Source organism: Myotis nattereri (genome assembly GCF_964212035.1).
Source record: "Myotis nattereri genome assembly, chromosome: 12".
Classification (NCBI taxonomy): domain Eukaryota; kingdom Metazoa; phylum Chordata; class Mammalia; order Chiroptera; family Vespertilionidae; genus Myotis; species Myotis nattereri.
The window spans coordinates 66,689,119-66,750,066 of NC_138087.1; the positions used below are offsets into that span (position 1 = coordinate 66,689,119).

Consider the following 60,948-nt stretch of genomic DNA (forward strand, 5'->3'; position numbering starts at 1 on the left):
ACCACAGGAAACACACACCAACAATACATGTGCTCACCCAGCCACACTCACTGCATTAAGCAGTGCACACCCTCCTATTAATGAGAGGTTTGCTTTCCCCCTTCTGTCCCATCATCCCCTTCATGGGGAGGGCAGTCAGCATGGGGCAGTTAAGTGTATTCTGTCACAGGCACCATCATTAAACTACCACCAACACCCCATGCACGTGGTCACATACACATGGTAAGAGAAAACCCAACGAAATACCTTTTTGCTCTCACAGATGTCACCTACAGACAGAACTAGCATGTGCACCAGCACACGCTGCTGAGCAGAGGTCTGAGCCCTCTCTGAGCTGACCTTGGTTCCTGGTGAGGTGGGCATCTTCCTGTCCAGCAGCAGGTACCGCAGTCTCACTCCCGATCCTCAGCTGTGATGACAGTGTTTACTATCACAGACATGAATCAGGAGTCCCTAACCATATACCAGGAGGCTGGTGACTGCATCTACACACACTAAAACAGGGCCCAGGTTAAGTCTGACTCAGGAAAAGAGTCAGATACATAGTGCACACACACACAACTGTCAAACAGCACATACACAAGTGTACATAGTATATTCAGACAGACACACAGACTGACACACACAGTCATGGACACCAAGTCTCACACATGAACCCACTAGCACAGAGGCAGGTCCATCGGCAAGGGCAGATTTCCAGCTCCTCTCACCTGGGCTCCTCATTGGTGAGTTCAGACACCTTCTGCTCCAGACTGTCGCCCATCTCCTCAGGTTTTCTTCAGGTGACCTAACATCCAGACACACAGAAGCAATATCTGGGGCCTTGGCACTTCTACAGACTTTCCTTTTCCTTAAGCAGCTCCAGAGAAATGAGTCCAAAGATGACACTTAACTGCTAATGACAGATGGCAACCAAGTCCCCAAGCTTGTGGCTGATTTCTGACTGCTCTTTGGGGAGTTGAGTGTCCACGAGCCAGAGGGACTGGAGTCCTAGGGGACAGTGTCCCTAATTCCAGTCATGCCCTGGCCACCTTTCTTCTTGGGCATTGTTCCAGCTGGGAGAACGAATTTTTCCAATTTTTATTTTGAAATTATTTTAAAGATATAGAAAGTTGTAAAAATGATACCAAGAATTTGGGCAGGCTTCAAGCAGATTCCCCAATGGTTAACATTTTACTATGTTTACATGTTTCTATGTATGTATATTTCAGGCTTAGATTTTCAGAAGATATACAACAGAGCATATTATAGAAGTTATATTAATTTTTCCAGTTACTAGTGTTTTACCCTTATCAGTTGGCTAAGGTGGTGTGTGCCAGGGTCTTTACTGTAAAGTTATCATTTTTTTAAAGTTACTATTTTAACCTGGTTATTAATAGGTTTCATTTGGATACATATTCTGAAATAATATAAACATATATGTTTATTACAATTGCATTGACTACATTTAACATTCATTGATGATTCTTATATGACAGAATTATTGGAAATGTGGTGGCCAAATGGTGATTTTTCTAATTCTATCATTTCTTTTATGTTTATTAGTTGTATTCTCCTGTGAGAAGGATCTTACTCTTATTTTTATTCATATTAATTTATTTATATCATTATGTACTTATGGATTCTTATTCTCTGCGTCATAATCCATTACAGTTGTTATTCATTTTGAAGCTCTAGGTATGTTCATTACTTACAAGGATTCTAAATGATCGCAGTGAAGCCAACTGGGAAGTATGCATAAAAGAAACACAAGAAGTAAAAACTAGAAATTAAGGAACTAAAGGAAAGTTTACCCATAGGAGGTGGGTCAAGAAAGGGATAGAAGAATGGGGGATGGAAAAATATAGGTGTTGCTCTATAACCTATAAATTTCAATCTATTTATATATTTAAAATCCATGAGTTCCACTCAATACCTCCGATTCCAGTTTGCCATCATGGAGTTCTTCGCAGTCTCTCCTTTTCTATGTACAGAGCTCCTTTCCCAGAGACTGAGGAGTCACTCCCCTTCTTCAATGTTTACTTACTTCTTGAATCCTTGGATACATGGTGAGTTGTTTCAGAATCTTGAGTTCACACCACACTGTTAATGACACACTAAGTACAGCTTAAAACTTTGTTTCTGTTTTTGTTTTTAATTTATCTGTATTGTTAAAAGTATTTCAGATGTCCCTTTGTTTTTTTCCCCATTGACCCCTCTACACCATACCTGCCCCTCCCATGCCTTGACCACACTATTATCTGTTTCCATGGGCTATGCATATATGCATAGACGTTCCCCTGTTAGTTTCTCCTCCACCCCTCTACCCCACCCCCACCCGTCCTCTAAAATTTGTCAGTCTGTCCCATCTTCTATGGCTCTGGATCTATTTTGTTCATAAGTTTATTTTGCTCATAAGTTTATTTTGTTCATTACATTCCACATATGATTCAGATCTTGTGATACTTATCTTTCTCTGACTGGCTTATTTCTCTTAGCATAATACTCTCCAGGTCCATCCATGCTGTTGCAAATAGTAAGATTTCCATTTTTTTTTAAATAGCAGCATGGTATTCCATTGCAAATGTACCACAACATTTTTATCCACTCATCTATGGATGGGCACTTGGGCTGTTTCCAGATGTTAGCTATTGCAAATTGTAATGCTATCAACATCAGGGTGCATATATTCTTTCTGATTTGTGTTTCATGTTTCTTAGGATATATGCCTAGAAGTGGGATTACTGGGTCAAATAGTAGTTCCATATTTAATTTTCTGAGGAAACTCCATAATGTTTTTCATTATGGCTGCACAAGTCTGCATTCCCACTGGCATTGTCTATGGTTCCCTTTTCTCCATACCCTCACCAGCAGTTGTCATTTGTTGATTTGTTAATGGTAGTTATTCTGACAAGTGTGAGGTGATTACCTCATTGTCATTTTAATTCACATCTCTCTGATGATCAGTAACTTTGAGCATTTTTTCATATGTCCCTTGGCCACTTTGGAGAAATATCCATTTATGTCCTTTGCCCATTTTTTGATTGGATTGTTTGTCTTCCTTTTGTTAAGTTTTATGAGTTCCGCATATATTTTAGAAATCAATCCCTTATCAGATGTATCATTGGCAAATATGTTCTTCCATGTAGTGGGCTTCCTTTTTATTTAGTTGATGTTTTCTTTTGCTCTGTGGAAGCTTGTTATTTTCATGTAGTCCCATTTGTTTGTTGGCTCCTTCGTTTCCTTTGTCCTAGGAGATGTATCAGTAAACATATTGCTATGAGAGATGTCTGAGATTTTGCTGCCTATAGTTTCTTAAAAGATTTTTTATGGTTTCACGACTGACATTTAATTCTTTTATACATTTTGAGTTTATTCTTGTCTATGGTTTAAGTTGGTGGTATAGTTTCATTTTTTTTTTGCATGTACCTGTCCAGTTTCCCCACCATTTGTTGAAGAGACTGTCTTGACTCCATTGTATGCTCTTGCCTCCTTTGTCAAATACTAATTAAGGGTGATGGCTTGGGTCAATTCAATTTCTGAGTTCTCTGTTCTGATCCATTGATCTATATGACTGTTCTTGAGAATATATAGACATAATTCTGGCTTCAAGAATTACTTAGGTTACTTACTTTATTTTTCCCCTTTAGTCTAATTATGGTGTTAATTTGAAATATAGTTAGGGTTCTTTGTTTTGTTTCATTTTGTTTTGTTCACCACCTCTCCTATTTATTTTTAGTGAGAAAAGACAACATGGTCAAACAATACAAATAATTCTACTCATCTCCTATCTTTTCTGCCCCACCTCTTGTAGGTAAAAAATCTTATCAGTTTCTGATTAATTCTGCCTGTGTTTCTTTTTGCTCAAATGGGAAGACACATGTATATTTTATTTCCCCTTCATTTTTATATAGAAAGTAGCATGCTATAAGTGTACTTTTGCACATTGCTTTCCCCCCTATTTATCAATATATCCTCATATAGCTAAGATTTGGAAACAGCTTAAGTGCCCATCAGAATATGAGTGGATTAAAAAACTGGTACATCTACACAATGGAACACTACACAGCTGTAAAAAAGAAAGAACTCTTACCATTTGCAACAGCATGGATGGACCTGGAGAGTATTATGCTAAGCGAAATAAGCCAGTCAGAGAAAGATAAGTATCACATGACTCAAAAACCAAAATCATAAAAATTTTAGAAGAAAACATAGTCAGTAAAGTCTCAGAGATTTCTTGTAGCACTGTATTTCTGATATATCTCCACAAGAGAAGGGGGGAATAAACGATGGGATTATATCCAATAAAAGGTTTTTTCACAGCAAAGGAAACCATCAGCAAAATGAAAAGACAACCCACTGAATGAGAGAACATATTCACCAATTATATATTGACAAGGGGTTAATACCCAAAATGTCTAAAGAACTTATATAGCTCAACACCAAAAAAAAAAAAAAATCCAATTAAAAAATGGGAACAGGACCTGCTTAGACACTCTGAAAAGAGAACATGTAAATAACTTATAGAACTATGAAAATGTGCTAAATGTCACCAATCATCAGAGAAATGCAAATGAAAACCATAATGAGAGATCACTTCACACCTACCAGAATGGCTATCCTCAATGAATCAACAAAGAAGTGTTGGCAAGGATGTGGAGAAAAGGAACCCTTGTGCACTATTAGTGGGAATGCAGATTGGTGCAACCACTGTGAAAAACAGTATGGAGTTTCTTCAAAAAATTAAAAATGGAGTGGATAAAAATGCTGTGTTACAGATTTTTCTCTGATTTGCTTATTTCAGCAAAAAAGAAAACCTAGTACACACTGACAATAGTATGGTGATTGGTAGGGGGCAGGGTGCATGGGGGGAAATGGAAGAGGATATAAGAGTGATAAATTGTGATGGAAGGAGAGTTGTGTTGGTGAACACACAATAGAGTGTACAGATGTTGTGTAATTGTGCATCTGAAACCAGTATAATTTTGTTAACTAGTGTCACTCTAATAAATTCGATAGAAAGAGAACGGAAGCCATGGAACATTTATATAAAGGAAAACTACTTGGCCATATAAAATAAAATAAAAATCTTACCTTTTGCAACAGCATGGATGGAACTTGTGATTATTATGCAAAGTGAAATAAGCCAGTTATAGGAAGACAAATATCATATTATTTCACATATATGTTGACTTAATCAACAGAATACAAGCATACTCATAAATACAGAAAACAGACTGACAGCTGTTAGAGGGGACGCATGTTAGGGGCCTGGGTGAAAAAAATTGAAGGGATTAAGCAAAAAAAATCCCCACAATTCATAGACAGAGACAACAGTATGGTTATTAGCAGAAGAAAGGCGGGGGGAGTAGAAGAAGGTAAAGGGGAGATAAATGGTGATGGAAGGAGACCTGAATCTGGGTGGTGAACACACAATATAATATATAGATGATGTAGTATAGAAATGTACACCTGAAATCTATATAATTCTATTAGCCAACTAGAGGCCCAGTGCATGTATTCATGCACCAGTGGAGTCTATCAGCCTGGCCTGCGGGGATCAGGCTGAAACCAGCAGTCTGACATCTCCCAAGGGGTCCCGGATTGCAAGAGGGTGCAGACCAGGCCGAGGGACCCCACCTGAATCCATGTACCGGACCTCTAGTATGCATATAAGATCTTTGGCTAATCTCTTCCCTGCCCCCTTCCCTCTGATATTCATCAGTCTGTTCCATGTTTCCATACCTGTGGTTTCTGCTCCTGCATTGAGCGTCTGCCCCCTGGTGGTCAGTGCACATCATAGCTACTGAATGGTTGGTAGGTCAACCAGTTGGCCGGTTGGCTGGTTGGCCAGTTGGCAGGTTGGCCCTTCACTTAGGTTTTTATATATATTTTCTAGAGGCCCTGTGCACAGATTTGTGCACTGGTGGGGTCCCTTGGCCTGGCCTGCACCCTCTTGTAATCTGGGACCCCTCAGGGGATGTCAGAGAGCCAATTTTGGCCCAATTCCTGCAGGCCAGGCCAAAGGACCCCACTGGTGCATGAATCCGTGCACTGGGCCTCTAGTCCTATATAATAAAAGACTAATATGTAAATCCACCAAATGGTGGAATGACCGGTTGCTATGATGCACACTAACCACCAGGGGGCAGGCACTCAACGCAGGAGCTGCCCCCTAGTGGTCAGTGCACTCCCACAGGGGGAGTGTCGCTTAGCCAAAAACTGGGCTCAAGGCTGGTGAGTGCAGCAGCCTCTGTGGCAGGCCTAAGAATGTTCAACTGTTGGCATAGACCCGCTCCCTGTGTGGGCCTATGCTGTCAGTCAGACATCCCCTGAGGGCCCTGGACTGCTAGAGAGTGCAGGCTGGGCTGAGGGCCTCCCCCAATCCCCAACGAGTGCATGAATCTCATGCATCGGGCCTTTAGTATACATATAAGATCTTTGGTTAATCTCTTCCCGACCTCCCCCTTGCCCCTTCCTTCTGAGATTCATCAGTCTGTTCCATGTTTCCATGCCTGTGCATTGAGTGTCTGCCCCCCGGTGGTCAGTGTGCATCATAGCTTCTGGTCGAATGGTCAAATGGTCACTTAGGCTTTTATATAGATTGATAGCTGTTACCCCAATGAATTCAACTGGAAAAAAACACAAGAAGATATGAGGATCCTAAATATATAGGTACCTAATGACAGAGCTTTAAAATGCACAAGCAACACAACAATGTGGGTTTACCTAATGCTGTTGAGCTGCACACTGAAAAATGGTTGTAATTCAACTTTATATTGTGTATTTTAACACTAAAAAAAAATTACTTGAAGAAAAAAAATTTTCCCAAGAGGGAATCATGTCACAAAATCAGTGTGTCTTCAATAACATAGTATAAAAAATACATAAGCAAAAATGACATATCTCAAAGGACAAAGAAAAAGCAAATCCACAGGTATAATTCTGCAGTGTATTTTGCATATATTTTATAAGAGATGATGGACAAATGAAAAATAATAATGAATTATTAACAATCCAAGCAGCAAATGTGACCTAGTTGACATATTGACAACAGAATGTATATTCTATTAATGTTATCTGGACATGTTGACCAAAAATAATTTTAGATCTATTTCCCTGTGCTCCTGACTGCAACAAGAGGATTTAGTGATTATCACTTTAAAGAGTTAAACCTATGCATACACATCTCTAGGGCCTGTTTTATATCTCTGTTCCTCAGGCTGTAGATGAAGGGGTTCAGCATGGGGGTAACTACTGCATACATGACAGAAGCAATTATGTCCTTGGAACCCCATGATGAGGAGAAAAAGTAAACACCAGCAAGTGTCCCGTAGTATAAAGACACCACAAAGAGATGGGAGCCACAGGTAGAAAAGGCTTTAGAGAGTCTCTTAGTGGAGGGCACCCTCAGGATGATAGTTCCTATACGGATATATGAGCCCAAGACAATGCTGAATGGCAGGAAGTAAAGCATTCCTCCCTCGGTGAAGATGACCAGATTATTGAGGGAGATGTCTGAGCAGCTCAGCTTCAGGAGTGCTGTGAGCTCACAGAAGAAGTGGGTGATGGTATTGTCAGTACAAAAGGACAGTGGGACCAAGAGGAGGGTATGAAAAAGAGCATGGGCACAGGCAGCCATCCAGGAGCCAGCCACCAGCAGCGTGCACAGTGCCTGACTCATGATTGTGGAATAGTGCAGAGGGTGACAGATGGCCACGTACCTGTCATATGCCATCACAGCCAAAAGGAAGTTGTCAAGACAACCAAAAACTATGAAAAAATATAACTGAGAAATGCATCCCCCATAGGGGATGGATTGTTGCTGAGCCTGCATGTTGGTGAGCATCTTAGGGACAGTGACAGAGGAGAAGGAGACGTCAGTGAGAGCCAAGTGGCTGAGGAAGAAGTACATGGGCGTGTGCAGGCGAGAGTCCAGCCTGATGAGCAGGATGATGAGCAGGTTGCCCAGCACCGTGGTCAGGTACATGCCCAGGAACAGGGTGAAGAACACGCCGTGCAGCCCTGGCGGGATGGGGAGCCCCAGGAGGAGGAACTGGGACACGCTGCTCTGGTTCTCAGGCCTCATGCTGCTCTCCTGTCTGCTGGGGATGAAGAAGGTGTGGAAATCTCAGGAACCTAGAAAGGATGAACAGACCATCACATCTCATACTGTCATTCTCTAGGAAAACCACCTTAAAATACTTTCATTTTAATTCCATGCACCTGTGGGTGTATACATCTTCCTTCTACCAGTATTGCAGTCTGGATCCAGGAAAACTTTGGTCCCCCATGTTGTAGTTAACAAGACCTCATCACACAGAAGCTAGAGGAGGTTCGCTATTTTATTCAACCATTACTTTTAACATCGATTCTGTGTTGGGACCTCTTCTAAGGACTGAGATGCAGCAGTGAACAAGAAAGCAAGGTCCCCACCTCTATGAGTTTACATCTTGATGAGCATGGAGGGATCATTTCTACACCAGCCCAGAGCCAAACCATAATATTTCACTGTGACAGAAACTGAGGATGAGCCTCTACAAGGTGGTGTCAGTTATTTCTGCCTGAAAGTAACATGAGACGCCAGTGCTGAGTGGGCGTTGTTGGAATATTATCACACTCCTCCTGTGAACCTGCCCAGTGTCATTAACCCACAGATAATGTAAACCCAGGGACAGTCTAGAAATTGGTGCCATTGAGAGCCACTGGATGCCAGAATAGCTCCAAAACAGAATAATCCACAAACTATATTTCATAATCATGCTGAGCTTTTTGGTGAACATTTGGGTACTCAGCTAGGGACCTCCCCCACCTTTTCTAATTAAATTCACTCATCAGTCTCACATTCTCAGATTTTTTAAAAAAATACATTTTTATTGATTTTATGGATTAAGGGAGAGGGAGAGAAAGATAGAAACATCAATGATGAGAGAGAATCATTGATCGGATGCCTCCTCCACGCCACCCCCTCAACTGGGGTTTATACCCACAAACCAGGCATGTGTCCTCACAGGGAATTAAACTGTGACCTCGTGGTTCATAGGACAATGCTCAACCACTGAGCCAACACAGCCAGGGACATTCCCAGATTTTACCTCTTCACAGCTGTACTAAGAACTTGTGTTCTTTCATCTATTTTAGCTTTTAAGAAATAGAAACATAAATGGCACAAATTCTGTAGTCTCACTATACATTAGGGGACAGAAGGGCACATATACTAGCACACTTGTGTGTATATCTGTATCTAAATATATGTGATATATAATGTATATAAATTGATACATATGTATTCTCACTTTCTCTATATTAAAAATTTTCAAGTATTAGCTACTTCTTGGGGTTCCATCTAATATATCTTTGTGATCAGACCCATGCTCTTAGCCATTACACATGGAAACTTCCCTTTTCTTGCTTAAGGGAGTCAAGAAAAATGTATTATTTTAGAGCTGTGAGGACCAAAAGTTGTCCAAAATCCATAGTCCTCTTTCTAGATAATTTCTTTTCTTCATATTTCTTTCCAACTGATAATAAATTCTCAAGTACATTAGCTTTATTTATACAATAAATATTTACTGAGAGGCTCTGTAAGATTCACAGAAACTAGTGCAGCTCTTTCCATTTTATAGATGTGGAAACTGAGGCCAAAAATTTATGTAACTTGCCCTAGTGGATAGAGCATTGGCCTGCAGACCGAAGGGTGCCGGGTTCAATTGATTTCAGGCTCCTTCCTGGTCTGGGCGCTAGTCAGAGCTCATGCAGGAGGCAACCATTCGATGTTTCTCTCACATTGATATTTCTCTCTGTCTTTACCTCTCTCTTTTACTCTCTCTAAAATCAATGGAAAAATATCCTCTGTTGAGGATTAAAAAAAATTCATATAACTTTCCCAAGGTCTCACTGCTGTATGATGGTGATTCTTCCATATAACTTCACACATCAGGATGCCTGGAGTTTATTTTGCTTTCATGTTTAATAAAGTAAAGAAGAGGTTGTAAAATTCTGAGCAACTCAGTCAGTCACTTGGGTACATGGAAATGAAAGCAGCTTTGTTTCAAGAGGCAAGGAGAGGCTTAGAGTGTGGTTAACTCAGCTAATGGTGCCCCATTAAGAGGACATTTAAGGAAATTCTTGAGGTCGTGAATGTAGATCACATATGGAGATGCACACACACACACACCCACACACACACACCCACACACACACCTGATTTGAGGATTCCAATCACCAATGCCCACATCCCCATTTTAAGGGAAGGATATCCTATCTGTGGTTTAACACATGAACACTCATATACATACATACAAGTAATAACATACTAAGTGAGACATGCACAACACTCACTGATGTACCATTCACCCACTAACACACTAACTCACCTGACTCATGACAACCTGGTAAAGACTCAACTCACCACATATACATAACTCAAACACTACACACACTCACCAAAAACACACAGAACCACAAACAATTCAAAAATATCACAAGAAACACATCAATGACACATATGCTCACCCAGCCACACTCACTACAGCAAGCAGCACACATGCTCCTTTAATCAGAGACATACTTCCCCCCTTCTGACCATCCCTTTCCTGGGGGAGGGCAATAAGCATGGAGCAGTTAAGCCTGTTTAGTCACAGGCACTGTCACTAAAACACCCCAACCCCCCATGCACGTGGTCACACACATATGATCACTTACACAGACAAAACCCAACAGCACACCTTCATGCTCTCACACACAAGTGTGTCACCCACAGACACAGCTACCTGGTGTAGCAGCCCACACTGTTGAGCAGAGGTGTGAGCCCTCTCTGACCTGACCTTGGTTTCTGGTGCGGTGGGCATCTTCTTGTCCAGCAGTAGAGACAACAATCTCACTCCCGATGCTCAGCTGTGATGCCAGTGTTTATGATGACAGACATGAATCAGGAGTCCCTAATCACCTTCCTGGAGGTGATAACTTGCACTATATGTGCTAAAACAGGACTGTGGTTCGCATACATAGCACACACACACAACTATTAAATAGCATGTATACAAGCATACACAATACACATACACACACAGTCATGGGCACAGAGTCTCATACATGAACCCACAAGCACACAGGCAGATCCATCACCAAGAGCTCCTCTCACCTGGGCTTGTCATTGGTGAGTTCAGATGCCTTCTGCTCCAGACTATTGTCCATGTTTTCAGGTTTTCTTCAGGAGACCTAATATCCAGACACACAGAGGCAATATCTGGAGACTTGCCACTGCTACAGATTTTTATTTTCCTTAACCAGCTCCAGAGAAATGAGTCCAAAGATAACACTTAACTGCTAATGAGAGACTGCAACCAAGTCCCCAAGCTTGTGGCTGATTTCTGACTGCCCTTTGGGAGCTGTGTGTCCAGAAGCCACAGGGACTGGAGTCCTAGGGGACAGTGTCCCAGATTCCAGTCATATCCTGGATGGCTTTCTTCTTGGACATTGTTCCAGCTGGGACAAAGGATTTTCCCACTTTTTGTTTTGAAATTGTTTTAAAGATACAGGAAAGTTAAAAAAAATGATATTAAGAATTCCTTGAGAGGCATTGCTCAGATTCCATAATGGTTAACATTTTACTATGTTTACCATTTGTATGTATGTATGTATGTATCTTTCAGGCTTTAATTCGCAGTAGATATACCACAGTGCATATTATTAGAAGGTGTATGCTATTAATTTTTCCAATGACTAGTGTTTTCATTTATCTTCATTGGCTATGGTTTTATCTGCCAGGTTATCTAGTTTTTTACAGTTACTATTTTAACCTTGTAAGTAAAAGGTATAATTTATGTAGATATTTTGGTATTATATAAACACTAGAGGCCCGGTGCACAAAATTCATGCATGGGGGTAGGGGGAATGTCCCTCAGCCCAGCCTGTACCTGCTCCAATCTGGGACCCTTGGGGACATCCTTCTCACAATCCGGAAATGCTGGCTCCTAACCGCTTGCCTGCCTGACTGCCTGCCTGATTGCTCCTAACCACTTCTGCCTGCCAGCATGATCGCCACCTAAACACTCCCCTGCCTGCTTGATTGCCCACAACTGCCCTCCCCTGCCAGCCATCTTGTGGTGACCATCTTGTGATGGCCATCTTGTGACGACATCATGTGATGCCACCTCGGCTTTTATTATATAAGATAACATTTTCCTTATTAAAATTTCACCCACTCACTTTAATGATTTTTATATGACAAAATTACTGCAAATGTGGTAGTCAAATAGTAACTCTTTACAAATTCTATCATTTCTTGATTAGTTGTATTTTATAAGAAGGAACTTGTCTTTATTCCCCACTCATTTGTGTGGTTCTCTTTTTGTTTTTGTTTTGTTAATCCTTACCAGGAGATATTTTTCCAGTGATTTGAGATATAGTGGAATGGAAGGGAGAGAAGGAGGGAGGGAGAGGGGGAGGGAGGGAGGGAGGGAGGGAAGGAAAGAGAGAGTGAGAGTGAGAGAGCGAGAGAGAGAAACATCAATGAGAAACACATTGATGGTTGCCTCATGAACGTGCCCCAAGCAGGGCCAGTGATCAATCTTGCAACCTTGGTACATGCCCTTGACTGGGTGTCAAACCCACCACCCTTTGGACCACCATGTGAAGCTCTAATGACTTACCAAACTGCCCAGGGCTGCATATATTATTTCTGATTGGTGTTTTGGAATTTTTAGGATATATTCCCATAAGTGAGATCACTAGGTCAAAAGGCAGTGCCTTTTCTTTAAGGAAACTCCATACTGTTTTCCACAGTGGCTGCACTGGTCTGCATTCCCATAAATAGTGAACTAGAATTTCCTTTGTACACATCCTCACCAATACTTGTTTGCTGATTTATCAATGGTAGCTGTTCTGGCAGGTGTAAAGTGATATCTCATTATCATTTTAATTTTCATCTCTCTGATCATTAAAGATGTTGAGCATCTTTTCATATGTCTATTGGCCATATGTATGTCTTCTTTAGAGAAGTGTCTTTTCAGGTCCTTTTGCTCAATTTTTAACTTGATTGTGTTCATGTTCAGTTGTAGAAGTTCTTTATACATTTGGGAAATAACCCCTTATCAGATGTATCCTTGGCAAATATGTTCTCCCATACAGTGGGTTCCCCTTTCATTATGTTGATGGGTTTTTTTTTGCTGTGCTGCAGCTTTTTAGCTTGATTTAGTCTCATTTGTATATTCTTTTCTTTGTTCCTTTTGCCCTAGGACAGTGGTCCACAAACTGCAGCTCAAGAGCCACATGGGGCTCTTTGGCCCCTTGAGTGTGGCTCTTCCTAAGCCTTAGGAGTACCCTAATTAAGTTAATAACAATGTACCTACCTATATAGTTCAAGTTTAAAAAATTTGGCTCTCAAAAGAAATTTCGATCATTGTACTGTTGATATTTGGCTCTGTTGACTAATGAGTTTGCCGACCACTGCCCTAGGAGATATATCAGCAAAAAATTTGCTACAAGCGATGTGTGAGGTTTTATTGTCTATGTTTTCTTCTAGGATTTTTGTTGTTTTGGACTTACATTTAAGTCTTTTATCCATTTTGAGTTTATTCTTGTGTCTGGTGTAAGTGGGTGGTCTATTTTCCTTTTTTGCATGTACCTGTCCAGTTTTCCCAACACTTTTTGTTGAAAAGACTGTCTGTACTCCATTGTATGTTCTTGCCTCCTTTGTTAAATACTAATTAGCCATAAAGATGTGGGTCATTTTTTGGACTCTGTTCTGTTCCATTGATCTATATGCCTATTCTTATATGAGTACAGGCTGTTTTGAATACTGTGGCCTTGTAGTATAATTTGATATCCAGAATTATGATACCTCCAACTTAGTTCTTCTTTCTCCAGATTGTAGAGGATATTTGGGGTCCTTTTTTTTGGTTCCATATAAATTTTGGGAATATTTGTCTACATCTGTGGAATATGTCATTGGCATTTTAATAGGAATTGCGTTGAACTTATAGATTGCTTTGGGTAATAAGGACATTTTAATGATGTTAATTATTCCAATCCATAAGTATGCTTGCGCTTACCTTTCTCAATTTCTTCCTTCATTGTCCTCTAGTTTCCCAAGTACAGGTCTCTACCTCCTTGTTTAAATTTGTTCCCAAGTACCTTATTTTTTTGTTTTGTTGCAATAGTAAATCGGATAGTTTTCTTAGATTCTCTTTCGGATACTTCTTTATTGGTGTATAAAAATGCCACCAATTTCTGCGTATTATTTTTGTATTCTGCTACTTTGCTGAATTCATGTATTAGTTCTAGTAGATTTCTGGTGAAGTTTTTAGGTTTTCTATGTACAGTGTCATGTCACCTGCAAATAAAAACAATTTTGCTTCCTCCTTTCCAATTTTGATGCCTTTTATTTCTTCTTTTTGTCTGAACTGAGACTTCCAGTACTATGTTGAAAAAGAGTGGTGAAATTAGACATCCCTGTTTTATTCCTGATCTTAAAGAAAACACATATCATTTAATATATATATATATATATATATATTATTGATTTTTTACAGAGAGGAAGGGAGAGGGATAGAGAGTCAGAAACATCGATGAGAGAGAAACATCGATCAGCTGCCTCCTGCACACCCCTACTGGGGATGTGCCTGCAACCAAGGTACATGCCCTTGACCGGAATCGAACCTGGGACCCTTGGTCTGCAGGCCAACGCTCTATCCACTGAGCCAAACCAGTCAGGGCCACATATCATTTTTGCCTATTAAGTATTTCGTTGGCTGTGCATTTTTCATGTATGGCCTTACTTATCTTGAGGTATGATCCCTTTATTGCCACTTTGCTGATAGTTTATATCATAAATGGGTGCTGGATTTTATTGAATGCTTTTTCTGCATCTATAGATATCATCATGTGATTTTTATTTTTCATTTTGTTAGGGTGATATATCACATTGTTGATTTTCAAATATTGTACCAATGTTTCTTCCCTGGAGTAAATCCCATTTTATCATGATGTATGGTCATTGTAATGCATTGCCTCATCCAGTTGGTAAAATTTTGTGAGGATTTTAGGATCTACGTTTACCAGAGATACTGGCCTATAATTTTTTATTTTATTTTAGTGGCTTTAAGATAATGCTGGCCTCATCGGAAGAGCTGGAAGTTAGTTCTTCTTTGAATGTTTGGTAAAATTTGCCTGTGAAGCCATGCAGTCAAGAACTTTTGTTTGTCGTTTTTTAAATTACTTTTTAAATTTTATTAGTTGTTATTGGTGTATTCATTTTTTTTTAATTCTTTCTCATTGAATTTTGGAAGATTGTATGTTTCTAGGAATTTGTCCATTTCAGTTAGGTTGTCAAACTTGTTGGTATTTAATTTTTCATAGTCCTTTCTTACACTCCTTTGTGTTTCTGTGATGTCAGTTGATAACTTCTCTCTCATTTCTTTTTATTTATTTGGGTCTTTTTTCTCTTTCTTTTTTAATGAGTGTGGTTAATGGTTCATCAATCTAGTTTATGTCTTCAAAGAACCAGCTTCTGGCTTCATTGATCTTCTGTGTTGATTTTTTTAGTCTCTTTCTCATTTATTTTTAACCAGATATTTATTATTTCCTTCCTTCTACTAACTCATGGCTTCATTTGTTGTTCTTTTTGTTGTTGTTGTTCATTTAGTTGTAGGATTAGATTGTTTATTTGAGATTATTCTTGCTCTTGAGGTAGTCCAATAATGCTATGAACTTCTCTCTCAGGACTGCTTTCACTATATCCCATAGATTTTGGGTTTTGTGTTCTCAGTTTTATTTGTTTTCAGGGAATTTTTTTTTTTTTTATTGCTTAAAGTATTACAAAGGGTATTACATATGTGTCCTCAGGGAATTTTTTATTTCTTCCTTGACCTCATTGGTAACTTATTCATTGTTTAATAACATGCTGTTTGGCCTCCATGTGTTTGAATGCTTTTGAGAATTTTTTTTCACTGTGGTTGATTTTAGTTTTATACCATTGTTATCTGAGAAGATGCTTGATATGATTGCAATCAGCTTGAATTATTAAGACTTATTTTGCATCCTCACATGTGGTGTATCTTTGAGAATGTTTCATGTGTACTGGAAAATAATGTATATTCTGCTGTTTTGGGGTAAAATGTTGTGTAAATATCAATTAAATCCATCCAATATAGTTTGTTGTTTAAGATCACTTTTTTTCTTCTGGATTTTTTGTATGAAACATCTGTCCATTGATGACAGCAGGGTGTTAAGATCCCCTACTATGACTTTGTTGCTGTCAATCTCTCTCTGAAAGTCTACCAAGAATTTCTTTATATAGTTAGTTACTCCTATATTAGATCCATATATGTTTACAAGGGTTATAAGCCCTGGTTGGATCAGTCCCTTTAGTATTATGTATTGACCTTCTTTTTCTCTTGTTATGATCTTTGTTTTGAAGTGTATTTTGTCAAATATAAGTATGGCTACCCCAGTGTTTTGGTTTTTTTTTTGTTTGTTTGTTTGTTCGTTTTGTTTCCATTTGCATGGAGTATTTTTCTCCATCACTTCACTTACAGCCTTTGTGAATCTTTTGTTCTGAGGTAGACAGCATATATATGGCTCATGTTTTCTTATTCATTCGGCTATCCTATGTCTTTTTTTTTTTGGAGCATAAGATGTGTTGACATCTTTATTTAATTTTAAATAATTCTTTACTGTTGAAAGTATTACATATGTCCCCTTTCCTTCCCCCACTGACTCCCTCTAGCCTGCTCCCCCCCCCCGGCCCCCACTCAGGCCTTCACCACCCTTTTATCTGTGTACATGGTTTGTGCATATATGCATACAATGTCTTTGGTTGATTATCTCCCACCCAACCACCCTCCCCATACCCTATGTCTTTTGATTGGAGCAAATAATCCATTTACATTTAAGGTATTATTGATAGCTACTTGTTTTTTGCCATTTTTTTCCTTTTACCTATGTTCCTCTCTACAATATGTATTTTCTTCTTCTTAAAGCAGTCCCCTTAACATTTCTTGCAATGGTTGTTTGGTAGTAATGGATAAAGACTGGGGAAGTCTTTATTTTCTTTCCCTGGGATAATGTGGTCTGAAGCTCCTGGATGGACAGAATCCCACTGATTCCAAACACCAGATGCTACACAGGCTCCTCCTCACTTCTCTGTTGCTCTGGGTTGGGATCCCTGCGTGGGGTTGAGACCTGATGCTTCTAGGGGGAGGGAGCTCCATACCTGCGATACCCCTCTGGCTTTTCAGCACAACCACACATCTATGAGGAGGCTCTCCCTTTTACCATCTTCCACCCTCCTACCACCCCGCCCCCCATGTGATTTCTACTGTACTCTTTGGTTATAAGTTTTCACGTTAGCTATGTTTGTATTGTTTTTCAAATTGATTGCTCTGCAATTTAGTTGAAAATCTGTTTGGGGCTGGGAGCTAGTAGGTGCAGCTTTCAGCAAATACAGATACCTTGAAATCTCTGGTGTTTTTATCTTTAATCCGTTGACTAAGGTGGTGTCTGCCAAGTTCTCTACAGAAAAGTCACAATTTTCTTCAAGTTACTATTTTAACCTTGTAATTAATAGGTATCATTTGGGTAGATATCTTGATATTATGTAAACATAACTTTTTTTAATCAAAACTTCACCCACTATAGTTGACAACCATTGGTAATTCTTATATGACAAAATTATTGAAAACGTTGAGGCCAAATGGTGATTCTTCTCATTCTATCATACCTTCCTTGTTTATTAGTCATATTCTCCTATAAGAAAAATCTTGCCTTTATTCCCCAGTCATTTGTTTTTTATTTATTCATTGATATCATTATGGACTCATGGGTTCTTATTCTCTGAGTGATAACCCATTACCATGGTTACTCATTTTGAAACTTTGAGCGTGTGTCCTCATAGGATGTAGATCACAACTGAGAAATAAAGAATGGGGAATAGCCCTGGCTGGTGTTGCTCATGGGTTACAGCTTCAGTCTGCACACTGAATGGTTGTGGGTTTGATTCCAGATAAAAGCCGTCTTTATTACTATACTACACTAGTATCTATATCTGTATCTGTTTTTATATCTGTATATGTACCTATACTCCTTTGAGAAGTAGATGAGGTGGTAAGGTAGGACCCATTACTTGAAACATTTTCATAATTATAAACAAAGTGGTATGCTCTTAAATGCATTTTTAAAGTCTCTATATTTCTAACAGCCATGCTTTGTAGCACATACTAATTTTCATATGTAATTACTCTTATCATGGCTGATTGCAGTCTGCCAGCATGATGTCATTGATTGTGTGGTGGGATGTGCACAATCAGCTTGAAGCCAACTAAACCAGGCATAAAGGAATTAGTTCAAAAATAAATAAATAAATAAAGTTCACCAGAGGCGGATTATGATGCTAAATAAGTGAGTCTTGTATAACATACAATAAAAAATACATAAGCAAAAAATGACATATCGCAAACAGAAAGACAAATTCACAAATTATAATTGTGCATAATGTTCTGCATAAGATTTTGCATAGGTCTTATAAAAGATAGTGAAAAAATGAAAAAAAAAAACAATTAGGAAGAAAGAATTATTAACAATCCAAGTATCAAACATGACTTAGTTAACATAGTAACAAATTTGTACAAGACAACAGAAGGCATGTTCTATAAAAGGTACATGCAAATGTTAACCATACAATAATTTTAGGAGATCTATATCACTGTGCTTCTGACAGTAAAAGGGAATTTAGTGATTGCCAGTTAAAGCAGTTAACCCTATTGACACACATCTCTAAGGCCTGTTTTATATCTCTGTTCCTCAGGCTGTAGATGAAGGGGTTCAGCATGGGGGTAACTACTGTATACATGACTGAAGCAATTATGTCTTTAGAACCCCATGATGAGGAGAAAAAGTAAACGCCTGCGGCTGTCCCATAGTATAAAAACACCACAGAGAGATGGGAGCCACAGGTAGAAAAGGCTTTATAGAGTCTCTTAGTGGAGGGGACCCTGAGGATGATGGTCCCTATACGGATATAGGAGCCCAAAATAACACCAAAAGGCAGGAAGACAATCATTCCTGCCTCGGTGAATAGGACCAGCTCATTGAGGGAAATGTCTGAGCAGCTCAGTTTCAGGAGCGCAAGGAGGTCACAGAAGTAGTGGGTGATGATATTATTGGCACCGAAGGACAGTCGGACCAATAGGAGAGTATGCAACAAATCATGGACACAGGAGAGAATCCAGGAGCCAACCACCAGCAGCACACACAGCCTCTCCCTCATGATGGTGGTGTAGTGTAGGGGCTGACAGATGGCCACGTACCTGTCATATGCCATCCCTGCCAGAAGGAAATTGTCAACACCAGCAAAAAGTACGAAAAAATACATCTGAGAAATACATCCCACATAGGAGATGGATTGTTGCTGAGTCTGCATGTTCATGAGCATCTTAGGGACAGTGACAGAGGAGAGAGAAATGTCAGAGAAGGCCAAGTGGCTGAGGAAGAAGTACATGGGCGTGTGCAGGCGAGAGTCCAGCCTGATGAGCAGGATGATGAGCAGGTTGCCCAGCACCGTGGTCAGGTACATGCCCAGGAACAGGGTGAAGAACACGCCCTGCTGCCCTGGCGGGATGGGGAGCCCCAGGAGGAGGAATTGGGACACGCTGCTCTGGTTCTCAGGCCTCATGCTGCTCTCCTATCTGCTGGGGATGAAGGTGTAGGAATCTCAAGAACCTAGAAAGGATGATCAGAACCATCACATCTCATACCCTCATTATTGGGAAAGCATTCATTTTTAAATACTTTTATATTTGTTTCTCACACCTGTGGATGTGTGCATCTTCCCTCTTTCCCAGTCTAGCTCCAGGGAAACATTGAACCCCAAAGTAGTACACAAGACATCACCACACAGTAGCAAGAAGGGGTTTTGTATTTTATTGAACCATTACTTTTAACATCAAGTCTGTGTTGGGACCTCTTCTAAGGACTGAGATAATTTTTGTACCAGGCCAGAGCCAAACCCTAATAATTCACTGGGGCAGAAACAGAAGATGAGCCTCAGAAACTGGTTTCAGTTGTTAGTGTCTTAAAATAACGTGAGACTCCTGGGCTGAGTTGGTGTTCTTGGAGCAGTTTCACACTCCTCCTGTGAATCTGCCGTGTCTCATTGACCCACAGCTGTAAATTCAGGGACAGTCTCAAATGGGTGGCTATTTAAAACCACTTGCTGCCAGAACAGTTCCAAAACCAAAGTAATCCACATACTATCTTTCATAATATGGTTGGACATTTAGTACAACATTTGGGTATTGGCCTAAGAACCTACCTACATTTATTGAATTGCTTATGTCAACCTTACATTCCCATATTTTGAAACCTTGTCACAGCTGCACTAAGAATTTGTGTTCTTTTAACCTTTTCCACTTTTTAAAAAATAGAAACATAAATGATGCACATTCTCCAGGCACACAGCAACGCAATAGGGAATAGAAGAACACACTTGTGTATGTCTGATTGTATAATGTTATGTAATGTGTAATGTATAAAACTTGATATATGCATTATCATTTTTATATAATAAAAATCACCAAGTATTAGCTACTTCACGGGGTTTCATCTAGTGTATCTGTATGGTCAGACCCATGCTCTTAACCACTATGCACAGAAACTTCCTTCTTCTTGCTCAGGGGTAGCCAAGCATAATGTATTACATTAGAACTGTGAGGACTCAAAGTCGTCCAAAATTCTGAAACAACTTACATGATAATTTCATTCCTTTATATTTATATACCTTCTAATTGACAATAATTCTCAAATATATTAACTGTATTTTGCACAGCGACTGTTTACTGAGAGCCTCTGTAATATTCACAGTAGAAGTGTAATTCTTTTCATTTTATAGATGGGGAAACTAAGAACAAAATTTAAGTAACCTTCCCAAGTTCTCTCCACCATTTTATGTTGATTCTGCCCAATAACTTCACACAGCATGATTCCTGCAGGTTATTTTCCTGGGACATTTAATAAAAGTAAAGGAGAGGAAAGAAAAATAAAGAAAATGACAAAAAAAACCATAAAAAAAACTTAAAAAAGAAAAGAAAATGTAAAGAAGTTGCAAAATCTGAGGGACTCTCACACTCTGGTACATGGAACTGAGAGCAGATTTGTTTCAAAAAACCGGGAGTTGCTTAGAGTGTGGCTATCTCAGCTAATGGTACCCCCGAGGGAGGACAGGTAAGGACATACTTGATTCTCTCTCTCTCTCTCTCTCTCTCTCTCTCTCTCTCTCTCTCTCTCTCTCTCACACACACACACACACACACACACACACACACACACACACACACACAGGCTGCTGTGTTGAGGATTCCAGTCACCTGTGACCACATTCTGGTTCTCAGGGAAAAATAGCCATTATGTGGTTCAGCTCAAAAATGCTTGTTTATATACATACAAATCATAAGTGACATACTAAGTGAGACAAACACAACACACAATGATGGACCACTCACACACAAAAGTACTAACACACCTGATGCATGACTCATCTGGTGAACACTCAACTCACCACATATACATAACTCCAGTGCTGTACACACATCACCAAAATCACACAAGACCAGAAACAATTAGAAAATCTTACAAGAGCCTAGCCGATGTGGCTCACTGGTTGAGCATCAACCTATCAACCAGGAGGTCACAGTTCCATACTGATCAGGGCACATGCCTGGTCTATGCACTCAATCTTCTGGGGGGTGTGCAGGAGGAAGCTGATCAATGATTCTCTCTCATCATTGATGTTTCTATGTCTCTCTCCCTCTCCCTTTCTCTCTGAAATCAATAAAAAGATATTTTTGTAAAAATTGTCCCAAGAAACAAACACCAAAACACATAGGCTCACCCAGCCATATACTGACTACAAGTAGCACACACCCTCCTATTACTGAGAAGCAGGCTTCCACACTTCTGACCATTCCCTTCCAAGGGATGGGAGCCTACTTGGTGCAGGCAACCTATTCAGTCACAGGCAGTCATTAAACCAGCAACAACACCCAATCACCTGGTCACATACACACAGAGAAAATCAAACAACACCCCTTCCAGCTCTCACACATGAGTGTGTCACCCACAGCAAAGGTCCCATGTGCACCAGCACACGCTGCTGAGCAGAGGTGTGAGCCCTCTCTGACCTGACCTTGGTTCCTGGTGAGGTAGGGCATCTTCTTGTCCAGAAGCAGAGACAACAGTCTCACTCCTGATGCTCAGCTGTGATGCAGTATTTATGATGACAGGCATGAATCAGTTGTCCCTCACCACACGCCAAGCAATGATAACTTGTTCTACATGCATTAAAACAGGACTTTGACATAGCACGTGCACACACACACACACACACACACATACAGACACACACACTTAACATTCAACTATTAAATACCACATACATAAATATACTCAATACATGCAGACACACACACAGAATCATGGATACAGAGTCTCATACATGAACCCACTAGCACACAGGCAGATCCATTGGCAAGTGCAGATTTCCAGCTCCCCTCACCTGGGCTCATCATTGGTGAGTTCAGACACCTTCTGCTCCAGACTATTGCCTATCTCCGGTTTTCTTCCAAAGACCTACTATCCAGACGCAAAGAAGAAATATCTGGGGTCTTGGCACTTCTACTGACTTTCCTTTTCCTTAACCAGCTCCAGAGAAATGAGTCCAATGATAACACTTCATTATTAATGAGAGACTGCAACAAAGACTAAGTCCACAGGTTTCTGGCTGATTTCTGACTGCTCACTGGGGAGCCGTGTGTCCAAGAGCCAGAGGGACGGGAGTCCTAGGAGACAGTGTCCCTGATCCAGTCATGCCCTGACGCCTTTCTTCTTGGGCATCATTCCAGCTGAGAAAAAGGATTTTTCAATGTAATAGTTTTTCAGATTAATATTTTAAATGATTTTAAACATAGAGAAATATTGTAAAATGCCATATAGGGTTGGAAAACAGTAAGTTTCCAGTTCTGAGTATGCAAAACACGGAGTTTATTCACATATTATGATTTATTATTATTGTATTAGTAGAGGCCTGGTGCATGAAATTCATGCACAAGGCATGTAGGTGTATTTCCCTCAGCCCAGCTTGCACCCTCTCCAATCTGAGACATCCCTCTCATAATCCAGGACTGCTGGCTCCTAACCACTCACCTGCCTGCCTGCCTGATTGCCCCTAACCGCTTCTGCCTGGCAGCCCAATCACCCCCTAACCAATCCTCTGCCAGCCTGATTGATGCCTAATTGCTCCCCTGCTGGCCCGATACCCCTAACTGCCCTCCCCTGCCGGCCTGGTGGCCCCCAAATGCCCTCCCCTCCCAGCCATGTTGTGGAAGCCATCTTGTGTCCACATGGGGTGACCATCTTTGACTACATGGGGGTGGCCATCTTGTGTGTTGGAGTGATGGTCAATTTGCATATTACCTCTGTTATATAGGATTTTTCATGGTAGCATACACAGAGAGAAAACCAAACAACAAACTTTTCAGCTCTCTAAACATACTTTTGCCCTAACCTATAATTGGCTAATGTAGTGTCTGCCAGGTTATCTATTGGGAAGTTACTATTTTTTTAAGTTACTATTCTAAACTTGTAATTAATAGGTATCATTTAGGTAGATATTTTGATATAATAAAAACATATAATTTCCTTTACTAAAATTTCATCTCACTATATTTGAAATCCATTGGTGATTCTTATATGAGAAAATTACAGTGGGGCCTTGACTTACGAGTGTCCCGACTAACGAGTTTTTTGAGATAATGAGCTGCCTCTCAGCCGATTTTTTGCTTTGAGTTGCGAGCTAAAATTAGGGTTATGAGCCAGCTTCAGATACCCCACCGCTAGTTGGCGCAGCGAACATCACAGTGATTTGACATCCGAGTAATTTGAGTAATGGATACATGATGAGTTTTTTCTAATCTTGACTCACACCACTGTAATGATACACTAAGTACAGCTTAAAACTTTGTTGGAATGTTTGTTTGTTTTTATTGTAAGAGTATATAGTCAAAATTCTAAGTTCAATAATTACTTAGGGTACTTATTTTATTTTCCTCTTTGGTGTAATTACAGTGTATAATAGGATTATAATTAGGTTCACTTATATTGTTTTATTCTATTTTGCTTTATTCACCACCTCTTCTATTTATTTTTAGTGGAAAAAGACAACATAGTCAAAAGGACACAACTAATTCTAACCCCACCCCTCTGACAGCTGTCAGTCTACTCTAGATTGCAATGTCATTTATTGACATCATAATAATAAAAGGCCAAGAGGCGTCATGACCAAAACAAACAAACGACCAGTCACCATGAGGTGCATGGAGCACCTCTGGGGCCCGTTGCCCTGCGGCATGCCTCCTCGTGCAGCCGGAGGCAGGAGGCAGGAGGCAGGAGGCGGGGCACCTCTTCACAGTGATGGGAGGTAGGAGTCAAGACGTCTCCTTACAGCTGCAGGAGGCGGGAGGTGGGGCACCTCCTTGCGTGATTTAAATCGCTTGCTGGGCCTCTAGTTGTTTAATAAAACCATACAGATGTCAAGTGTACAGCTAAATAAAACAACACCTGCATACTGCATTGTGCACTTACCACCCAAACTCATATCTCTTTCCCTCTCCTTTGATCCTCCCTTTGTTCACTCCCACCTCCTCCCAAAAACCCCTTTTCCTCTGGCACTCACCATACTGCTTTTCATGTCTATATGTGATATATAATTTTTCTTGCTTTATTCCTTCACCATTTTTTCGCCCAGCCCTCCTTAACACCTCCCCTCTGACAGCTGTCAGTCTACTCTATGTATCTATGCTTCTGTTTCTATTGTGTTTTTTCATTATTTTGACAATTAGATTACACATATAAGTGAGATTCTATGGTATTTGTCTTTCTCTGACTAGCATTTTTCACTTAGCATAATAATTTCCAGGTCCATCCATGCTGTCTCAAAAGCAAGATTTTCCTTTTTTCGGCCAAGTAGTATTCCATTGTATAAATTTCCCTTAGGCTTTTTTTTAAAGATATTTTATTGATTTTTCACAGAGAGGAAGGGAGAGGGATAGAGAGTTAGAAACATTGATGAGAGAGAAGCATCGATCAGCTGCCTCCTGCACGCCCCCTACTGGGGAAGTACCTGCAACCAAGGTACATGCCCTTGACCGAAATCGAACCTGGGACCTTTCAGTCCACAGGCCGACACTCTCTCCACTGAGCCAAACCAGCTAGGGCCCCTTAGGTTTTTTTATTCCTAATCTACCCATGGGCACTTGGGCTGTTTCCAGATGTTAACTACTTCCTGTGTTTCATTATGTTTAAATGGACATATATATGAGTACTTTACTTCCCCTTCATTTTTACATGACATGTAGCATGGTATAAATGCTCTGTTACAAATTGCTTTTTATTTATTTACTAGTGGCCCGGTGCACAAAAATTTGTGCACTCGGGGGGCATCCCTCAGCCCAGCCTGCCCCCTCTAAGAGTCTGGGAGCCCTCATAGGATGTCCTACTGATGTCCCTGTGAGGAGTGGGCCTAAGCCGAAGTCTGGCCTCCCTCTGTGGAAGGCAACTGGCCAATCAGGCATATAGATACTTTCTGAAGGCAGCACAGACTCCTTCCTTATTTCTTTCCTCTGCGGTTGGAGAATAGGGGACTAAAAGGTGGACACAGAACTGTGGCCGGGCCTGGGGCTCTTGTAGGCAGCAGAAAGAAGGAGAGGGCTGGGGAAAGTCTAGACACGGTTTTCTTCAATTGTCCTCCCTTCCTCCAGGCCCCTCGCTCTGTTTGGCCTTTGCATATTAGGGTTTTATTATATAGGATATCAATAGATAAAATTCTCCACAAATATAATAATCGTTGCCTTACATAAAAAGAGCAAATCCAACTTTTCACTGTTAGTGATGGACACCTCACGGATATAAAGACGTAGCAAACTTTAAAGTGTTAGAAATAATACCATGTAATCACTAACCATGAATAAGGGGCATCTTTACTACCAATGCTATACTAGTATCTATATCTCTATCTGTATTTTTATCTGTACGTGTGTGTGTGTGTTTGTATATATATATATATATATATATATATATATATATATATATATACTAATATCAGAAGTAGACAAGGTGTTAAGGTAAGACCCATTGCTAGATGTGTGATATTAACTTCATTTTAAAAATGCATTTATAAAGTCTTGCTTTGTAGCACATGCTAATTTTCATAGTGTAATTATTCTTATCATGACAGATTGCAATCTACCAACATCAAGTTATTGAATGTGAGTTGGAAAAGATGTGCACAATCAGCTTGAAGCCAATGGGAGATAGCAAACAATAATCAGTTTTTTAAAAAAGTTCATGAGGAATGGATCATGATGGTAAATCAATGAGTCTTCAATGACATGGTCTAAAATACAAACTCACAATTATAATTGTGTAAGATATTTTACAAAAAATTTTGCATAGGTCTTATAAGAGATTATGAACAGGGAATAAAGAATTATTAACAACCCAAGTAGTAAATATGACCAAGTTGAATATTAACAGCACTTGTACATAACAACAGAATGCATATCCTAAGATTATATGGAGATGTCGACCATACAATAATTATAGAAGATCTGTCTCACTGTGCTCCTGAGTCCAACAAAAGGATTTAGTGATTACCAGTTAAAGAACTTAATCCTATTGACACACATCTGTAAGGCCTGTTTAATATCTCTATTCCTCAGGCTGTAGATGAAGGGGTTCAGCATGGGGGTAACTACCGTGTACATGACTGAAGCAATTATGTCTTTGGAATCCCATGATGAGGAGAAAAAGTAAACACTTGCAGCTGTCCCATAGTATAAAAACACCACAGAGAGATGGGAGCCACAGGTAGAAAAGGCTTTAAAGAGTCTCTTAGTGGAGGGCACCCTCAGGATGATGGTCCCTATACGGATATAAGAGCCCAAAATTACACAGAAAGGCAGGAAGAAAATAATTCCTCCCTCGGTCAAGATGACCAGCTCATTGATGGAGATGTCTGAGCAGCTCAGCTTCAGGAGAGCAGCCAAGTCACACAGGAAGTGGGAGATGATATTATTGGCACTAAAGGACAGTCGGACCAATAGGAGAGTGTGCAAAAAATCATGGACACAGGAGAGAATCCAGGAGCCAACCACCAGCAGCACACACAGCCCCTCCCTCATGATGGTGGTGTAGTGCAGGGGCTGACAAATGGCCACATACCTGTCATATGCCATCACAGCCAGGAGATAATTGTCAAGACCAACAAAAAGTATGTAAAAATACAACTGAGAAATGCATCCCACATAGGAGATGGATTGTTGCTGAGTCTGCATGTTCATGAGCATCTTTGGGACAATAACAGAGGAAAGAGAAATGTCAGAGAAGGCCAAGTGGCTGAGGAAAAAGTACATGGGCGTGTGCAGGCGAGAGTCCAGCCTGATGAGCAGGATGATGAACAGGTTGCCCAGCACCGTGGTCAGGTACATGCCCAGGAACAGGGTGAAGAACACGCCCTGCTGCCCTGGCGGGATGGGGAGCCCCAGGAGGAGGAACTGGGACACGCTGCTCTGGTTGTCAGGCCTCATGCTGCTCTTCTGTCTGCTGGGGATGAAGAAGGTGTAGGAATCTCAGGAACCTAAGAAGGGTGACCAGAAGCATCACATCTCATGCTGTCATTCTCTGGGAAAACCATTCATTTTTAAATACTTTCATATTTATTTCTCACACCTGTGGATGTGTGCATCTTCCCTCTTTCCCAGTCTGGCTCCAGGAAAACACTGAGCCCCCAAAGTGGTCAACAAGACCTCGTCACACAGTAGCAAGAAGGAGTTCTTTGTTTTATTCACCCATTACTTTTAACATTAAGTCTGTGTTGGGACCTCTTCTAAGGACTGAGATAATTTCTGTACCTGGCGGGAGCCAAATCCTAAAAATACACTGTGACAAAAACAGAAGATGAGCCCCAGAAACTGGTATCAGTTGTCAGTGCCTTAAAATAACGTGAGACTACAGGACTGAGTTGGGCTTCTTGGAACATTTTCACACTCCTCCTGTGAATCTGCCGGGGTCATTGACCCACACCTGTAAACTCAGGGACACTCTCAAATGGTTGGCCATTTAAAATCACTTGCCACCAGAACAACTCCAAAACCAAAATAGTGCACAAACTATCATAATATGGTTGAACATTTAGTACAACATTTGCATATTGGCCTAAGGACCTACCTACATTTCCTTATTAAATTCACAAGTCAAACTTACATTCCCAGATTTTAAAACCTTGTCACAGCTGCTCTAAGAATTTGTGTTCTTTCACCTTTGGCACTTTTTAAGAAATAGAAACATAAATGATACACATTCTCCAGGCAGACAGCAATACAGTAGGGACTGGAAGGACACACACACGTGTTTATTTCTGTATGTATAATGTATGTAATATGTAATGTATAAAACTTGATATATGTATTATCATTTTTTACATAATAAAAATCACCAAGTATTAGTTACTTCATGGCGTTCCGTCTAATGTATATTTGTGATCAGAATTCATCATGCTCTAAACTATTACACTGGGAAACATCCTTTTTCTTACTTAGGGGAGGCCAGCTGTGAGGACTCAAAGTTGTCCAAAATTCTGAAACCTCTTACTAGATAATTTCATTCCTTTATAATTCTCAAATATATTCACTTTATTTTGCACAATAACTGTTTACTGAGAGCCTCTGTAAGATTCACAATAGAAGTGTAATTCTTTTCATTTATAGATGGGGAAACTAAGACCAAAATTTAAGTAACTTTCCCAAGGTCTCACTGCTATTTGATGGTGAATCAGCCCAAGAACCTCACACAGCATGATGCCTGCAGGTTATTTTCCTGGAATGTTTAATAAAAGTAAAGAGGAGGAAAGGAAAATTTTAAAAAATGACCAAAAAAACTAGGGAAAAACATTTAAAAAAGAAAAGAAAATGTAAATAAGAGGTTGCAAAATCTGAGGGGCTCTCACACTCGGGTACATGAAAAGGAGAGCAGATTTGTTTCACAAAACCGGGAGTTGCTTAGAGTGTGGCTATCTCAGCTAATGGTGCCAGAGGAGGGAGAGGTAAGGACATACTTGAGTTCTGACACCCGTAAACACACACACACACACACACACACACACACACACACACACTCTGCTGAGCTGAGGATTTCAGTCACCTGTGACCACGTTCCCGTCCTTAGGGAAGAATAGTCAATATGTGGTTCAGCTCAAACGCACTTGTCTGCATACATACAAATCATATGTTACACACTAAGTGAGACATGTACAACACACAATGATGGATCACTCACTCACAAAAATACTAACAAACCTGACTTATGGACTCAGCTGGTAACACTCAACTCACCACATATACATAACTCAAGCGCTGTACACACATCAGTAAAAGTACACAAGACCACTATTAGAGCAACTTACATGAGCCTGGCTGGTGTTTCTCAGTGGACAAGTGTTGACCTATCGATTAGGACAGTGATGGCGAACCTATGACATGCGTGTCAGAGTTGACACGTGAACTCACATTTTTTGTTGATATTTCTTTGTTAAATGGAATTTAAATATATAATATAAATATCAAAAATATAAATCTTTGTTTTAGTATGGTTGCAAATATCAAAAAAATTCTATATGTGACACGGCACCAGAGTTAAGTTAGGGTTTTTCAAAATGCTGACACACCGAGCTCAAAAGGTTCGCCATCACTGAACTAGGAGGTCATGGTTGTGTTCTGATCAGGGTACATGCCTGGTCTGTGGGTTCAATCTCTACTGGGGTGTGTGCAGGAGGCAGCTTATCAGTGATTCTGTCTCATCAAACATAGAGACATATGTTTGTACGTCTCTCTCCCTCTTCCTCCCTCTCTGAAATCAATAAAAAATATTTTTGTAAAAAGTCACAAGAAACACACACCACAACACATATGCACCCCCAGCCACACACTCACCACAACAAGTAGTACACGCCCTCCTATTACTGAGAGGCAGGCTTCAACCCTTCTGACCATCCCCTTCCAGGGACGGGTGTCTACCTGGTGCAGTTAAGTCTATTCAGTCACAGGCATTCATTAAACCAGCAACAACATCCAATCACCTGGTCACATACACATGATAACATACACACAGAGAAAATCAAACAACACCCTTTCCAGCTCTCACGAACGAGTGCGTCACCCACAGCAAAGTTCCCATGTGCACCAGTACATGCTGTTGAGCAGAGATGTGAGCATTCTCTGACCTGACCTTGGTTCCTGGTGAGGTCGGGCATCTTCTTGTCCAGAAGCAGAGACAACAGTCTCACTCCTGATGCTCAGCTGTGATGCCAGTGTTTATGATGACAGGTATGAATCAGGAGTCCCTCACCACACACCAAGAAGTGATAATTCGTTCTACATGCATGAAACCAGAACTTTGAGTCAGATACATAGCTCACACAGACATACACACTTACACATGCAGCTATTAAATTCCAGCTACACGAGCATATACAATACACATGGACACACACACAAATTCATGGACTCAGATTCTCAGACATGAACCCACTCGCACACAGCCAGATTCATCGCCAAGTGCAGATTTCCAGCTCCTCTCACATGGGCTCGTCATTGGTGAGTTCAGACATCTTCTGCTCCAGACTGTTGCCTATCTCCTCAGGTTTTCTTCAGGAGACATAATATATAGACACAGAGAAGCAATATCTGGGGCCTTGGCACTTCTACAGACTTTCCTTTTCCTTAACCAGCTCCAGAGAAATGAGTCCAATGATAACACTTAATTATTAATGAGAGACTGCAACAAAGTCCAAGTCCACAAGTTTCTGGCTAATTTCTGACTGTCTGTTGGGGAGTCGTGTGTCCAAGAGCCAGAGGGACTGGAGTCCTAGGGGACATTTTGCCTGATTCCACTCAGGCCCTGATGCCTTTCTTCTTGGGCATTATTCCAGCTGGGACAAAAGATTTTTCAGCTTAACATTTTAAATTATTTTAAACATAGAGAAAAATTGTAAAATGTCATATAGGGTTGGAAAAAAGTAGATTTCCAGTTGTGAGTAAAAAAAACACAGAGTTTATTCACATATTATTATTTATTAGTATTGTATTACTTTCCATGGTAACAAACACACAGAGAAAACCAAACACACTCTCCGTCTCTCTAAAGATACTTTTGCCCTAACCTATTATAGGCTAATGTAGTGTCTTCCAGGTTATCGACTGGATAGTTACTATTTTTTATTTTATTTTTATTTTTTTGTTTTGTTTTTAATTTTTTTATTGACTTATTACGTATGTGTCCTTATCCCCACATTACCCACCATTACCCCCACTCATGCCCTTACCCCACTGTTGTCTGTGTCCATTGGTTAGGCCTATATGCTAGCATATAAGTCCTTTGGTTGATCTCTCCCCCTTACCCCCACCCTCCCCTACCTTCCCTCTGAGGTTTGACGGTCTGATTGATGCTTCTCTGTCTCTGGATCTCTTTTTGTTCATCAGTTTATATTGCTCATTATATTCCACAAATGAGTGAGATCATGTGATACTTATCTTTCTCTGACTGGCTTATTTCACTTAGCATAATGCTCTTTAGTTCGATCCATGCTGTTGCAAATGGTAAGAACTCCTTCTTTTTTACCGCCACGTAGTATTCCACTGTGTAGATGTACCACAGTTTTCTAATCCATTCATCTATTGATGGGCACTTAGGTGTTTCCAAATCTTAGTTATGGTGAATTGTGCTGCTATGAACATAGGGGGTGCATATATCCTTTCTAATTGGTGTTTCTAGCTTCTTGGGATATATTCCTAGAAGTGGGATCACTGGGTCAAATGGAAGTTCCATTTTTAGTTTTTTGAGGAAACTGCATACTGTTCTCCATAGTGGCTACACCAGTCTGCATTCCTACCAGCAGTTCAGGAGGGTTCCTTTTCCTCCACATCCTCGCCAGCACTTGTCATTTGTTGATTTGTTGATGATAGCCATTCTGACAGGTGTGAGATAGTACTGCATTGTTTTTTGATTTGCATCTCTCAGATGATTAGTGACTTTGAACATGTTTTCATATGTCTTTTGGCCTTTCTTCTATCTTCTTTCGAAAAGTATCTATTTAGGTCCATTGCCCATTTTTTGATTGGGTTGTTTATCTTTTATTTGTTAAGTTGTATGAGTAGTTATTATTTTTTAAAGTTACTATTCTTACCTTGTAATTAATTGATATCATTTGGGTAGATATTTTGACACTATGCAAACATGACATTTCCTTTACTAAAATTTCAACGCACTGTATTGGACATTCATTGGTGATTCTTAATGTAGAAAATTATTGCAAATGTTGTTGCCAAATTGTGATATTACAATTTCACTAGAGGCCCAGTGAATGAAATGCATGCACTGGTAGGGTCCCTAGCGGCTGTCAGCTGCCGGCCTGGTACTCCCTCCTTTTCTCCATCTGCTTGCTACCACTGCCACTGCCACCTGCCATGGCCTCCCTCCCTTCTCCTGGTGGCCTGCTGCTGCTGGGGCCTCCCTCCCTTCCCCATTGCTTGCTGCTGCCACTGCTGGCCAGGGCTTCCCTCCCTTCCCCTGGCTGGCCCTGCCCCCTGGTCCAACTACTGCACAAACACTTGGTCAAGGGGACAATTTGCATACTGCGTTGTTATTATGTAGGATTATTTCTTCTGGATTTATTATTTGTACCCTCTTATAAGAAGAAAATTACTCTTTTTCCAAACTCATTAGTTTTTTATTTATTCATTTACTAGAGGCCTGGTGCACAAAAATTCTTGCACTGGAGGGGGCAGGTCCCTTAGCCCGGCCTGCACCCTCTGGCAGCCATGGAGCCCTCGGGTGATGTCCACCTGCCAGCTTAGGTCCGCTCCCCTGCAGAGTGGGCCTAAGCCACAGTCGGACATCCTTAGCGCTGCCAAGGAGAGGCTCCTGCCACCACCACTACTCTCGCAGCCATCAGCCCAGCTTGTGGCTAAGTGGAACTCCCCTGTGGAAGTGCACTGACCATGAGGGGGCAGCCCCTGCATTGAGCATCTCACCCGTGGTGGTCATTGTGCATCATAACGACCAGTTGTTCTGCTGTTAGGGTTAATTTGCATATTACCCTTTTATTATATAGGATGTTATGGACTCATAGATTCTTATTCTCTGAGTTATAATCATTTATCATTTATTATTCATTTTGAAACTTTATTTGTGCTTATTGCCTATGAGGATAGAAAATGAACTCAGAGTAGCCAACTGGAAAATATATAAAAAAGAAACACAAGAAGCAGAAAATAGAAACTGAGAAGCTAAAGGAATGTTTAACCACGAAGGGATGGGTCAGGAGTAGGACAGGAAGAATGGGAGATGGAAACAGCATAGATGTTGATATATGACCTATAAATTGCAATCTATTTATACATTTTAAAGCCCATTATTCCTAATTGATATCTCCAATTCTAGTTTGACACCATAGAGTTCTTTCCAGCCTCTTCTTTTTCATGTCCATAGCTCCCTAGACAGAGAGAGAGAGAGAGAGAGAGAGAGAGAGAGAGAGAGAGGCTCCCTTTCCCTCAGTGTTTACTTATTTGCTGAATCTTTGGATACATGGTGAGTTGTTTCAGAATCTGGACTCACAACACTGTCAGTGACACACTAAGTACAGCTTATAACTTTGTTGTAAGGTTTGTTTCTTTATTGTGAGAGTATATAGTAAAAATTATGGGTTCAAGAATTACTTACGGTACTTATTTTATTTTCCTCTTTGGTGTAATTACAGTGTATAATAGGATTACAATTAGGTTCAATTATATTGTTTTATTCTATTTTGCTTTATTCACCACCTCTTCTACTTATTTTTATTTTTTATTTTTTTTAAATATATTTTATTGACTTTTTACAGAGAGGAAGGGAGAGAGATAGAGAGTTAGAAACATCGATGAGAGAGAAACATCGATCAGCTGCCTCCTGCACATCTCCTACTGGGGATATGCCCACAACCCAGGTACATGCCCTTGACCGGAATCGAACCTGGGACCTTTCAGTCCACAGGCCGACGCTCTATCCACTGAGCCAAACCGGTTTCGGCTCTTCTACTTATTTTTAGTGGCAAAAGATAACATAGTCAAAAGGACACAAATAATTCTAACCCCTCCCCTCTGACAGCTGTTGGTCTACTCTAGATTACAATGTCATTTATTGACATTGTTTAATAAAACCATACAGATGTCAAGTGTACAGCTAAATAAAACAACACCTGCATACCGCATTATGCACTCACCACCCAAAATTATCTCTTTCCCTATCCTTTGATCCTCCCTTTATTCACTTCCACCTCCTCCCAAAACCCCCTTTTCCTCTGGCACTCACCATTCTGTTTTCCGTGTCTACATGTGATATATATTTTTTCTTGATTTATTCCTTCACCATTTTTTTGCCCAGCCCTCCTTAACACCTCCCCTCTGACAGCTGTCTGTCTACTCTATGTATCTATGCTTCTGTTTCTATTGTGTTTTTTCATTATTTTGACCATTAGATTACACACATAAGTGAGATTCTATGGTATTTGTCTTTCTCTGAATAGCATTTTTCACTTAGCGTAATAAATTCCAGGTCCTTCCATATGTCTCATAAGGACATTTTCCTTTTTTTTCAGCCGCGTAATACTCCATTGTGTTAATGTACCATGGGTTTTTTTATTCCTCATCAACTGATGGGCACGTGGGCTGTTTCCAGATCTTAACTACTTCCCGTGTTTCTTTATGTTTAAATGGGCATATATATGAATATTTTACTTCCCCTTCATTTCCACATGTCATATAGCATGCTATAAATGCTCTTTTACACATCGCTTTTAAAAATTTAACAATATATCCTATTTATTCATATTGATTCATAAATATCTCTGTTCTTATATTTTTCCTAAAAAATACTAAAACTACTAAAAATACTAAACTTCATTAATGCTCCATAGAGTTTTCTTTACTGGTCCTAGTATGAGATATTGCTGTTGAGTGTCCTAAATGCCACCCAATTGTATACCTTCAATGGCTAACATGATAAATTTTGTTTTCTATATTAAACTATAATTAAAAATTATAGAGTAGGTAAGAGGTAATCTGTATATACTGGTATAGCACAAAAAAGAATTACAACAACAACAACAACATAATAATAATAATAAATGATCAATATGTAAATAAGGGGCAATGGAATAAAAATATATATTTGATTAATCAAAAGGGAGTAAGATAAGAGACAATAAATGTGAAGCAGGTGTATCACATAAAAATCAGTAATATGCAAAATATAAATTTAGATATGTTATGATTACATTAGACTAGAGGCCTGGTGCATGAAATTCATGCACTGAGATGTGGGAATCCCTCAGCCCTGCCTGAACCCTCTCACAGTCCAGGACCCGTTGGGGGATGTCTGCCTACTGGCTTAGGCTCAATCCCCCCAGTTTGTCAGAAGTCAGACATCCCTCTCGCAGTCTGGACTCTCGCTGTCCAGGACTCCTAACTTCTTACTGCCTGCCTGCAGTGGAGGTGGGAGAGGCTCCTGCCACTGCTGCTTCACTTGCCACCCATGCTCGCCCTGTGGGAGCACACTGAACACCAGAGGGCAGCTCCTGCGTTGAGCATCAGGCCCCTGGTGGTCAGTGCAAATCACAGCGACCGTTTGTTCTGCTAGTTCTTCCACCGTTCGGTTGATTTGCATATTAGGGTTTTATTATATAGGATATCAATAGATGAAATTCTCCACAAATATAATAATTGTTGCTTTACATAAAAAGAGCAAATCCAACTTTACACTGTTAGTGATGGACACCTCACAGATACAAAGACATAGCGAACCTTAAAGTGATGGTAATAATACCATGTAAACACTAACAACGAGTAAGGGGCATCTTTCCTACCACTGCTGTACTAGTATCTCTGTCTCTATCTGTATCTTTATCTGTACCTGTATATGTATATACATATCTATAAATTAATTTATAATATATCTGTACTAATATCAGAAGTAGACAAGGTGTTAAGTAGGACCCTTAATAGATATGTGCTGTTAAATTCATTTTAAAAATGCATTTATAAAGTCTTGCTTTGTAGCACATGCTAATTTTCATAGTGTAATTATTCTGATCATGGCTGATTGACATCTACCAATATGATGTCATTGAATGTGAGTTGGAAGAAATGTGCACAATGAGCTTGAAGCCAATGTGAGACAGCAAACAATAATCAGTTCAAAGAAAAAGTTCATCAGGAATGGATCATGATGGTAAATCAGTGAATCCTCAATAACATAGTCTAAAAATACAAACTCACCATTATAATTGTGTAAGATATTTTACAAAAAATTTTTCATAGGTTTTATAAGAGATTATGAACAAGGGAATAAAGGATTATTAACAACCCAAGTAGCAAATTTGACCAAGTTGAATATTAACAGCACTTGTACATAACAACAGAATGCATATTCTTAGATTATATGGAGATGTTGACCATACCATAATTATAGAAGATCTGTCTCAATGTGCTCCTGACTGCAACAAGAGGATTTAGTGATTACCAGCTAAAGAGCTTAACCCTATTGACACACATCTCTAAGGCCTGTTTTATATCTCTGTTCCTCAGGCTGTAGATGAAGGGGTTCAGCATGGGGGTAACTACCGTGTACATGATTGAAGCAATTACGTCTTTAGAACCCCATGATGAAGAGAAAAAGTAAACACCTGCAGCTGTACCATAGTATAAAGACACCATAGAGAGATGGGAGCCACAGGTAGAAAAGGCTTTAAAGAGTCTCTTAGTGGAGGGCACCCTCAGGATGATGGTCCCTATACAGATATAGGAGCCTAAAATAACACAAAAAAGCAGGAAGGAAAGCATTCCTCCCTCAGTGAATAGGACCAGCTCATTGAGGGAGATGTCAGAGCAGCTCAGCTGCAGCAGCACAGTGAGATCACAGAAGAAGTGGGTGATGATATTGCGGGCTCCGAAGGACAGGCGGACCAAGAGGAGGGTATGAAAAAGTGCATGGACAGAGGCAGCCATATAAGACCCAGCCACCAGCAACATGCACAGCCCATTCCTCATGATGGTGGTGTAGTAGAGGGTGACAGATGGCCACGTACCTGTCATATGCCATCCCTGCCAGAAGGAAATTGTTTACACTAGCAAAAAGTATGAAGAAATACAACTGAGAAATGCATCCCACATAGGAGATGGATTGTTGTCGAGTCTGAATGTCCGTGAGCATATTAGGGACAGTGACAGATGAAAAGCAGACATCAGTGAAGGCCAAGTGGCTGAGGAAGAAGTACATGGGCGTGTGCAGGCGAGAGTCCAGCCTGATGAGCAGGATGATGAGCAGGTTGCCCAGCACCGTGGTCAGGTACATGCCCAGGAACAGGGTGAAGAACACGCCCTGCTGCCCTGGCGGGATGGGGAGCCCCAGGAGGAGGAACTGGGACACGCTGCTCTGGTTCTCAGGCCTCATGCTGCGCTTCTGTCTGCTGGGGAGGAAGAAGGTTTGGGAATCTCAGGAACCTAAGAAGGGTGACCAGAACCATCACATCTTATACCATAATTTTCTGGGAAAACCATTCATTTTCTAAAACTTTCATATTAATTTCTCTCACATGTGGATGTATGCATCTTTCCTCTATTCCATTCTGGCTCCAGGAAAACATTGGAACCCTAAGTACTCAAAAAGACCTCATTACAAAGAAGCAAGAGTGTGTTCACTGTGTCTTTCACCATGATTTATTGAACATGGAGTCAGTGTCGGGACCTCTATTAAGGACTGAGATGCAGCAGTCATCAAGAGAAGCAAGGTCCCCACTTCTATGAGTTTAGGTCTTGATGAGCATGGAGGGATCATTTCTACACCAAGCCACAGCGAAACCATAATAATTCCCCCTGGCAGAACTATAAGGTGAGCCCCTGAGAAACTGTCAGTTCTTCCTGCTTTAAATTGCTGAGTGGTTGTTTGTGGAGCATTATCCCATTGAACCTCAGCTGTAAACACAGGGACAAGCTAGAAATGGGTGGCCATTGAAACCACTAGATGCCTGAAAATCTCCAAAACAGTCCACGAACTATGTTTCATAATAATACTGAGCATTTCGGTGGCATAAACACTGTGCTGAACACGAGGTTAAAGGCTTTTTTCTAGTTTCCTAAGTAAATCTAGCATCAGCTTTATATTCCCTGATTAAAAATCTTCACAGCTGCACAAGGAATTCTGTTAGGAAATAGAAATATAAGGGATATAATTTTACACCATTTTTGTAGGTCAGAAAGTACCAAATATTCTTTAATGGAGTTAGTAGTATTGTAATGACTTTGTATGGTGACTTGACTGTTACAAGACTTATTGTGGTGATGGGTATATAATTGGTAAATCACCATGCTGTACACACCTGAATCTAACATATTATATGACCACGTTAAGAATAAACATAAAGGAGAAAAATGATCAAATATTGACTATTTTGTGAAGTTTAGTCTAATATGTCTGCATGATGAGAACCTGTGCTCTTACCCACTCCCCATGAAACTTCCGTCTCCATTGGGAACACCCTTTGCTAATTTAGGGTTGACAGTACTTCAAAATTTTCTTAGATCCCTACCTAGAGAGTTCGCTTCATTTATAGTGGTCTGTTTTTCAGTCAACAAAACACCCTTACATTCATTACCATTTGCTTACATGTTTATGAGGGAGGTGTCATTCCTTTCTTTACTTTGTAGATTGAAAACAGAGACCTATGAGTTACACTGAGGGGCCAGATTATTTGACCCCCCCATCAGTACAATGAAATGAATTAGTTATGCAAATAATAATAATAATAATACCTTGAGAGTATTTGCTTAGGGAGTTTTCAATATTCAGTAATTTTGGAAGTGTCAATGAAGTACTGATGGGGTGGTCATAATAATCTGGCCACTCTGTGTAAGTGACTTTCTCCAGGTTCGCCACACCAGTGGGTGGCAGTCCTGCACGCTGACTTCACACAGCATGACACCTAATGTTTCTTTGCCTGGACATTAAGTGAAAGTGTTACCAACCTCTGAGTGACACAGTCACACTCAGGTGTGTGAGAAGCACAGCAGATCCATTTCGGACACCGGGGTTCTTTGGAGCTTGTTTAGCTCAGCCAGTGGTTCGCCCGGAGATCGGCTCTGCGGGAAATATTTGAGGTCATAGGTGCAAGTTGGAAACCCCAGACACACATTCAAATCACACACACACACACACACTGCCGATTTGAGAATTTTAATGAACTGTGATCATGTTCCCATCCTAAGGGAAGGATAGCCAATCTGGGGTTCAGCTCATAAACACTCATAGACATGCATACAAGTCATAATAAACACACAAAGCGAGACACACACACCACTCAGTGGTGGACCACTCACCCACACACACTCTCAATGCACATCAACATACCTGGCTCATGACACATGTGGCAAAGACTTCAGCCCCACATATACATAACTCATGCACTATTCACATAGATCACCAAAAACACACAAAAGCACAAACAATTCAAAAATACCATAGGAAACACACCAACAATACATATGCCCACCCAGCCACACTCACTGCATTAAGCAGCGCACATCCTCCTATTAATGAGAGGTATGCTTCCCCCCATTCTGTACCCTCCCTTTCCTGGGGAGGGCACTCAGCATGGGGCAGTTAAGCATATTCTGTCACAGGCACCAGGATTAAACTACCACCAACACCCCATGCACGTGGTCACATACATATGGTAACATACAGAGAAAACCTAACAACATTCCTTTTTTGCTCTCACACACATGTGTCACCCACAGACACAACTAGCATGTGCACCAGCACACGCTGCTGAGCAAAGGTGTGAGCCCTCTCTGACCTGACCTTGTTCCTGATGAGGTCGGGCATCTTCCTGTCGAGCAGCAGAGACGAAAGTCTCACTCCCGATGCTCAGCTGTGATGCCAGTGTTTACTATCACAGACATGAATCAGGAGTCCCTAACCACACGCCAGGAGGCTGGTGACTGGATCTACATGCACTAAAACAGGGCCCAGGTTAATTCTGACTCAGGAAAAGAGTCAGATACATAGTGCACGCACACACACAACTATCAAACAGCACGTACACAAGTGTACATAGTATATTCAGACAGACACACAGACTGACACACACAGTCATGGACACAGAGTCTCACACATGAACCCACTAGCACACAGGCAGGTCCAATGGCAAGGGCAGATTTCCAGCTCCTCTCATGTGGGCTCGTCATTGGTTAGTTCAGACACCATCTGCTCCAGATTGTCGCCCATCTCCTCAGCTTTTCTTCAGGAGACCTAACATCCAGACACACAGAATCAGTATCTGTGGCCTTGGCACTTCTACAGACTTTCCTTTTCCTTAAGCAGCTCCAGAGAAATGAGTGCAAAGATGACACTTAACTGCTAATGAGAGACTGCAACCAAGTCCCCAAGCTTGTGGCTGATTCATGACTGCCCTTTGGGAGCTGTGTGTCCAAGAGCCAGAGGGACTGGAGTCCTAGGGGACATTGTCCCTGATTCCAGCCATGCCCTGGACGCCTTTCTTCTTGGACATGTTCCAGCTGGGACAAAGGATGTGTCCACTTTTTGTTTTGAAATGATTTTAAAAATACCGAAAAGTTAGAAAAATGATGTCAAGAATTTCTTGACAGCCGTTGCTCAGATTCCATAATGGTTAACATTTTACTATGTTTACCCTTTGTTTGTATGTATGTTTCAGGCTTTAATTCCCAGTGGATATACCACAGTGCATATTATTAGAAGGCGTATGCTATTAATTTTTCCAATGACTAGTGTTTTCATTTATCTTCATTGGCTATGGTTTTATCTGCCAGGTTATCTACTGTAAAGTACAGTTTTTTATAGTTACTATTTTAACCTTGTAATTAAAAGAAATAATTAATGTAGATATTTTGGTATTATATAAACATAACATTTTTCCTTATTAAAATTTCACCCACTCACTTTAATGATTCTTATATGAAAAAATTACGGCAAATGTGGTAATCAAATGGTACAATCAAATCAAACTTTACAAATTCTATCATTTCTTGTATTGTGTTCTATAAGGAGAAACTCATCTTTATTCCCCACTCATTTGTGTGTTGTTGTTTTTTGTTTTGTTATGTTAATCCTTACCAGAGGATATTTTTCCAGTGATTTGAGATAGAGTAGAATGAGAGGGAGGAGAGAGAGAGGGAGGGGGAGAGAGAGAGAGAGAGAGAGAGAGAGAGAGAGAGAGAGAGAGAGAGAGAGAGAGAAACATCAATGAGAGACACATTGATGGTTGCCTCCTGAACGTGCCTCAAGCAGGGCCAGGGATCAATCCTGCAACCCAGGTACATGCCCTTGACAGGGTATCGAACCCACCACCCTTTGGTCCACCGGCAGAAGCCATAACGACTTAGCCACACTGTCCAGGGTGGTGTTTTGGAATTTTTAGGATATATTCCCATAAGTGGGATCATTAGGTCAAAAGGCAATTCCTTTTTTAATTTTTTGAGGAAACTCCATACTGTTTTCCACAGTGGCTGCACCAGTCTGCGCTCCCATGAATATTGAACTAGAATTTCCTTTTCTACACATCCTCACCAGTACTTGCTTGCTGATTTATCAATGATAGCTATTCTGGCAGGTGTAAAGTGATATCTCATTATCATTTTAATTTTCATCTCTCTGATCATTAAAGATGTTGAGCATCTTTTCATATGTCTATTGTCCATATGTATGTCCTCTTTGGAGAAGTATCTTTTCAGGTCCTTTGCTCAATTTCTAACTTGATTGTTTGTGTTCATGTTGAGTTGTAGATGTTCTTTATATATTTGGGAAATTAACCCCTTATCAGATGTATCATTGGCAAATATGTTCTCCCATACAGTGGGTTCCCCTTTCATTATGTTGATGGTTTCCTTTGCTGTGCTGCAGCTTTTTAGCTTGATTTAGTCTCATTTGTTTATTCTTTTCTTTGTTCGTTTTGCCCTAGGAGATATATCAGCAAAAAATTTTCTATGAGAGATGTGTGAGAGTTTATTGTCTATGTTTGCTTCTAGCATTTTTATGGTTCTGTACTTACATTTAAATCTTTTATCCATTTTTAGTTTGTTCTTGTGTCTGGTAAGTTGGTGGTCTATTTTCATTTTTTTTGCATGTAGCTGTCCCGTTTTCCCAACACTATTTGTTGAAGAGACTGTCTCTACTCCATTGTATGCTCTTGCCTCCTTTGTTAAATACTAATTGGCCATAACGACGTGGGTCAGTTTTTGGACTCTCTGTTCTGTTCCATTGATCTATATGTTTGTTCTTATGCGAGTACAGGCTGCTTTGAATAATATGGCCTTGTAGTATAATTTGATATCCAGAATTATGATACCTCCAACTTTGTTCTTCTTTCTCCAGATTGCAGAGGATATTTGGAGTCTTTTTATTGTTCCATATAAATGTTGGGAATATTTGTCTACACCTGTGGAATATGTCATTGGTATTTTAATAGGAATTGCATTGAATTTATAGATTGCTTTGGGTAATAGGGACATTTTATGATATTAATTATTCCAATCCATGAACATAGTGTATGCTTGCACTTATTTGTGTCTTTCTTAGTTTCTTCCTTCAATGTCCTATAGATTTCTGATTACAGGTCTTTTACCTCCTTGTGTAAATTTGTTCCCAAGTATCTTAATTTTTTTGTTGCAAAAGTTAATGGGATAGTTTTCTTAGATTCTCTTTTTGATAGTTCTATATTGGTGTATAAAAATGCCACCAATTTCCGGATATTATTTTTGTATTCTGCTACTTTGCTGAATTCATGTATTAGTTCTAGTAGATTTCTGGTGAAGTTTTTAGGTTTTCTATATACAGTATCATGTCACCTGCGAATAATAACAGTTTTGCTTCCTCCTTTCCAATTTTGATGCCTTTTATTTCTTCTTTTTGTCTGAACTAGGACTTCCAGTACTCTGTTGAAAAAGAGTGGTGAAAGCAGATATCCTGTTTTATTGCTGATCTTAAGAAAACACACATCATTTTTGCCTATTGAGTATTTTGTTGGCTGCACATTTTCATGTATGGCTTTACTTATCTTGAGGTATTTTCCCCTTATTGCCACTTTTCTGAGTGTTTATATCATAAATAGATGCTTGATTTTATTGAATGCTTTTTCTGCATCTAAAGATCATGTGATTTCTATTTTTCATTTTGTTTGGGTCATGTATCACATTATTGATTTTCAAATATTGCGCCAATGTTTCATCCTTGGAGTAAATCTCATTTAATCATGGTGTATGGTCTTTGTAATGCACTTCTAGATCGAGCTGGTAAAATTTTGTGAGGATTTTAGTATCTATGTTTAGCAGAGATACTGGCCTATAACTTTTTATTTTATTTTAGTGGCTTTATATAGTTTTGCAATTAAGATAATGCTGGCCTCATCAGAAGAGTTTGGAAGTCTTTTCTTCTCTTGTATTTTTTTTTTAAATAGTTGAGGAGGAGAGGTGTTAGTTCTTCTTTGAATGTTTGGTAATATTTGCCTGTGAAGCCATGCAGTCAAGAACTTTTGTTTGGAGTTTTTTAAATTACTTTTTAAATTTTATTGGTTGTTATTGGTGTATTCAGTTTTTCTGATTCTTCCTGGTTGAATTTTGGATGATTGTATGTGTCTAAGAATTAGTCCTTTTCTCTTAGGTTGTCCAATTTGTTGCCATTTAATTTTTCATAGTCCTTTCTTATACTCCTTTGTGTTTCTGTGATGTCAGTTGTTAATTTCTCCTTCATTTCTCATTTTATTTATTTGGGTCCTCTCTCTCTCTCTCTCTCTCTCTCTCTCTCTCTCTCTCTCTCTCTCTCTTAATGAGTGTGGTTAATGGTTCACCAATCTAGTTATGTCTTCAAAGAACTAGCATTTGGTTTCATTGATCTTCTGTGTTGATTTTTTTTAGTCTATGTCATTTATTTTCACTCAGATATTTATTATTTCCTTCCTTCTACTTACTCTTGGCTTCATTTCGTGGTCTTTTTTATTGTTGTTCATTTAGATGTAGGATTAAATTGTTTGAGATTATTCTTGCTTTTTGAGGTAGACTAGTAATGCTATGAACTTCTCTCTCAGGACTGCTTTTGCTATATCCCATAGATTTTGTGTTTTGTGTTTTCATTTTCATTTCTTTTCACGTGATGTTTTATTTCTTCCTGGATCTTATTGGTAACCCATTCATTGTTTAATAACATGCTGTTTGGCCTCCATGTGTTTGAATATTTTTGAGAGGTTTTTTTTTATCACTGTGGTTGATATTTTGTTTCATACCATTGCTATCCGAGAAGATGCTTGATATGATTGCAATCAACTTGAATTATTGAGACTTATTTTGTGTCCTCAGATGTGGTCTATCTTTAAACATGTTTCTGTGTACTGAGAAATAATGTCTATTCTGCTGTTTGGGGGTAAAATGTTGTATAAATATCAATTAAATCCATCCACTCTAGTTTGTTGTTTAAAGTCGCTTTTTTTCTTCTGGATTTTTTGTCTGAAACATCTATTCAGTGATGATAGATCTTAATCTATCCAGTTAAGGTCCCTTACTATGACTGTCGATCTCTCCCTAAAAGTCCACCAAGAATTTCTTTATATAGTTAGTTGCTCCTGCATTAGGTGCATATATGTTTACAAGGGTTATAACCCCTTGTTGGATCAATCCCTTTAGTAATATTAGTGACCTTCTTTGCCTCTTGTTATGGCCTTTGTTTTGAAGTCTATTTTGTCAGATATAAGCATTGCTACCCCAGCGGGTTGTTTGTTTGTTTCCATTGCATGGATTATTTTTTAAATCACTTCACTTACAACCTGTGAGAATCTTTTGTTCTGAGGTGGGTATCTTGTAGACAGCATATACATGGCTCATGTTTTCTTATCCTTTCAGCAACCCTATGTCTTTTTTGAACATAAGATGTATTAACACCTTTATTTATTTTTAAATACTTCTTTATTGTTGAAAGTATTATATATATTCCCCTTTTCCCCCCATTGACTCCCTCCAGGCCTCTCTCCAACCCCCCTAGATTCCCCCCACCCCCGACTCCAGTCCTTAACTATCCTATTACCTATGTCCATGGGTAATGCATATATGCATACAATGTCTTTAGTTGAGGACCTCCCATGCAACCACCCTCCCCATACCCTATGTCTTTTGATTGGAGCAAATAATCCATTTACATTTAAGGTATTATTGATAGCTACTTGTTTCTTGCAATTTTTTTCTTTTACCTATGTTCCTCTCTACAATATATATTTTCTTCTTCTTAAAGCAGTCCCTTTAACATTTCTTGCAGTGCTGGTTTGGTGGTAATGAATAAAGACTGGAAAGTTTTTATTTTGCTCTCCCTGGAATAGTGTGGTCCAAATCTCCCCAGTGGACAGAATCCCCACTGATTCCCATCACCAGATGCTACACAGGCTCCTCCACACCGCCTTGTTGCTGTGAGTTGGGGTCCCTGCGTGGGGTTGAGACCTGATGCTTCTGGGGGAGGGAGCTCCATGCCTGTGATATCCCGCTGGCTTTTCAGCACAACCACACATCTATGAGGAGGCTCTCCCTTTTACCATCTTCCACCCTCTTATCACCACCCCCCCATGTGATTTCTACTGTACTCTTTGGCTATAAGTTTTCACGTTAGCTATGCTTGTATTGTTTTTCAAATTGATTGCTCTGCAATTTAGTTGCAAATCTGGTTTGGGGCTGGGAGCTAGTAGGTGCAGCTTTCAGGTAATCTGCAGATTATCTTGAAATCTCTAGTGTTTTAATCCTTGATCTGTTGGCTAAGGTGGTGTCTGCCAAGCTCTCTACAGAAAAGTCACAATTTTCTTCAAATTACTATTTTAACCTTATAATTAATGGGTATCATTTGGGTAGATATCTTGATATTATGTAAGCATAACTTTTTCCTTATTAAAACTTCACCCACTATAGTTAACATCCATTGGTAATTCTTATATGACAAAATTATTGAAAACGTTGAGGCCACATCATGATTCTTTTAATTCTATCATATCTTTCTTGTTTATTAGTTGTATTCTCCTATACAAAAACACTTACCCTCATTCCTTAGTCATTGGTTTTTTATTTATTCATTTATATCATTATGGACTCATGGATTCTTACTCTCTGAGTGATAACCCATTACCATGGTTACTCATTTTGAAGCTTTGGGTGTGTGTACTCATAGGATGTAGGTCAGGACTGAGACAGAAAGAATAGGGAATAGCCCTGGCTGGTGTTGCTAAGTGGTTACAGTCTCAGCCTGCACACTGAATGGTTGCGGGTTCAATTCCAGGTCATGGGCATCTTTATTACTTATACTACACTAGCACCTACATCTGTATCTGTATTTATATCTGTATATGTACTTATACTCGTATGATAAGTAGATGAGGTGTTAAGGTAGGACCCATTACTAGAAAAATTTTCCTAATTATAAATGAAGTGGTATGCTGTTAAAAGCATTTTTGAAAAGTCTCTAGATTTTTAACAGCCTTGCTTTGTAGCACATACCAGTTTTCATATGTAATTACTCATCATGGCTGATTGCAGTCTGCCAACATGATCTATCTAATTGATTGTGCAGTGGGAAAAGATGTGCACATTCAGCTTGAAGCCAACTAAACCCGTCATAAAGGAATTAGTTCAAAAGTAAGTAAGTACGTAAGTAAGTAAATAAATAAATAAATAAATAAATAAAGTTCATCAAGGCAGAATATGATGCTAAATAAGTGCGTTTTGTATAGCACAAAATAAAAAAATACGTAAGCAAAAAATGAAATATAGCAAAACAGAAAGAGACAAATCCACAAATTATAAATGTGAAACATGTTCTGCATAGGGTTTTGCATATTTCTTATAAGAGATGATAAACAAATGAAAAACGTCAATTAGGAATAATGAATTATTAACAATCTAGGTAGCAAATATGGCCTAGTTGACATATTAACACTTGTACCAGACAACAGAATTCATGTTCTATTAAAGTTATATGGAGATGTTGATCATACAATAATTTTAGATCTATCTCAGATCTATCTCACTGTGCTTCTGACAGCATCAAGTGGATTTTGTGATTACCAGTTAAAGAACTTAACCCTATTGACACACATCTCTAAGGCCTGCTTTATATCTCTGTTCCTCAGGCTGTAGATGAAGGGGTTCAGCATGGGGGTAACTACTGTATACATGAGTGAAGCAATTATGTCTTTGGAACCCCATGATGAGGAGAAAAAGTAAACACCTGCAGCTGTCCCGTAGTATAAAAACACCACAGAGAGATGGGAGCCACAGGTAGAAAAGGCTTTATAGAGTCTCTTAGTGGAGGGCACCCTCAGGATGATGGTCCCTATACGGATATAGGAGCCCAAAATAACACCAAAAGGCAGGAAGAAAATCATTCCTGCCTCAGTGAATAGGACCAGCTCATTGAGGGAAATGTCTGAGCAGCTCAGTTTCAGGAGCGCAAGGAGGTCACAAAAGTAGTGGGTGATGATATTATCGGTACCGAAGGACAGTCGAACCAATAGGAGAGTGTGCAGCAAATCATGAACACAGGAGCAAATCCAGCAGCCAGCCACCAGCAGCACACACAGCCCCTCCCTCATGATGGTGGTGTAGTGTAGGGGCTGACAGATGGCCACGTACCTGTCATATGCCATCACAGCCAGAAGAAAATTGTCAAGAGTACCATAAAGTATGAAGAAATACAACTGAGAAATGCATTCCACATAGGAGATGGATTGTTGCTGAGTCTGCATGTTCATGAGCATCTTTGGGACAATAACAGACGAAAGCGAAAGGTCAGAGAAGGCCAAGTGGCTGAGGAAGAAGTACATGGGCGTGTGCAGGCGACAGTCCATCCTGATGAGCAGGATGATGAGCAGGTTGCCCAGCACCGTGGTCAGGTACATGCCCAGGAACAGGGTGAGGAACACGCCCTGCTGCCCTGGCGGGATGGGGAGCCCCAGGAGGAGGAACTGGGACACGCTGCTCTGGTTCTCAGGCCTCATGCTGCTCTTCTGTCTGCTGGGGATGAAAAAGGTTTGGGAATCTCAGGAACCTAGGAATGGTGACCTGAACCATCACATCTCATATTGTCATTCTCTGGGAAAACCATTCATTTTTAAATACTTTCATATTAATTTCTCACAGCTGTGGATGTATGCATCTTCCCTCTTTCCCAGTCTGGTTCCAGGAAAACATTGAGCCCCCAACGTAATCGATAAGACCTCATCCCACAGTTGCAAGAAGTGGTTCTCTGTTTTATTCAACCATTACTTTTAACATCAAGTCTAGGTCAGAACCTCTTCTAAGGACTGAGATAATTTCTGTACCTGGCCAGAGCCAAACCCTAATAATTCACAGTGGCAGAAACAGAAGATGAGTCCCAGAAACTGGTATCAGTTGTTAGTGCCCTAAAATAATGTGAGACACCTGCGCTGATTGGGCTCCTTGGAACATTTTCACACTCCTCCTGTGAATCAGCCGGGGTCATTGATCCACAGCTGTAAACTCAGGGACATTTGCAAATGGGTGGCCATTTAAAACCACTTGATGCCAGAACAGCTCCAAAACTAAAATAGTGCATAAACTATCTTTTATAATATGGTTGAACATTTAGTACAACATTTGCATATTGGCCTAAGGACCTACCTACATTTCCTAATTAAATCCACATTTCAAACTTACATTCCCAGACTTTAAAACCCTGTCACAGCTGCACTAATAATTCGTATTCTTTTACCTTTTTTAGGTTTTAATAGAAACATAAATGATACAAATTCTCTAAGCACACAGCAATGCAGTAGGGAATAGAAGGACACACATATGTGTGTATATCTGTATGTATAATGTATGTAATATGTAATGTATAAAACTTGTATTATCATCTATATATATAAAAGGCTAAGTGACTGTCCGACCATTCGACTGGCCGGTATATATGATGCGCACTGACCACTAGAGGGCAGACGCTCTATGCAGGAGCTGCTGAGCTGCGGTAACTTGGCAGCAGCAGTTCTCAGGTTTCGCACCCCAGAACCAGAGAGGAGGGATCCACGTGATTCCACCTTCGGCCATGGGTGCACAATCCGTTCACTGGGCCACTAGTTTTTATATAATAAAAATCACCAAGTATTAGCTACTTCATGGGGTTCTGTCTAATGTATCTTTGTGATCAGATCCCACGTTCTTAACTATTACACAGGGAAACATCCTTTTTCTTACTTGGGGAGGCCAGCACAATGTATTATATTAGAGCTGTGAGGACTCAAAGTTGTCCAAAATTCTGAAACCTCTTACTAGATAATTTCATTCCTTTATAATTCTCAAATATATTCACTTTATTTTGCACAATAACTGTTTACTGAGAGCCTCTGTAAGATTCACAATAGAAGTGTAATTCTTTTCATTTATAGATGGGGAAACTAAGACCAAAATTTACGTAACTTTCCCAAGGTCTCAACACTATTTGATGGTGAACCAGCCCAATAAACACATACAGCATGATGCCAGCAGGTTATTTTTCTGGGATGTTTAATAAAAGTCAAGAGGAGGAAAGGAAAATATAAAATAAAGACAAAAAGGAGAGAAAAACATTTAAAAAGAAAAGAAAATGTAAAGAAGAGGTTGCAAAATCTGAGGGGCTCTCACACTCGGGTACATGGAAAGGAGAGCAGATTTGTTTCACAAAACCGGGAGTTGCTTAGAGTGTGGCTATCTCAGCTAATGGTGCCAGAGGGGGGACGGCTAAGGACATACTTGAGTTCTGATACCCATACACCCATACACACACACACACACACACACACACACACACTCTGCTGAGCTGAGGATTCCAGTCACCTGTGACCACATTGCCATTATCAGGGAAGAATAGTCAATATGTGGTTCAGCTCAAAAACACTTGTCTACACATATACAAATCATAAGTAACACACTAAGTGAGACATACACAACACACAATGATGGACCACTCACCCACAAAAGTACTAACACACCTGACTTGTGAACTCATCTGGTGACATGCAACTCACCACATATACATAACTGAAGCACTGTACACACATCACCAAAATCATACAAGACTATAAACAATTAGAAAATCTTACAAGAACCTGGATGATGTTGCTCAGTGGTTAAGTGTCGACCTATCAACCAGAAGGTCACGGTTCGATTCTGATCAGGGTGCATGCCTGGGGTGTGGGTTCAATCCCTAGTGGGGTGTGTGAAGTAGGCAGCAGATCAATCATTCTGCATCATCAAACATAGAGACATATGTTTCTATGTCTCTCTCCCTATCCCTTCCTCTCTGAAATCAATAAAAAATATTTTTGTAAAAAATGTCATAAGAAACACTCACCACAACACATATGCACACCCAGCCACACACTCACCACAACAAGTAGCACACGCCCTCCTATTACTGAGAGGCAGGCTTCAACCCTTCTGACCATCTCCTTCCAGGGACAGGTGTCTACCTGGTGCAGTTAATCCTGTTCAGTCACAGGCAGTCATTAAGCCAGCAACACTATCCAATCCCCTGGTCACATACACATGATAACATACACACAGAGAAAATCAAACAACACCCCTTCCAGCTCTCACACATGAGTGTGTCACCCACAGCACAGCTCCCATGGGCACCAGTACATGCTGTTGAGCAGAGATGTGAGCCCTCTCTGACCTGACCTTGGTTCCTGGTGAGGTCGGGCATCTTCTTGTCCAGAAGCAGAGACAACAGTCTCACTTCTGATGATCAGCTGTGAGGCCAGTGTTTATGATGACAGGCATGAATCAGGAGTCCCTCACCACATGCCGAGAAGTGATAACTTGTTCTACATGCATGAATATAGGACTTTGAGTCAGATGCATAGCGCACACAGACACACACACACACATACACACACATGCAAACATTAAATACCAGATACCCAAGCATACACAATACATGCAGACACAGATTCATGGACACAGAGTATCATACGCGAACCCACTAGCACACAGGCAGATCCATCACCAAGTACGGATTTCCAACTCCTCTCACCTGGGCTCATCATTGGTGAGTTCAGACATCTTCTGCTCCAGACTGTTGCCTATCTCCTCAGCTTTTCTTCAGGAGACCTAATATCCAGACACACAGAGGAAATATCTGGGCCTTGGCACTTCTACTGACTTTCCTTTTCCTTAACCAGCTCCCGGGAAATGAGTCCAATGATAACACTTAATTATTAATGAGAGACTGCAACAAAGTCCAAGTCCCCAGGTTTCTGGTTAATTTCTGACTGCCCTTTGGAGAGCCATGTGCCCAAGAGCCAGAGGGACTGGAGTCCTAGGGGACATTGCCCCTGATTCCAGTCATGCCCTGACGCCTTTCTTCTTGAGCATTATTCAGGCTGGGAGAAAGGAGTTTTCAACTGAACATTTTAAATGATTTTAAACTTAGAGAAAAATTGTAAAATGCCATGTTGGTTTGGAAAAACGTAGGTTTCCAGTTGTGAGTACGCAAAACACAGAGTTTATTCACGTTATTATTTATTATTATTTTATTACTAGGGGCCCAGTACGCGAATTCATGCACCTTGAAAGGAACTGTGGGCTGCGAGGCTGTGGTGGGCACAGGGGCAGGTCTTGGCCCATCCTCCGTGTCCCTGCTCAGCCCCTCCCACTGTGGCCCTGGGTCCCCTCTGTGCTGGCAGCCCTGCTCTCCCAGCCACTGCTCCATGCGCTGACTATGCCATGACGAACAATTGGGGCCGGCACCAGCAGCGGGTGCAAGCAGGGTCAGAACCATCATGGGTGCGAGTGGCGGCTGCTGCCCCAATCGCCCCTCAGGAGCAGGAAGAGGTGGAGAAGCCCTCAGGGGCGATTGGGATTGGCAGCTGCCGCTCGCACCCTCTGAATGCGCCGGCAGCAGATGTGAGCGGTGCTTCCAGTGCTGGCAGTGGGTGCAAGCGGGGCTGGCACCGGCAGCAGGTGCAAGTGCTGGGTGGGACCGTGGTATGTGGGAGCAAAGAATTTTCAGTAACCACCAGAGGCTCACCCTGATGCCAACGACAGGCGTCCTGCCTTGGTCTGGCACCCCTGCTCACCTGCTCCACCATCTTGCTGCAGCCTACCTGCCATGTTCCGTGCTCTGCCGCCTGCTTGATGCCTGCCATGTTTCGCGTCCGACCCCTGGTGGTCAGTGCACGTCATAGTGACCAGTTGTTCAGTTGTTGGGTTGCTCCACTGTTCTATTTGCCTATTAGGGTGTTATATAGAGAGATTTTTCATGGTAACATATACACAGAGAAAACCAAACAACACACTTTCCAGCTCTCTAACCATACTTTCATCCTAACCTATAATTGGCTAATGTAATGTCTGCCAGGTTATCTACTGGGAAGTTAACATTTTTTTAAATTACTATTCTAACCTTGTAATTAATAGATATCATTTGGGTAGATATTTTGATACTATACAAACATAACATTTCCTTCACTAAAATTTCAACTCACTATATTTGACATCCATTGGTGATTCTTATATGAGAAAATTATTGCAAATGTTATTGTCAAATTATGATAGTTATAATTCCATAATAAAGCTCTTTTAAGAGATTTATTCTCTTAAAAGAAGAAAATGTATTCTCTTATAAGAAGAAAATTCCTCTTTCCCCCTCTCATTAGTTTTTTATTTATTCATTTATGTCATTATGGACTCATAGATTCTTATTCTCTGAGTTATAATCTTTTATCATTATTATTGGTTTTGAAGCTTTAGTTGTGCTTATTGCCTACAAGGATTCTAAATGATCTCAGAGAAGCCAACTGGAAAATATATAAAAAAGAAACACAAGAAGCAAAAACTAGAAACTGAGACGCTAAAGGTATGTTTACCCACAGCAGGTGGGTCAGGAGTGGGACAGGAAGAATGGGAGATGGAAACAGCATAGATGTTGATAAATGATCTATAACTTGCAATCTATTTATACATTTTAAAGCCCATGATTTCTAACTGATATCTCCAAATCTAGTTTGACCCCATAGAGTTCTTTCCAGCCTCTCCTTTTCCATGAACAGAGCTCCCTAGAGAGAAAGGGACTCCCTTTTCCTCAATGTTTACTTATTTGTTGAGTCTTTGGATACATGGTGAGTTGTTTCAGAATCTTGACTCACACCACTGTCAATGACACACTAAGTATAGCTTAAAACTTTGTTTCTGGGCATATTTTGTTTGAATGTTTTTATTGGTTTCAGAAAGGAAAGAAGGAGAAAGAGAATCATTGATTGGCTGCCTCCTGCACACCCCACACTGGGGATGGAGCCTGCAACCTGGGCATGTGCCCTGACTGGGAATCGAACCTATGACCTCCTGGTTCATAGGTCAACATTAACCACTGAGCAACGCCAGCTGGGCCCAGGTTTAGTTTTTTATTGTGAGAGTATATAGTCAAATTGTAGGTTCAAGAATTACTTAGGATACTTATTTTATTTTCCTCTTTGGTATAATTACAGTGAATATTAGGAATATATTTAGTTTCACTTATATTGTTTTATTCTATTTTGCTTTATTCACCAGCTCATCTATTTATTTTTAGTGGCAAAAGACAACATAGTCAAATCTACACAAATAATTCTCCCCATCTCTTCTGCCCAACCTCCCGTAGGTAAACTATCTCATTAGTTTCTTTTATATTTAATTTGTTGAGGTGACATTATGGTTTTAGTTAATAAAACCATACAGATGTCAAGTGTACAGCTAAATAAAACAACACCTGTATACTGCATTGTGCACTCGCCAACCAAAGTCATATCTCTTTCCCTCTCCTTTGATCCCCACTTTGTTCACTTCCACCTCCTCCCAAAAACCCCTTTTCCTCTGGCACTCACTGTACTGTTTTCTGTGTCTATATATGATATATATTTTTTCTTGCTTTATTCCTTCAACATTTTTTTGATCTGACAGTTGTCAGTCTACTCTATGTCTATGCTTTTGTTTCTATTTTGTGTGGTTTTTATTACTTTGAACATTAGATTACACACATAAGTGAGATCATATGGCATTTGTCTTTCTCTGACTAGCTTATTTCACTTAGCATAATAATTTCCAGGTCCATCCATGCTGTCTCAAAAGGAAAGATTTTCTTTTTTTCTGCAGAGTAGTATTCCATTGCGTTAATGTACCATGGGTTTTTTGTTCACTCGTCTGCTGATGGGCACTTGGGCTGTTTTTGGATGTTAACTACTTCCTGTGTTTCTCTGTTTAAATGGGCAGATATATGAATATTTTACTTCCCTTTCATTTTTACATGACATATAGCATGCTATAAATGCTCTTTTACACATTGCTTTTTAAAATTTAACAATGTATCCTATTTCCCCATATTGATTCATAAATATCTCTGTTCTTATATTTCTCCCTGTTGCTAAATACTATATTGCATTGATGCTCTACAGAATTTTCTTTATGGGTTCTAGTATGAGATATTGGTGTTGAGTGTCTTAAATACCACCTAATTGTATACCTCTGATGGCTAATATGATAAATTTTATGTTTTGTATGTTAAACTACAATTAAAAATTAAAGAGAAAGTAAGAGGTAATCTCTACATACAGCATGTAAAAGAATTATAAAATAATAATAATAATATATGATCAATAAGTAAACAAAGGGGAATGAAATAAGAATATATATTTGATTAATCAAAAGGGAGGAAGATAAGAGACAATACAGAAACTTCAATCAGAAAGGATATATGCACCCATATGTTCATAGCAGCACAATTTACAACAGCTAAGATTTGGAAACAGCCTAAGTGCCCATCATCAGATGAGTTGATTAGAAAACTGTGGTACATCTACACAATGGAATACTATGCTGCTGTAAAAAAGAAGGAATTTTTACCATTTGCAACAGCATGGATGGAATTGGAGAGCACTGTACTGAGCAAAATAAGCCAGTTGGAGAAAGATAAATACCACATGGTCTCACTCATTTGTGGAATATAATGAACAACATAAAGTGATGAACAAAAATAGAACCAGAGTCATAGAAGCATCGAACAAACTGTCCAACCTATGAGGGAGGGTAGGGAGTGAAGGGTAAGAGATCAACCAGAGGACTTGTATGCATGCATATGAGCATAACCAATGGACACAGACCGGGGGAAGGTGAGGGCATGTGCTGGGGGGTGGGGGAAGTAAAGGAGAGGTCAATGTGGAATAAAGGAGACTTATGTAATACTTTAAACAATAAAGAATTTAAATAAAATAAAAAAGAAATGTGTAGCAGGTGTATCAAATAAAAATCAGTAATATGAAAAATAAAAATTTAGATATATTATTGTATATCAATAGATAAAATTCTGCAGAAATATATAATTGTTGCTTTACATAAAAAAAGAGCAAATCCAACTTTACACTGTTAGTGATGGACACCTCACAGATATAAAGACATATCAAAGTTTAGAGTGATAGAAATAATACCATGTAAACACTAACCACAAGTAAGGGGCATCTTTACTACCAATGCTATACTAGTAACTATATCTTTACCTGTATCTTTATCTATTTATATATATCTATATATCTACATCTATATCTATATCTATATCTATATATCTGTATATGTATCTATATCTATAGATTTAGCTACGATATATCTATACTAATATCAGAACTAGACGAGGTGTTAAGGTAGGACCCAGTGCTAGTTGTGTGCTGTTAAATGCATTCTTTTTTCATTTGAATTCTTTATTGTTGAAAATATTATATATGTCTCCTTTTTCCACTCATTGACCTCTCCCCGGCCACTTCCACCCCCCAGCACATACCCTCACTCCCCTACTGTCTGTGTCCATTGGGCATGCTTATATACATCCATACAATTCCTTTGATCTCTTACCCTACCCCATCCCCTGCCTTCCCTCTGAGGTTGCACAGTCTGTTTGATGCTTCTATGTCTCTGGATCTATTTTTATTCATCAGTTTATGTTGTTCATTATATTCCACAAATGAGTGATATTTACCTTTCTCCGACTGGCTTATTTTGCTTAGCATAATGCTCTCCAGGTCCATCCATGCTGCTGCAAATTGTAAAAGTTCCTTTTTTGTATAGCAGCATACTATTCAATTGTGTCGATTTACCACAGTTTTTTTATACACTCATCTGCTGATGGGCACTTAGGCTGTTTCCAAATCTTAGCTATAGTGAATTGTGCTGCTATGAACATAGGGGTGCATATATCCTTTCTGATTGGTGTTTCTGTTTTCTTGGGATATATTCCTATAAGTGGGATTACTGAATCAAATGGGAGTTCCATTTTTAATTTTTTGAGGAAACACCATACTGTTTTCCACTGCGGCTGCACCAGTCTGCATTCCCACCAGCAGTGCCCAAGGTTTCCTTTTTTTTCCGCATTCTCATCAGCACTTGTCGTTTGTTGATTTGTTGATAATAGCCATTCTGACAGTTGTGAGATGGTACCTCATTGTCGTTTTGATTTGCACCTCTTGGATGATTAGTGACTTTGAGCATGTTTTCATATGTCTCTTGGCCTTCTGTATGTCCACTTCCAAGAAGTGTCTATTTAGGTTCTTTGCCCATTTTTTATTGGTTTATTTTCCTTTTAGGTTGTATGAGTTCCCTATAAATTTTGGAGGCTAAACCCTTATCGGATATAACATTAGCAAATATGTTCTCCCATGCAGTGGACTCGCTTGTTTTGTTGATGGTTTCTTTTGCTGTGCACAAGAAGCTTTTTATTTTGATGTAGTCCCATTTGTTTATTTTTTCCCTCAGTTTCTATTGTCCTAGGACAGGGGTGGGCAACCTTTTTGTGAGTGCGTGCCAAAACCAGCAAAATCTCTGGCTCAAAATTCTTCTGCGTGCCAACCCTAATTTTTTGAGAACATGTTACGCCTACTTGATATCTCTTAAGGTGTACGTGTGTGAAGAACCTTGAAGAAATAATAAAATTCATTCGAGAGACAAAAACACAGTATATGATGATGAAAAATATTTATTTTTTAATGTATACATGTACACTGATAGTCCAACAGAAAACTTTATGACTCTGTTTGATGTTATCAGTGGGACATTTGCTGCTGCATCACTGATGACAGAGATTTTACATCAGGTTTATATTTCGTGACCTTCAGTCATATGCATGAGCTACTACTTTGTACATCTGTCAGGCTACTCCTATTACGAGACTTAACAAAATTCATCACTGAGAACAAAGATTCACACGCGTATGTGGATGAAACCAAAACACTGGTCGGATGTAGATACCCAGGGCGAGTTAAGGCAGAGGCATAGAAATTGCTCTTCTCTCTCATCAATCCATGTCTATTGTCTTTAAGATAACTTGTTATGTAAAATTATTTATTTATCTAAGATGCACCGGCACTGAATTTATGTGAAAAATAAAAAAGTCAATATTAAGAAAAAAATTGTAAATGGAAGATTATAAGAGAGGGTTTTGCGTGCCAGCAAAAGTTACTGGCATGCCATGTTTGGCACGCGTGCCAGGGGTTGCCCACCCCTGTCCTAGGAGATGTGTTGGTAAACACATTGCTATGAGATATGTCTGATATTTTGCTGCCTATGGATTCTTCTAAGATTTTTATGGTTACCCATCTTACATTTAAGTCTTTTATCCATTTGTTTTTTGTGTATGGTGTAAGTTTGTTGTCTAGTTTCATTTTTTTGCATGTATCCAACTTTCCCAACATCATCTATTGAAGAGACTGTCTTGACTCCATTGTATGCTATTGCCAAATATTAATTGAGCATAATGGGTTGGGTCTATTTCTGGGTTCTCTGTTCTGTTCCATTGGTCTAAATGTCTGTTCTTGTACCAGTACCAGACTGTTTTGATAACAGTGGCTTTGTAATATAGCTTGATATCTGATATTTAAATGCATTTTAGAAATATTTCTAAGTTTTGCTTTGTAGCACATGCTAATTTTCATAGTGTAATTATTCTTGTCATGGGTGATTGGAGTCTACCAACATGATGTCATTGAATGTGATTTGGAAGAGATGTGCACAATCAGCTTGAAGCCAATGTGAGCCAGCAAACAATAATCAGTTTGAACAGAAAAAAATAGAAAGTTCACCAGGAATGGGTCATGATGGTAAATCAGTGAGTCCTCAATAACATAGAATAAAAATACAAATTCGCAATTATAATTGTGTAACATGTTTTACAAAAGATTTTGCCTAGATCTTATAAGGGATTATGAATAAGGGAATAAAGAATTATTAACAACCTCATAGAAAATTTGACCAAGTTGAATATTAACAGCACTTGTACATGACAACACAATGCATATTATCTTAAGATTATATGGAGATGTCGGCGATACAATAATTTTAGGAGATCTATCTCCCTGTGCTCCTGACTGCAACAAAAGGATTTAGTGATTGCCCCTTAAAGAACTTAATCCTATTGACACACATGTTTAAGGCCTGTTTTATATCTCTGTTCCTCAGGCTGTAGATGAAGGGGTTCAGCATGGGGGTAACTACTGTATACATGACTGAAGCAATTATGTCTTTGGAACCCCATGATGAGGAGAAAAAGTAAACACCTGTAGCTGTCCCATAGTATAAAGACACCACAGAGAGATGGGAGCCACAGGTAGAAAAGGCTTTAAAGAGTCTCTTAGTGGAGGGCACCCTCAGGATGATAGTCCCTATACCAATATATGAGCCTAAAATAATGCTCAATGGCAGGAAGGAAAGCATTCCTCCCACAGTGAATATGACCAGCTCATTAAGGTAGATGTCGGAACAGCTCAGCTTAAGGAGCACAATGAGGTCACAGAAGAAGTGGGTGATGGTATTGTTGGCACAGAAAGATAATCTGACCAAGAGGAGGGTGTGCAACAGGGCACTGCCACAGGAAACCATCCAGGAGCCAGCCACCAGTAGCGCACACAGCTCCTCCCTCATGATGGTGGTGTAGTGTAGAGGGTGACAGATGGCCACATACCGGTCATATGCCATCAGTGCAAGAAGAAAATTGTCAAGACCACCAAAAAGTATAAAAATATACAACTGAGAAATGCATCCCACATAGGAGATGGATTGTTGCCGAGTCTGCATGTTCATGAGCATCTTAGGGACAGTGACAGATGAGAAGGAGATGTCAGAGAAGGCCAAGTGGCTGAGGAAGAAGTACATGGGCGTGTGCAGGCGAGAGTCCAGCCTGATGAGCAGGATGATGAGCAGGTTGCCCAGCACCGTGGTCAGGTACATGCCCAGGAACAGGGTGAAGAACATGCCCTGCTGCCCTGGCAGGATGGGGAGCCCCAGGAGGAGGAATTGGGACATGCTGCTCTGGTTCTCAGGCCTCATGCTGCTCTCCTGTCTGCTGGGGATGAAGAAGGTTTGGGAATCTCAGGAACCGAGAAAGGAAGATCAGAACCATCTCATCTCATACTGTCATTCTCTGGGAAAACCATTCATTTTTAAATACGTTCATATTAATTTCTCACACCTATGGATGTGTGCATCTTCCCTCTCTCCCAGTCTGGCTCCAGGAAAACATTGAGCCCCCAATGTGGTCAACAAAGCCTTATCACACAGCGCATGCAATAAGGGGTTCTCTGTTTTTATTCAACCATTACTTTTAACATCAAATCTTTGCCAGGACCTCTACTAAGAACTGAGATGCAGCAGTGAAGAAGAAAAGCAAGGAGCCCACTTCTATGAGATTAGATCCTGATGAGCATGGAGGGATAATTTCTACACCATCCCAGAGCCAAACTATAATAATTCACTGTGGCAGAAACAGAAAATGAGCCCCGGAAACTGGTATCTGTTTTTGGTGCATTTAAGTAGCGTGATTATCCAGGGGTGAGTTGGGGTTCTCAGAGCATTTTCACACTCCGCCTGTGAACCCTCAGGTCCCTTTGGCCTACAGCTGTAAACTCAGACACTCTCAAATGGGTGGCCATTTAAAACCAATTTGTGCCAGAATAGCTCTGAAACCAAAATAGTCCACAAATTATCTTTCACAATATGGTTGAACATTAAGGAGAACATTTGGGTACTTGCCTAAGGACCTAACCTACGTTTCCTAATTAAATGCACACATCAACCTTACATTCCCAGATTTTTAAAACCTCCTCACACCTGCACTAAGAAAAGGTGTTCTTTCACTTATTTTAGTTTTTAAGAATTAAAAACATAAATTATACAAATTTTGTAGGCACACATCAATGTCTAAGGAATAGAAGGGCACGTGTGTGTATCTGTATGTATAATGTATATAACTTGCTATATGTATTATCATTTTCTATTTAATAAAAATCACCAAGTATTAGCCACTTCATGGGGTTCTATATAATACATCTGTGTGATCAAAACCCATGCTTTTAACCATTACACATGGAAACTTCCCTTTTCTTGCTTAGGGAAGCCAAGCACACTGTATTACTTTGGACCTGTGAGGACTCAAAGTTGTCCAAAATTCTGAAACCTCTTACTAGATAATTTATTTCTTTATATTTATATACCTTCCAACTGACAATAAATCCTCAAATACAGTGGTTCTCAACCTTGGCTGCACATTAGAATCACCTGGGAATCGTTTAAAATCCTGATTTCTGGGCCTCGTTCCAGGTGATTCTAATGTGAAGCCAAGGTTGAAAACCACTGCTCAAATATATTAACTTTATATACACAATAACTGTTTACTGAGAACCTCTGTACCATTCACAAAACAAGTGAAATTCTTTCCATTGTATAGATGTGGAAACTAAGACCAAAAATTTAAGTAACTTTCCCAAGGTCTCTC

The 60,948-nt window shown here is 39.9% G+C and overlaps 4 protein-coding genes and 1 pseudogene across 5 annotated transcripts; all 5 read right to left on the reverse strand.

Annotated features, from left to right (window-relative positions):
* Positions 1-7,135: 7,135 nt before the first annotated feature.
* LOC308527926 (olfactory receptor 1J4-like) lies at positions 7,136-8,068 on the reverse strand (the record flags this gene model as incomplete). The annotated part of the gene is made up of 1 exon (XM_081103356.1): positions 7,136-8,068. The coding sequence occupies one exon, from the start codon at positions 8,066-8,068 to the stop codon at positions 7,136-7,138; it is 933 nt and encodes a 310-aa protein (XP_080959482.1).
* A 10,611-nt stretch (positions 8,069-18,679) lies between these two features.
* LOC308527760 (olfactory receptor 1J4-like) lies at positions 18,680-19,712 on the reverse strand (the record flags this gene model as incomplete). Its single annotated transcript, XM_081103159.1, has 1 exon — positions 18,680-19,712. Exon 1 carries the CDS (start codon positions 19,649-19,651, stop codon positions 18,680-18,682), a length of 972 nt encoding a protein of 323 aa, XP_080959285.1. The 5' UTR covers positions 19,652-19,712.
* Positions 19,713-26,678: 6,966 nt separating this feature from the next.
* Positions 26,679-27,614, reverse strand: LOC308527921 (olfactory receptor 1J4-like; the record flags this gene model as incomplete). Its single annotated transcript, XM_081103353.1, has 1 exon — positions 26,679-27,614. One exon carries the CDS (start codon positions 27,612-27,614, stop codon positions 26,679-26,681), a length of 936 nt encoding a protein of 311 aa, XP_080959479.1.
* Positions 27,615-36,632: 9,018 nt separating this feature from the next.
* LOC308527925 (olfactory receptor 1J4-like) lies at positions 36,633-37,566 on the reverse strand (annotated as a pseudogene). The gene has a single exon. The product of its transcript is annotated as an olfactory receptor 1J4-like (transcript).
* A 9,664-nt stretch (positions 37,567-47,230) lies between these two features.
* Positions 47,231-59,504, reverse strand: LOC308527761 (uncharacterized protein; the record flags this gene model as incomplete). Its single annotated transcript, XM_081103160.1, is given in 3 exon segments — positions 47,231-48,166; positions 48,168-48,230; positions 58,548-59,504. Coding segments are annotated over 3 exon segments (1,956 nt in total).
* Between the last annotated feature and the right edge of the window lie 1,444 nt (positions 59,505-60,948).